At 38.8% G+C, this 71050-nt stretch overlaps 6 protein-coding genes and 1 pseudogene across 9 annotated transcripts; 4 read left to right on the top strand and 3 right to left on the bottom strand.

Moving 5' to 3' along the window:
• Positions 1-6964: 6964 nt before the first annotated feature.
• On the top strand, positions 6965-9764 carry LOC133796352 (uncharacterized). 2 transcript variants are annotated; one of them, XM_062233828.1, is made up of 9 exons: positions 6969-7235; positions 7728-7916; positions 8278-8357; positions 8532-8591; positions 8686-8919; positions 8992-9054; positions 9251-9319; positions 9423-9468; positions 9552-9764. In XM_062233828.1, the coding sequence occupies exons 1-9, from the start codon at positions 7226-7228 to the stop codon at positions 9620-9622; spliced, it is 822 nt and encodes a 273-aa protein (XP_062089812.1). In that variant the 5' UTR covers positions 6969-7225; the 3' UTR covers positions 9623-9764. The 2 variants fall into 2 exon arrangements, with proteins under 2 accessions (XP_062089813.1, XP_062089812.1); XM_062233829.1 differs by lacking the exon at positions 8686-8919 and having other exon boundaries at positions 6965-7235.
• Positions 9765-10079: 315 nt separating this feature from the next.
• On the top strand, positions 10080-12964 carry LOC133795145 (probable disease resistance protein At5g63020; annotated as a pseudogene).
• A 764-nt stretch (positions 12965-13728) lies between these two features.
• Positions 13729-15944, bottom strand: LOC133796351 (uncharacterized). The gene is made up of 3 exons (XM_062233826.1): positions 15714-15944; positions 14711-15592; positions 13729-14209 (listed from the first exon to the last, which is right to left on the bottom strand). Exons 2-3 carry the CDS (start codon positions 15416-15418, stop codon positions 13928-13930), a joined length of 990 nt encoding a protein of 329 aa, XP_062089810.1. The 5' UTR covers positions 15419-15592; positions 15714-15944; the 3' UTR covers positions 13729-13927.
• Positions 15945-16474: 530 nt separating this feature from the next.
• LOC133796353 (uncharacterized) lies at positions 16475-18011 on the bottom strand. Of its 2 annotated transcripts, none has more exons than XM_062233830.1 (3): positions 17888-18011; positions 17256-17490; positions 16475-16919 (listed from the first exon to the last, which is right to left on the bottom strand). In XM_062233830.1, exons 1-3 carry the CDS (start codon positions 17977-17979, stop codon positions 16644-16646), a joined length of 603 nt encoding a protein of 200 aa, XP_062089814.1. In that variant the 5' UTR covers positions 17980-18011; the 3' UTR covers positions 16475-16643. The 2 variants fall into 2 exon arrangements, with proteins under 2 accessions (XP_062089814.1, XP_062089815.1); XM_062233831.1 differs by having other exon boundaries at positions 17256-17495; positions 17888-18010.
• Positions 18012-21655: 3644 nt separating this feature from the next.
• LOC133796355 (F-box only protein 6-like) lies at positions 21656-22981 on the top strand. Its single transcript, XM_062233833.1, has one exon. The coding sequence runs from the start codon at positions 21659-21661 to the stop codon at positions 22835-22837; it is 1179 nt and encodes a 392-aa protein (XP_062089817.1). The 5' UTR covers positions 21656-21658; the 3' UTR covers positions 22838-22981.
• Positions 22982-23348: 367 nt separating this feature from the next.
• Positions 23349-27985, top strand: LOC133796354 (uncharacterized). Its single transcript, XM_062233832.1, has 3 exons — positions 23349-23770; positions 23900-25373; positions 25795-27985. Exons 2-3 carry the CDS (start codon positions 24327-24329, stop codon positions 27871-27873), a joined length of 3126 nt encoding a protein of 1041 aa, XP_062089816.1. The 5' UTR covers positions 23349-23770; positions 23900-24326; the 3' UTR covers positions 27874-27985.
• A 262-nt stretch (positions 27986-28247) lies between these two features.
• LOC133796356 (uncharacterized) lies at positions 28248-30622 on the bottom strand. Of its 2 annotated transcripts, none has more exons than XM_062233835.1 (7): positions 30366-30622; positions 30186-30279; positions 29628-29695; positions 29253-29366; positions 28971-29133; positions 28659-28811; positions 28248-28569 (listed from the first exon to the last, which is right to left on the bottom strand). In XM_062233835.1, exons 2-7 carry the CDS (start codon positions 30258-30260, stop codon positions 28543-28545), a joined length of 600 nt encoding a protein of 199 aa, XP_062089819.1. In that variant the 5' UTR covers positions 30261-30279; positions 30366-30622; the 3' UTR covers positions 28248-28542. The 2 variants fall into 2 exon arrangements, with proteins under 2 accessions (XP_062089819.1, XP_062089818.1); XM_062233834.1 differs by having other exon boundaries at positions 30359-30620.
• Between the last annotated feature and the right edge of the window lie 40428 nt (positions 30623-71050).

Consider the following 71050-nt stretch of genomic DNA (forward strand, 5'->3'; position numbering starts at 1 on the left):
GAACCCTAGGAATTTCTCGGATGCGACACCAAAAGTGCATTTCTGGGCATTGAGCTTCATGCCATATTCTCGTAGTATTTTAAAACATTCTTCCAGGTCAGAAACATGGTTGTTGGCAGTCTTTGACTTGACGAGCATGTCATCGACATACACTTCCATGTTTTTTCCGATCTGGTCCGAGAACATTCTATTTACTAGCCTTTGGTAGGTAGCTCCGGCGTTCTTCAGACCGAACGACATGACCTTGTAGCAATAGACATTAGTCGGTGTCATGAAGCTGGTGTGTTCTTGGTCCGCCGGGTTTATCGCGATCTGATTGTACCCTGAGTATGCGTCCATAAAGGACATGAGCTCGTGTCCCGCCGTGGCATCCACCAGCTGATCGATCCTTGGGAGGGGAAAACAATCCTTGGGGCAGGCTTTATTCAGATCGGAGAAATCAACGCAGGTCCTCCATTTCCCGTTGGGCTTTGGAACTAGCACGGGGTTGGCGACCCAAATAGGAAATTTCGCTTCTCGGATGAAACCACATTTTTTGAGTCGGGCCACTTCTTCTTCAAGGGCTTCAGCTCGGGTTGTTCCTAGACGTCTTTGCTTCTGAGACTTGGCAGGAACGCTTTTGTCCAGATGGAGCGTGTGCATGATGACACTCGGGCTGATCCCTACCATGTCTTCGTGCGACCATGCGAATACATCTAAACTAGCCCGGAGGAACGTAATCAGCTCCGCCTTCCTCTTGCTACAGAGGTTTTTCTCGAGCTTGACCGTCCGTGACGGATTTTGTGGATCAAGGTTCACCTCCTCGAGCTCCTCAATAGCCTGGAGCTCGGACCTGTCTTCGCCTATTCGAGGGTCAATGTCCTCACTAAGGGCGACACTTTCCCCTTGGGCGTTTTGAGGTTTTTCAATCTCAGGAGCCGCCAAGGGCTCCTGGGATTCCTCTTCACTCAGAATGGCCATAGCCAGCTGCCTGGGTTTAGATTTTCCCTTCATGGAAATGCTGTAGCATTCCCTGGCAGCGAGCTGATCGCCCTTGATGGTGCAGATTCCTGTTGAAGTAGGGAATTTCATGGCGAGGTGTCGAATGGAAGTGATAGCCTTGAAAGCTATGAGCGTAGGTCGGCCCAAAATGGCGTTGTAGGCAGCGGAGCAGTCAATGACCACGAACTCAAGTAGCTTGGAGACTGTTCGAGACTCTTCTCCTAGGGTGATCACCAGCTCGATCGTCCCTATCGCTGCCGACCCTTCTCCCGAAAAGCCATACAGCATCATGGAGGTCGCCTTTAGCTCGGCGACAGTCAATCCCATCTTTTCTAAGGTGGATCGGAATAGGAGGTTTACCGAGCTTCCGTTGTCCACCAACACTCTCCTTACTTTCCGGTTGGCGAGCTGGACTGCTACGACCAAGGGATCATTATGAGGGAATTGGCGAGCTGGACTGCTACGACCAAGGGATCATTATGAGGGAATTTGTTGCTTCTCTAACCGCTGTTGTTTTGACTAACGCTGCTCCGAGATGAACTCCGCTCCGTTGTGGGCCTTTAATTCATTCACATATCTCTTCTGGGCGCCTCTGCTCGTTCCAGCCATGTGCGGTCCTCCAGAGATGGTGGATATCTCTCCTTCGACCACGGGAGGAGGGACGTCCTGATCTACCCGAGGTCCGGGCTGACTGGCTGGGACTTCTGGAGCGGGCCGGCTCGCTGGGAACCTGTTTCGCGAGTATTGCGCCAAGGGACCTGCTCGGATGAGAGTCTCGATCTCATCTTTTAGATGCCTGCAATCGTCGGTATTGTGGCCGACGTCGTTGTGAAAACGGCAGAATTTGGAAGTGTCTCTCTTTCCCTTGTGGTGTTTCAATGGTTCCGGCCTCTTCTAGGGGACCTAAGTAGAGTTGGCCAAGAAGATACTTTCCCTGGACTGGGTGAGCTCGGTATATGTTGTGAACACGGGCTTGAACTTATCCACGAACTTATTCTTCTTTTGACCGTGCTGACTGTTTTCGCCATTCCCCTTTCTTTTGCCACCACCGGGCTGGTTGTTCTGCGCGACGTCGGGGGTCGCCATCACGATCTCCGTCGCCGTTCCAGCGAGCTTCTCGGGAACCTGGCTGGTCCCCGCGGCTGAAGCTTCAACTTCTTCCAAGTTTATCCACTCTTGGGCTCTGTTAAGGAATTCGTTAACCGAGCTGACTCCCTTCCTCTGAATGTCTTTCCACAGGTCTCCCCCGACCAGGATTCCGGTTCTCATGGCCATGAGCTTGAAGCTATCATCTGTGTCCCTGGCTCGAGCAGCGACATTCGCGAACCTGCTCAAGTAGGCTTTCAGCGTCTCACCGGGCTGTTGCCTTACGTTGGCCAGGGAGTCGGTCTGAACACGGGCGGCCTGAGAGGCGCGGAACGCCCTTTTGAAATCAGCTGAGAAGGTCTTCCAGAAGCTGATTGACTGTCTTTTACTCTGCTTGAACCACTGCCTGGCAGGTCCAGTCAGTGTGGAAGGGAAGATCAAGCAACGCAGCTCCGGGCCAATGTTATGGGCCATCATTAGAGTGTTGAACATCCCTAAATAGTCCGACGGGTCTCCGTCCCCGTTGAACTTTGATAAATGAGGCATACGGAAATCAGGTGGGTATGTCGTCGCTGCTATGTTGGGGGCGAAGAGTTCCATCTCGTCTCCCGAATCATATTCGTCTTTTTCTTTTTCTGATAGGAGCTTCCTCATCAGTTCCTCCATCTGAGTTAGGCACTCGAGGGTTTGGTCCTAAGATCCTGGGTTATTCCGGGGCTGCTCAACAGCTCCGGACCCATTGTACATATTAGGTGGGTTATTGCCCCTCCTATCTTGAGATAGGTTATTTGGGACATTCCCTCAGTTATGTATTTCGGATCGCCCCCCCCCCCCCCCCCGAGCGAGCCTGGCTACCATCTCTAGCTCGATCCTCTCTGTGAGAGTTGAGGCGATCTCGAAGGTCGCCTCCCTGGGTGGTCCGGTGACTCTGTGCCGAAATTAGTCGCTGACGCAGGTCTCCTCCAGAGAGATCACTCCGGCGACTGCCGGTCCAATGACTCCTGCTGGATAGACTTGGAGTCCGTCTTTGGTGGTGAGGACCTGGGCTTTCTTCAGGCGCCCTGCTACGCTGGGAAGGTCCCGCTGATGGTGGGTTTCTCCTACTACTCCCGTAAGCTGGGATGTCTCGGACGGGCCGAGGAGGAGACGGATATCTGATCGGAGATGGAGGATGCCTGACTGGAGAAGCGATCCTGGTTCCGTCTGGACGGATCAAATTTGGTGGGGGCCTTTCGGCCCTGCCAGCTTGCTGGTCCCGCGCCGGGCGACCTGGACGAGGCGCAGGACGGTCTTCGGGGACGGGCTGGCGTCTTTGGCCCTCCTCGAATCTCCTCCGGGAATTTCCTCGAGCTCTCCTGGGCGTCCTCGTGGATGGTTGAGAGCTAGGAGTCGACGTCCTAACCGAACGGCTGTATTGCTGTTGTCTGGTCCCAGGCATTTCCCCGAAGTTTGCGTCTCGATGGTGCGATGAAGGGGTGGAGTTGGCTGCTGGAAGTCTATCCGAACGGCTATGCCTGGACCGACTACCCCGACGAGACTTAGGACCCTCACCTTGCCTCTCTCCAACGTTAGCGTTGGTTGTGAGAGGGGGTAATCGGGCCAGGATATCCTGGATTTGTCGACCAGCAGTTGCTAACTGGCTCCTCAGCTGAGCGTTCTCCATCTCCACCGCAGTATAATAACACGGGTTCGGATTAGGTGGCCGGGGCGCCGAACTACCAGTATCGTCTTGGCCCGCCGGCTGCTTTCCTGGACGCTGTTGGACTTCAGGAATTTGTTCATCAGGGATGGCGATATGATGAGCCTCCTGCCCATCATGTTGTTCTGTCTCGTTGCCATGCCTGAATCGAGTAGTCACCATAGTTGGATGTTTGTAGCAGCACTAATCGAACTTGCTCTCAATGAAAGCACCAAAATGTTGACGCGGTTCTTCGCCAACAGGTAATTAAGAGAAGAAGAGAAATGGAGTAGTGCTGAATATAGAACCGTCGCAGATATAAAATCTTAGAGAGTGAACTAGGTGACTCAAGACACGTTTTTAAGTGGTTCGAAGGTTAAAATCCTTCTACTCCACTAGTCAATATTATTGATATACTCTGGGTATTTGGTTACAAAGCATAAATCTATTCCGAGACTATTTTTCCCAACCCTTATCAACTCCCAGGTTCTCCATATTTATAGGAGAAGGCACCTGGAAGTTGGTAAGGAGGTCATCCCGTGACCTTATTATTTGTCATATCAACTCTGTGACATTCATGATTAATTCCTAAACCGGACACATGAGTATGGTCAAGTCAATAGGTAAGGAGATAATGGGCCGCACGGCCCAACCCAGCCGTGGGTTTCTGAACATGCACGTTCCTGCTGCGTGTCCGAGAAGTCAGGAAGATATCGGACACCTGATGTCAGATATATGCACGTTTATCTTGCGTGTGTTGTCTTTACAGAGGGTCAGAGCTCCGTATACAGCTCGTGCCACGAGCTGCTCCCCTGACCCGACCTTCGGCCTTCAGGTTCTTTGCCCCAGTCTTGGACAACCTTGGCGTGTCCTTAGGGATTGCTCGAGCTAAGAAGGTACGACCTCGAAACGGGAGCTCCGGCCTTGGGGATGTTCATGGACTAATCGTGATTAGTCAGTAGCTCGGCCTGCTAATCAGTCCGTGGGAAAATCAGGGCGTACAATAGGCCTCGACAAGCCTCCATAGAATTAGGCATACTCTGATTTTTGCATCTGCCTCGATAGGCCTCGATAGAGTTAGATATATTTAGATTTTTTATTGCCTCGATAGGCCTCGATAGCCCATGCAAAATCATAAAATACCTAATTCTATCGAGGCAATGCAAAATCAGAATATATCTAACTCTATCGAGGCCTATCGAGGCAGATGCAAAATCAGAGTATGTCTAATTCTATCGAGGCCTGTGAAGGCCTATCGAGACCTATCGAGGCACAATCAAACCCAAAACCTAACATATACTATCGAGGTCTATCGATTTCTATTGAGGTGAATAAAAATCTCGAAAAAAACTCAGATTTCTTCATTCCTCAGCCCCGATCTATCCTATGAACAAAAAATTAACAAATAAACGAGGCCCGGACAATTTATTGCAGAATAAACAAGTAAATCCCTCACATTTTTCTATTTCGGGGTTATTTCGTCAATCTCTTGGGTTTTCTCGCTTATCTGCCTACTCCAGTCGAGATTTCTTGCTACCGATGTGCGGTCGTGATCGTGGAAGACAGTGCCCACAGATTTGATAGTGAATGTGAAAGGAGAGTGAGAGATTTTTAGATTTTGGTTTCAGGACTGAGAGAGTGAGGGAGAGACTAGAGAGAGAAAATGGGAAACAAATGACAATGATATTTTTGGAACTAAAGAAAATACTAAGGTCAAATAAATATATATATATATATAGTAATAATAATATTTTTGGTATGGTACCTTATTTAATGCAGTGAAATTTCCTAAAAATAACACAGGAGCTTCCCTCCGCCTCTGGAACCTTCCATGGTTATCCACCTATTCGTAGGTCATCCGACTATTCTGATGTTTGATGTAGAGTTTTCGCTAGCCAAATAGGCAAATATGACTAAAGGTAAAAGGTTAGCCAAATTATTTTATGGGGTAATATATGAGTTTATTAATTAATAATAAATAAATATAATGAGTCGACATAAAGCTCGGTAATATATGAGTTTCTAAACAAATGATAATACGAACAAATAAGTAAAATTAATTCTAATGAATGAAATCAGTTGTTTTTTATTTACAAATGAATATACTTAATATTTTGACAATAATTTTTAATCGATAAAAATATTTGTTAAAGAAAGAGGATAGTTGAGTGCTCTAACAAAAGTGATTCTATTATAACTCAAAATTTAGAGAGCACATTTGGAGATACTCTTTTGAGCACTCTCTATAGCTTCTTCAAAGTAAAGTATTTTTCAAAAATTTGAAGAAACAAGGCACAAAGCACCTTCCGGCAAGAGATGTAAATTAGTTTTCTATTTTAAAATTTATCTATTTTCTTCATTTTTATCTCTAGATGTAGAGAAATGATATACTTACTTTAAGTGTTTTTTTCATTATTTTATTCCTTTCTTTCTCTAATTAATTATTTTTTATATTATTTATCTTTCTCTTTCTCTTCTATTTTTTATTTTAATTAATAAAAAAAAATTAAAGATATAATATTTAATTAAGGTAAAGAAAAATATAAATAAATTGTATGGTGTGTAGTAAAAATCTGATATAAAAAAAAAAAAAAATTAGTGATATATTTTGAAATATAGAATAGAGTAACTGCCAAGAACTCTAACTATAAAATGCCTGAAAATACTCTAACTATAAAGAGCAAATTCTTTTTCTTATGCAACATAACATTCTTCATGTGTCAAAATTCGTCCATCTTATTATAATATATACATTTATGTAAAAACATAACAAAATTTTATTAAAGATGATTCTTTGGTATAAATTTTTGGCTTATTGAAAGAGTTGGTATACAAAATTACTGACAAATTTGCAAAAATGTCTAAAAATTGAGACTTGAAGTGCTAATAATCTTTGTTTTTTCTTAAAAAGAAAGTTTGTATCTTTACACTTTTATTTAATTAGGGAAGCCAAAAACTTTAAACACAAATGGAATGACATTCATATTTTCTTTTATTAAAAATAAAATAAAATTTAACATTCCCATTATGTATTAAGTAGTTGCAAATAATAGAAAATCAGGTAAAAACTATATATAGAAACAGAGTATTTTTCTTTTTCTTTTTTTTTTTAAAAAAAAAGGCAAAAACAGAGTGTATAATTATAAAAAAATTACAGATATTATATATATGGGCCCGGAACTATCCAAATTCCCAGATTCTAGTTACAGTTGTACCCTTAGTAGTGGCACATTCATTTGTCATATAGGAGGGGAAGCTAAGGTAAGGGGAAGGGAAAGGCTGGGTGAACTGAACCCTTTGGACTTCTCTGACTTCTGTTCTGTTTCACTCACAAATAATAGTTTTTATGTGTAAAGCATCACCAACTATTCATTCACTGTCGATTATTAATACACTTTACCTGGGGTTTTACTTCCTTTTCTTCTTCATCTCTGGTCTGGTTCAAAGACTGTTTGGGATCCTCAAGCCTCAAGGATTTCGATGGCTGCCTGTGAGTCTCTCTGTCCTGAAATGAACTCCCTTCCTCTTTTCTTCAATTTGTATTTGATCGTTTTAGCATATGGGGATTATTGGATGTTTTACATGATTACTCTTTCTCTGTTATTGTTGGATGAGTTGGCACTTGGTTTTTCTGGGTGTCTTTGCAACCTAGAAATTGTTAGTCTTTTCATGCATTGGTTTCATTACATGTTTGTGTGTGTATATATAACACCAGAATTTTGCTTGCAATTGTTTATCCTCAGCTATCGTTTAATTTTGTACTTGTTGCTTGTTTTATTCCATCTAACTGTTGCAAGTAGTGCAATTTATGTTTTTTTGAAAAATATTTCCAGTTTTTTATTTTTTTTAAAATGTTTTATTTTTTCTGAATTATTTTGCACAAATTACAAATATATGCATCTCCAAGAACTAATCTTTGTTAAAGAAAGCTTATTTCGTCATAAATGTCTGAAAATGCTGTGAAAATATGATGCTTTTGCAGGTAATTTAGGTTCCTTATATGTTAACATATCAACCTTGGACTGTGCTTTAAGAAAGAGTGGGATTTTAAGATTAAATGGCTTAAGAACTTGGAGTGGGAAAAAATCACTAGATTCTGCAGGTTTGAGAATATCAAGAGTGCCAAGAAAAGTTTTAAACGTGAGCACTGGTCCATCACTGGAGACCCTGCGTAAGTTCTTTGTAGTATTTGGTTTTCTTTCTAAAAAATTAATTAATCTGAAATTGAGTTCTTTGTATTATTCATTGAAATATGTCTCATCTCATGCATGTGCCCTTTATTGGAAGATTGCTTTTTCTGGACAAGAAATTCAAGTTCATTTTTTGACAACTTTCACCAAAAAATTGGAAATGTGCCACTTATGATGAAGTTATTATACAATTTCTAGTGTCAATCAGAGTTAAGTAAGATTTTATCTTTGTTGGGAATATGGAAGAACTTTCTTGTGCATATTATACTGGTAGATTATCACATTGAGCTCATGACTCTATAGCTAATATCTGCTCATTTTGGTTGATGATGTCTGCAATAGCCGTTTTAAGTCCAGAAAATGAGTCTGAAGAGCCTGAGATTTCTGGTTTAAGAAGCCACGTCGTTCCAAACTCTGACGAGGTAACTTTATTGACAATCATCATGTGTTTATGTTTTGCACCTAATTTAATTCCTACATAAATCCAAACTTCTACTGTATGTGAAAGCATTGTTTTCTTTCTTATTCTTTTCTTTGGAGACACATATACTGTTTACACAAGTGAAAAACATTCTAACTACTGGTTTTATCTCTAGGTAGAATATCTGCTCACAAGAATATGTGACACGACTTCAGTTGCAGAGTTTGAACTAAAGGTATGTAGCAATGGGTTCTGATTCTATTGTAGCTTGCTTTACTTTAGTGAATTTTTCCATGTTGTAATACTTAGCAATCTCAACGAATAAGCAGCTCAGTGGATTCTATTTACATGTGACGAGGGACTTGGCTGAAAATCCCAGCAGTCCATCCTCAGAAATTTATGCTCCTACCAGCGAATATAGAGTTGCTGAAGTTCCTGAGTTAAATGAGTCTACTTCTGCACCATCTTTGGCTTTAACTAAGCCAGAAACTTATTCACAGAATATTCAGACATTTGTAAATAGAGCCCCAGATGAGGGCTTGGTGATAATTCAGTCTCCGAGAGTAACCACCCTATGCTTCATTTTCTTTTGGTTGTTTTGTAAATTCTGTGTCCTAAACGAATAAATGCTGCAGGTGGGGTTTTTCAGGAGATCTCGAACTATAAAAGGGAAGCGTGCCCCGCCGCCATGTAAAGAGGTACTCCCCCGTTCCTGTGAACTTTGTTTATCTCAATTAATATTTTCAAATCCATGATTTTTCATCATTGGCTTTCTGATCTCAAGGTCTGGTCACACTTGGACAACTTTTAAGGCAGTAAATGACTCTTGCTTAAGTCTGCTTAAGGCAGTAATGCTTACTATAAATGTATAACTTTTCCATAATGACTTAACAGAAGCAAACAGTGAAGGAGGGTCAAGTGATTTGCTACATAGAACAGCTTGGCGGGGAGCTACCGATTGAGGTTCGAATGTTATTAAAGCTCTTGTCATTTTCAAAATACACTTTTCTTCATAAATCTATTACACATCTTTATCTATATTCCTTTAATTTTTTTCCCCTTCCAGTCTGATGTTTCTGGAGAGGTAATCAAGATACTACGACAGGATGGCGGTAAGTATAGTAAATTTTCACTGTGCTTCTGTTCTTGTTTTCCTCAAATGCTCTCTAAATTTGGGTTGTTTTGTTATTATCAGATCCTGTTGGATATAATGATGCCCTCATTGCGATTCTCCCTTCATTTCCTGGGATAAAGAAGCTTCAGTAGATTGGTTTTCTTATATTTTCACACACATATATATATATAGATTTTTGGTTTTTTGAAGAAATAAGAAAGTAGGATTTTCTTGTAATAATAGTGTTGTTAAACGCTTGTGTGGTAATTCAAAATTATAGTTTTGCTTTACTCATTCTTAGATATTCCTTTGTTTATAGGAAGTACATAGTTGAATTTTGAATGTTTACAAGAGAGCCTCCACTTTCTACTAAATAAATCACCTTTGGTAGCCGTGTAGCAGTTTATATATTAACATAAATATTTAATATTGGTCCCAGACATAAAAAATTTGAAGCTGTTTTTTCCACGATAAACCAAGTCTGAACAGGAGTGCTTAATGAAAAATTATTTATTTACGAAAAATCATTTGGAGTGGATGAAGACTGTTTTGATGTTGCTTATTTCTAAGTATTTTGGTCCATTAATTAGCATCATCTTGGGGGGCGATATGGTCAATTGTGTTTCAATCTCTTTTCAGTGTGACCATGCCTTGAACTCAATGGTTTCCTCTATGTGGAGATGCATGGCTAGACGAGCCAGGTACGTATAAAAGCTTGAAGAAGACCTTGAACTTTTGAGAACAGCTTTGGAAGAGCTAACGGATGCAAAAAATGACATGAAGAAGAGGATCGAGGTTGCTGAGTTACAACAGTTGAAGCGACTGGACAAGGTCGAAAGATGGATTTCAAGAGTGGAAGCCACGGAAGCTTAAGTAAATGAGTTGATGATTCAAGAGATAATTAAGAAACCATGTCTTTGGAATGGCAAGTCTAAGTTAGGGAAAAGGGGTCTGAAAAGCTAGCAGAGGTGACAGATTTGCTGAGCAAAGGGGTGTTTGATGCGGTGGCTTTTGAAAGTGCAGCTTCAGCAGATGAGGTGCCTGTTGATCCAACTATCGGTTTGGAACCACTCTTCAATAAGGTGTGCCAAAACCTTTGTGATGAAAATATAGGAATAATAGGTTTATATGGAATGGGAGGGGTGGGAAAAACAACCCTTTTGAAGCATATTAACAACTGTTTCTTCAAAACTCTTGAACACTTTGTTGTTATCTGGGTAGCGGTGTCTAGAGATTTTCAAAGTTGAGAAAATACAGGATGACATTGGGGAAAGACTAGGATTTTCTATTGATGGTGATACCTGGGAGAAGAAAACCCATCATCAAAAAGCTGTAGAAATTTTTTGAGTCTTGAACAAGAAGAAATTCCTACTGTTAATGGATGATCTGTGGGAGAGGGTTGATTTAACTCAAGTTGGGATTTCTCTACCTAAATTACAGAATGGATCTAAGCTAGTGTTCAGTACTCGTTCCAAGGATGTATGCAGTCGCATGCATTGTCAAAAGAAAATTGAAGTGGAGTGCTTGGCTTGGAAATTGTTTCAAGAGAAGGTCGGAGAAGAAGCTCTTCGTATTCACCCAGATATCCCTGGTTTGGCTGAAACAGTTGCAAAAGAGTGGTGGTTTGCCACTCGCACTAATTACCATTGGTCGTGCCATGGCTTGTAAAACGACGCCTGAAGAATGGAAATATGCCATACGCATGTTGAAGACTTCAGCATCGGATTTTTCGAGCATGGGAGACGAGGTTCAGTTATGACAGTCTATCCAGTGATATGGTTAGATCTTGTTTCTTATATTGTGCATTATTTCCGGAAGATGCTTCCATAGATATAAATGACTTAATTATTGGATTGGTGAAGGACTTTTGGATGAATGTGGTGACACATATGGAGCTCAAGACCAAGGATATAGTATCATTGGCACTCTTCTTTGTGCATGCCTATTGGAGAAGAGTGAAGACACAGCTTTAAAGATGCATGATGTGATCCGTGATATGGCTTTTTGGATAGCTGGTGAATGTAGCGAGGCAGGACATGGTTTTTTGGTGCAAACAGGTCTTCAACTAACAGAACAACCGCCTGTTGAAAAATGGAATGGTCTCAAAAGAATATCTTTGAACAATAACTTCATTGAGAGTTTATCAGCAACTCCAACATGCCCCAATCTCTACCTTGTTCCTTAGCAACAATAGCTTGTTTAGATTCAATGGCAGCTTCTTTGAGTTTATGCCTAGACTAAAAGTTCTGGATCTGTCACAAAACAGAAGTCTAACCTCTTTGTCACCAGAAATTTCAAGATTGATTTCTTTGCAATATCTAAATCTGTCACAAACAGGAATACAAGACACACCAGCAGAGTTAAGGAGCCTGGTATTGCTGAAGTACTTCAACTTATTTGAGGCAACAAAACTCGATTTAATCCCCAAGCGGTTAATATCGAGTTTTTCAATGCTGCAAGTTTTAAACATGTTCAATTGTGGAAATTCTGAAGCAGTTGTGGAAGACAGTGTTCAGTGCGGCGGTAATGAATCTTTGATAGAGGAATTGCAGACTTTGAAGCACTTGAACTCCTTAAGACTAAATTAAAAGTGCTTCTGCTCTCAAATTGTTTTTGGCCTCCCAAAAGTTACAGAAATGCACTCGAGGTATACTTCTCCATCATCTACGTGTTTTGCGTGTTCTTGATGTGTCTTCTTTCACAACTGTGCGGCGTCTAGATGAACTTTCCATTAATGTATGTGAACACCTGGAGGAGTTAGTGATGGATTGGGCTTGGAACAGAAGAGAGTCTCAAGCATCTGATCATATTCAATGCTCAGTGATCATAGGTGAAAGTTTCCTAAGCCTTCTGCACTTCAGGATTCAACATTGCCATAGATTGAGGGATCTAAGTTGGCTTATTTTTGCACCAAACCTTAACACTCTTTACATACATGCATGTGTTGCACTTGAAGAAATTATATGTCTAAGAAAACTCGATTCTTAGGAGGCGGTACAGCACGTGGAACCATTTTCAAAACTCAAAAACATAGTCTTACTCGGCCTACCAAGCTTAAAGAGTATCTATTTGAAACCTCTGACATTTCGATATCTGGAGGAAGTTAAAGTGTTTGGATGTAAAGAAGCTCCCAATCAAATAGGAATGGAAAATGGTCATCTATGGGAAAGAGTCCTGGTGGCATAAGTTAGAATGGGAAGATGAAGCGACTCAAAATGGTTTTCGTCATTGTTTTCAGGCCAAGTAAAAGATACTCTGACATAGGTATGGAAGTATTTGATTGCTTCCAGCAAGTTAGTTTCTGTTATTCTTTCTGGAAAAGTACTCGATCTTCATGCCTAGTAAAAGATATGAACTGCTAATTTAGGTAAACACAAGTTGGGAAATGACTAATGAGAAGATGTGTCATAAAAGAGCTTCTTGTTTATTTTGTAGCCATGTAAATCTATTACAGATCATTATATAAATACATATATTCTTCAGTTATTAATTTATATACTGTGTTTCTATTTTTGCTTTACTCGAACGTTCCCTCATTTTCTCGGATAAGTGACTCTCATACGTATAACATAGACATGATGATGCTAATGATGTGATGTGATGTGATGACGATGAGTGTAGTCAGACTTAAAACGACTCTTCTAAATGTCATCAAGTGTAATTATAAATGACCCATCACTGCAAGAAAAGCCTACAAGTTCTACAACATACGAAAAAAATTCGGTAATTATCCTAGCTTCTTTGCCAGAAAGAACATCAACCGGTCTTAAAAAGGAATATTTTTGTACAGCCCTTTAAAGTTTAAACTTGTCCATGACAAAAAGCTCTAATAAATTAATGCTTTTATATACAGCTTGAATACAAAGAGAAACTTGGCAAGAGAAGGAGTATAAGTTGTATAAAAGGGTGAGCAGAGAGAAGTTGCAGTGGTAGTATATTTTTTCCAATGTGATACATGGATTTAATGAAAAGAAAATGAGGCTTTAGACATTTGAAACCAACTTCAACAAGATTCTGACGCTATAACACCATCATAAGTTCATTTTTAATATGATAATTATGCATTCCGTGTTTCGCTGCTAACATTGCCAGACAGTGGTGGTCAGGTGTTATGACAAATGCCGGAATGAATAGTTGTTGCTACTAAATGAGAGAATAAGAATAATCAAAACGCAATAAATATTGGTACTAATGGACCCGGGAATACAGAAAAGGAATATAAGAGAAGTACCCACTTAATGATTTCTGTGCTTAAATGTAAAAAAAGACCAATGACTGCTATACTCAATATGATATTTAAGAGATCAATCACAATTTACACAGGTCCTATTGAAGAATCGGGGGGAGAGTTTTTTCAATTTATTCAATCCCCCAACTTCATAATAACACACCCAAACAAAGTTTTACATAACATGTTTCTGTATGAATTCCAAGTCAATATGCATAGTAAACTGTCTTTATTTACTTATCTCAGCAGATTGAGCCCACTTGACAGTTGACCAGGCCAAGGCGTCCAAAGGGTCAACACATCTCTTGAGAAGAGGATCATCCAGAGGCAAAAGATCTCGCATATCATCTGAGGCAAGGATAACAGAATTCACAGCCCTCACCAAAAGAACTTGGAGTGCAATTCGTAATAGATTTCGTGCTCCTTCTAAATCTTTTCTACTTATAGCCTCCATAGCAGGAACAACAGCATGTTCCATGGTCGATTTATCTGGCAGCACAACCTCAAAGCCCTGCAAGTGTGGTCTTTAGAATCATATTTAAAAATGTAGAGAGCCTCGAGCAACTTAGGGGGGTGTTTGGTACGGGCGTTAGGTTTGGTGGGAATGGGAATGTCAAACCTAACCCATGTTTAGTAAATTTATTGTTAATGGCTTGAAAGTTTATGTTTACAAGTGAGTCTTTCTTTTTAGCCTAATTTGATGGTAATCTAGACACCTTCAAACACTTGAGTTGCATATTCACTTATTCTAAACCTCCTTACCTCTACTCCCACCAAACCCAACCTTCTACCAAACACCCCCTTAGAGATGAGGATGAAGCACCATTAAAATAAAGTTGCAGAAGAGAGAAAAATAAAATGAAAAGGCATCTAAGCAAGTACATCAGAAATCTTTCAAACCAATGAGAAACACAACAAGATAGCATAAAAATGGCTATATGAAGCGCTAATTAGCCATGTTATGTTACCAAGGTGTAAAGCAACAACAGACATACTATATATGATAGCTTACCTCATTCTGCAGTTTCTCTTGATAAAATCCTGCTGTTAAAGTTGCATTGGTCCCAAGCACTCCAATTCTCACACGACTACCTGCTTCAAGTGGCTTCAACTTGGCTTCCTTGAGCTGCCTAGCAATGCATTCTCCCATATGGAGGAAGGGAACATTACATCCCTTGGAAAGTTCTTCATGCCAAGAATGTGATATATGACAAGGCATGACAATGCAACGAGCTCCTGTATTTTCCAGGAAGACCCTTTTGATTCTCAGATTCTCCACAATTCGGGTAGGATCCACTTGTATGTGTTCGATTTTACGACCACTTATGGAAGGCAAAGAACTCCTTTCAAGTAACAGAAGATCCTTACTCAACATGGGGTCAGAGCAGAGCACGAAAGGAATGCTATCTTCATCTTTTGAACCCCACTTAACTAGTTTTCTCAAGAACTTCAGAGTAGAATCAACAGATACCCCTCCAATTATACCAACGGTATTTTCCAAACTAAGTAAAGAATCACTAGAATAATTACTTGTTGAAGCTGTATTGGAACCAAATTTTCCATCTTCATCTGTATTTAAAAGAAATGGAGATGGAGGCATTGCTAGAACACGATTTGACCTTGACTTATACAAGAAGGTCCTTTGTGTGTTTACATAGCCCAATTTGTGTGATGGGTAACTCAAAGTATGGCAAGTCATCATCAAGCAGCCATCAAACATCTCCTCACTTATCTGAATCTTCGAATCTCACAAACCAAAAAAGAATAAAAAAAGTACCTTAGCAATCTTTACCAGATCCGGCTATTGATACTTGTAGATTTTCACCTCAACGATCGTTGAAGAAACACAGATCCTCAAGCGTCCTCCTCAGAAGGCTTCACTCCCTTATTTCTGCTGTCCATAAGAAAACCCAGCTGCCCAAATCAGTTAAAGTTCAATATTCTCGATTCACAAGCACAGAAAGCCACGGCTTCACTTAGTTTCAAAAATATGCCCAACCTCCAAAAATGCTTACTTTAACAGCAGTGTCAGAGTTTCAGCTCAAATAAACAATTTTGTCTTCTCAGTATGCAAATCTGTTCAACCTTCACGTTTCTAAGTTCGAGACTTTGAAACCCAAAAAACACACATTTTTTATTTCCTTTGCGAAGAAGTATTCTACAGAAGAAACGTGATCCAAATCACAAGATGGGTTTAAACTTCAAAGGAAAAGAAGGCAGACAAGTAAGAATGCAGTATTGTTACACGCACCAACGACCAACAATTTAGTATATGGTCTTATTTATGGCATAGAAAAATAACAAAGAGGCAAAAGTCAAGGCGTGCAAGTGGGAGGAATCTGTGTGCTTTTCTACACTAGCGAAAGGTTACATTTCCACTTGTTAAGTGTTCTAAACTAACCGACAATAGAATCGCTAAAGAGGGCAACGGATTGCCATAACACTCACAGTCACTGGATCTCCTCATCTCTCAGCATGGCAAATCTATATAAACAAGTTGTTAAAACTTACAACTTACTTTTTTCGTTGCTTGCTCTATTATGTACTTCGTACTACTCTTGCCCTTCCCGTGCGTATTTTTTGTAAAAAAAATAATATAGCTATATTTACATAGAATCCCACCGTATACACAAGTTTAAACCACGCCAAAAAAACGTTGTTTGTTGTCTGTAGCAACTTATGGCCCACATGTGATTAGCCATTTTAATATGGACTTGTGTTTAAGGCCCCACATACCCTCATGCTTCGCCTCAAAGTAGGCTCACACACATCCACATCCACAAATGCTTCTTTGGAGAGTAGCAAAATTAATACAAAACATAAGAACATTGTCTCGAATATATTTCTTTAGTCAGAGTCACACAGAGATCAATTATGAACATTTTTGAAACATCAATCGAAACTAAAACTAGTCTAATTCCTCGTACAAGTTTTGCTGCCTCAAATTATACAAGTTTGGCTTTCATAACAGGCCGGCTTTTACTACTACGAAAGATCCTCCTTACATCCTTTCTTATTGACAAAAAGGCAAAAACCAGAGCAAAGGACATTGCAGGATGAATATATACAGCTTTCCCGGAATATATGTTGGTTGATTTTCTCAGAATCATTTCTCTAGCCAGACCCCATATAATCAGAAGTGTCCCAAAGAAGCTCATTCTCCCCGGTTTTATGAGACACACAAATGCTCCAGCCACTGACAAATAGCTTCCTGCAATAACCTGATAATGGTAGAGCCAAAGTAGGCATTAGCATTTTTCAACTTAGGCCATGTTTATAACATTACTTACACTAGTAGCACTAGTATTAGTACATCTTAAAGAGCATTAAATAATTCCTACTCTTGTAGTCTTGCATTCTCATGCAGCATAGTTAGTTATTCTACAATTTCATATCAAAAACTCTATTTCAAATTAGTACTCCAAAAGACCCTTCAACGTTTCCTCTTATACTTATACGGTATAAGTTATACCATAAATGAAATGGATGACAAAAGATTATTCACACACGCAAATCAAACATGGGCTATTGGGAAATGCTTCTTGAAACATACTGACCTCAAGTCGCTGTAGATCATCAAAGGTTAATGGGGCCGAGTTAAAAGAGGCAAAAGAAAACGACTTCTGAAAGTTGTGATAAGTTGGGATAGCATTGTGGTTAAAGAAAGCATGTGCAATAGCCCCAGGGTAGAGCATAGCCTTCACTGCAACTGAAGGGAACAATTCGGTAGCAATTAAGTGCGCGGCTGTCACCTCTAATGGCGCTCTGCATATTCCAGTTCTACAAGGGACCCTTTTCTCCAAGGAGACAAATGCATTAATAACAAGTGTAAATAAGTGAATATAATAAATACTCGCGACAAAATTTTAGTTTAGTACCCAGATTCAATTTGGTAGAGACAATTACTAAATTATCTTCTCGGAGAAGAATAATTTGATTAAATAATGGATAATGAACATTGCTAATGATTGAAAAGAAAAGCACAAAAATAATAAATAAAAAACTAAATGCAAGATATAAATATATTACATTACAAATCCTAGAAGCCAATCATTAATAGAAAGGAAAGAGAGAGATCTGCATTTGTTTTGTTTGTTTTTTCGTCTCAAACTTGATTTGATTCAGAGTTTCAGCATTATTTAAACAGTAACATTAAGAAAAAGAGAGAAGAAAGGGAAGTTAGTAGTACCTGAAGAGTGGAATTTGGAGAATAATGAGAAGAAAATAGAAGGAAGAAGAAATGGTAGAAATGGTGGTTGCCCATTTCGTTGAAGAACCCATATTAGGGAAAAGGCAGAGCTCAAAGCGGCAAAGTAATTATTACGAACCCTACTTATTACTGCCTCTTCTTACCAAAGAGATAAACATTTATTTTCCCTTTTCCTTTTCTTTTCGAGGTTAATTAGTTTTACAACCATTGAAGTTTCAACATTATCCTAATCCTATTTTTATTTAAATAATTTTTTTTGACAAAAAATAATTTTTTTTACAACCGTGAATATTAATATTACAAATTTCGTATGTTAATCATTTTTTGAGGAAAAAAATGTAAATGTAAAATGATATTATATCTTAATAAATTTCAAAACTATTTTTTTATATATATAATAAATTCTTTATTTAGTTTTTTATTAAAGATAGCTTTAACCAATTTATAATATCCGTGAAGCAAGAAATTTAGGCCACAAATTTAAGAATTTATAACATATTTACTATGTGGATAGATATTATTTAGGTAGTAATAATTTTTTTTCATATATTTGTTTAAATCAATAGTAAATTTGGTGGGGTTTATATATAAAATAAATAAATAATGAAAACGGAGTTTGGTAGAGTTTAGAATAATTTGATTAACTAAAATGTTGGAGGAGAATATTACACTCTGGAAACTTTATTTGGTTGTGTATGAGAATATTTAATTAGATGCCTAATAATTGAATTACATTACTTGATTAAACATAGGAATTTTATATATTATTTTGAAAAATTAATTTAAAATTAGTTATATGTGAAATCTATAGTATTATAATTGATGAGAATCTTTAGAATGCACATTTTGAAAGGATTTTAGATTATCCTCTTATAAAGTAATCTCAATACTATCATAACAATTTTTCAGGGCAAAAAATAAGAAAAAAATTATACCAAAAATGAGGATATTTAAGATTAACACTCCCATAAAAAGATTACACCATAACAAACGAAAAATTGATCCACTCCAATTCATATAGTTGCATATTATATTGATTGATTTCGTACATTTTTTTTAATATTTTCTTACAAATTTTTTTTCAAAACCCATAGTATATTATAAAGGTTTGTTGATTTATATGATTTCATAAAATTAATTTATATATATTATTAAATTAGATTAGTTACTTTCAACATTTCAATCCCTTATAAATTATGTGTAATGATTTTTGCTCTAAAAATTAATGTATAAGCTACAAGCTAAAACTTTTTGGGGGCATGTTTAGAATAACCTGGAACTTATAACTAATTTTAAGAATATTTAAATTAATAAAAAAATCATAAAATTCTCCAATTTTGTCAAAAGTACTGATGTATATAATAAAATATTGGACAATTCTCTAGTAATCCCCTAAGGCCAACTCCAATGGTAAGGGTGGCTTAATTTATCACATCAAAATTCAACCAATCAAATAAAAGAAAAAATAAAAAATAAAAAATTTGAAGGCAACGTTGCCAAACTTCAACTTCTCCACATCAGTTTTTTTTTTCCTTCTTTGACCAATTCTGACAAGCACTAGCCAAGGCAACGTGCGTTGGTGATGCTCTAAAAAAGGACTGTCGGTGTACTTTTTATATTTTCAGTAGATTGATAGTTATAATTCCAATGTTTCTTTTGTGTATATTGTAGTAGTTATAGTATATATTTCACTAAAATTTAATAAATTCTAAATAACTTAATATATCAAAAATAGTGTTCAAAATATTTATATGCATATGTACCTGTTTGTTTATAATCACATGTAACGATAATTTTAGTATGATTAATTATACATAATTTTTAAAAAATTAAAATGTATTTATAAGATAGTTAAAATGTACACCGTCATATAAAAAATTAAAATTATAATTATTCAGCTATCGAAAACACACACAAAAAATACATCAATGCTCCCTTTTTTTAAAGTACTTGAGAATTACCCTTAAATGTTTATAAATCTTTCAATTATTGTTCAATTAATAGAAAAAATAAAAAGTTCACATTAAATCGTATCCCTTTGTATTCTAAGAAAAAGTCATAATAAAGTAGTGATGAGTTTTTGAAGAGGACACACTTGTCCTTATAAAAGTCTAAATTAATAATATATATGTAATAAGCGTAAACCAAATTATCAAAATAATATTTGAAAAAACATATTTAAAACGTTACAACGTAAAACTAAGGGAGTCTTTTTATACAAAATAATGCATTATAGGAGTTTTTCTGACATTATAGCAGTATTTTTATATATTTTTCTTGAAGCGAAGAAAAATTACTATTATCTCGATGAAATTTTGTCAATAAATAAAAATAAAATTCAATAGAGGTAATTACTGAAAATAACATATAATATTACACATGTATCTTTGCTGATACGTTATTTTTGTCTAAGAGGACCACAGATCACAAAACAAGTTGACAAATGATGATGACGTTGTAATAAATTTGATATAATGCTACTAAGCGGTGGTGATACTATTCCAGATAAATATCATTCGCTATCAAAAAAGTTGCACTTCCTTGTATTTTTGACCAGTGAATAACTGACCTTAATTTTTTTTTTACATGGCAGTTGTTTAATATTTTGGACATACTTTAAATTTTTTTTAAAATTTAATACGAAGAATGTACCATGCAACCTTACCTTGTAGAATTTTCCCATATCATGACAAACCCAATTTTCTTTTTTGAGAAAAAAATTTCATTCACAAACAACCAAAATACACATCAAATTGATAGAATCAACCTGACACAAAAGTAATATAACAAGTGTGAAATGAACCGGATCCAATGCAATCAATTTTTTTATTTATTTTTTATTTCTATACTGTCTGCACTAAAATGTAAAATCTAGTTTAAACCAGTCATGCATGGCCCCACGCATAGCTTCAGAGTTCAATTCAGTTATAATTTTCTTTGAACTAAGCTTTATTATAATCCTTGGGAGACTCGCAAATACCTCTTTTTAGTAACGTTACGTACAAGTTTTGTTTTGTTTTACTTCATTTCATTTCATTTCTTCAACATAATGACAACAACTGTAATAATGTTCACCAAAAGAAATAAACATCCGGTCCTAACTTTAATGAATGAATGGCTTCAAAAAGTCTCCCATTAATAATATTAATTAGTTTATGATATATAATTAAACATGATATCATTCAACATCATAATTCTAAGTTTTAAAAGGCAAGTTGTCATTTTAGCGTGCCAATTTCATCTTTATCCTTTGGACATAGAACAAAAGTTTCAACTTCATACGTATATACCATATTCAACGGGTCTACATGGTAACATGCATGACTATATCCCTATAAAAATATATATTGATAAGCTTCATTAGTTTGAGATAACTATGATGAGAGCATCTTATTCTAGTTGGGGTTGGGGGCCTACAAAAACACCAAGGTAACAATTTCATGATAAAGAAGAGTTTTAAAGAGAGAACAAACCAAGGTAAACACTTGAGAGGAATTTTGTCCATATCTCTTTGCCCTTTGGGCTCATCAGAGAACCACTTTATGATTTTGTAACAGCAAATGAAGGAAAGATACAAGAAAATTGAATTAAACAATTGACAGGTTCACATGTGGGTCAGATCATATAGTACCACACACACACACTGAGCATGCGGGTCACGCGTCCCTATGCCTATATCACACACCTACAAGCCAATCCAATAATTCACCGCCAATTATTGAACTTCATCAGCCACCAAATTTAATATATATGTACACTACAAGCAAAATAGGTTTAGAACCAAACCTTTTAACTAGTTTCTATCCAAGTTTCACCATGTGGAGAGACCTTCCATTTGATCTCTTAGCCAACATCTTCTACTTCCTTTCACCTGATTCACTGGCCTGCGCCCGCTCAACATGTCAGCAGTGGCACAACTGTGCCAAGACTCGGCCTTTGTCTCGCTCTCACCAGCACCCAGATTGGTTTATGGCCTTGCCAAATCGGAGTCACACTCAGTTCTGCTATGCCCAGAATTCCATATCCAAGAACTGGTACTCACTTCCTCTTGACTTCTTACCAGGCGCAGGTGCAGTTAAGCCTCTCGCCTCCGTAAAAAGCCTTCTTCTTTTCAAAACCACAAGCCCCACGTATCCTCATTTAGTCGTTTGTAACCCCTTTACAAAGGAATACAAACAACTTCCTAAGCTAAACATGTCAAGATCCAACCCAGCTGTGGGTGTCATAGCTCTAGATGACTCGAGCCGAAACGTCTCCTTCCCTTGCTTCCAGGTTTACGTGGCGGGTGGGATGTCGGACTCGCCAACTGGGTGTTCCACGTACGAGTACACGTTGGAAATGTACGATTCTCGACATGATACGTGGCAGGTTGTTGGGTCGTTGCCGATGGAGTTCGCTGTGAGACTCACAGTTTGGACCCCAAACGATAATGTGTACTGTAATGGGGTGGTGTACTGGATAACTTCGGCTCGTGCCTATAGTTTAATGGGGTTTGACATTTTGTCGAACACATGGAGGGAGTTGAGAGTCCCATTGGCGAGCAAGCTGGAATTCGCGTCTATAGTGCTGCGAAACGAGAAGTTGACACTTGTGGGTGGCACGTACGGTGACAGTGCGTCCGTGTGGGAACTGGGTCAGGGCGATATCTGGGTATTGGTTGGGAAGGTCCCGGTTGAGCTTAGAAAGAAGTTCTTAGGGGAAAAAGAAAGCTGGGTCAGTACAAAGTGTGTGAGTAGTAATGGAGCAATTTACTTGTACAGAGATCTTGAAACAGGAATGATTGTTTGGAAGGAGAAAGATTACCAAAAGGGTAACTGGGAATGGTTTTGGAATGAGGGTTGCTCTTCTATCAGAGGCAGAAGAGTTCCAAATTTGCAAATCAAGGGAGTGATCATTCCACCAAATCTTTGTCCCTCATGCTTCTTTTAAATACAAAATAACAACTTTTGTACAAGAGTTCTCTGTTTTCTGTAATAACTTTTAGAGACGAAGTAAATGTAATCATTTAATAATATAAAAATAACTATAAAAGCTTCGGTTGAACAAAATGAACAAGTCTCTCGTATTGCTTTATGAGTGCGTGTACATCAAATCAAAATCATATAAAGCTTTGAACTTTAGCATAAAAAATATGAAATAAAGGTGACTAAAAGGCCAGTTTGTTTGCTAGTTTGGTGCCAAAACATGGACTTTCAACTTGACTTGGGGAATATTTTATTTTATGGCCGATATCAAAGCAGGGTAAGATGAGTCCACTTTTGGGTCGACATGCATATAGTAAATTACTCAATAGAAAAGGCGTACAGAATTGAAGTTGTGATAGATAGAGGCCACGAGAGAAGATAAATTCATTTTCTCTTTTGAACAATGCAGTTTAACGTAAAACAAAAAAAAAAACATACGTACAAAGTGAGAACCAACCAAGTGTGAAAGGAAGACCATCTTTTACTTTGGTATATATTGCCCGTTAAGTCGGTTGAGTTGGAAAAGGATAGAAATTTTAATCTAACTAGTGTTGTCTTACGGTGAGGTGATCTAACTAGCTCACCCAATCTTTCTGATTGGTCAAGATCAGCTAATCCGTGCCAAATATTTTAAATTATTATGCTTAGTTCGTGCTAATGTAAAACATCATTGGCCAGTACGTGACTGCAATCCCAATATGTCACCACATAATCTGCTGCCTACCGTTGACCACTTCTATTAAATATCACCTTAGTTTTACCCTACCATTTTTCTTTGATTTCCCTACTTCTCTATCATTAGGAGGCCAGGTGAGATCAGTTCATGTCACAAACATGTTTTTTTGGCCATCTTGATCTCGTAGATTTTGGTCTGAACTGAACTCAAATCCTTAAAAAGGTACTATTGCCATCCTCTCTTATATTTTTGTTTTCTTCGTTTAATCTTTTCCATCGTTGATTTTTTTTTTTTTTGGCTTAACTAGTTGCTGGTGTGGAAAGTGAACATTGATTCTGAATGGTTTTGCAGATTCCCAGTCCATGTATCTACTTTTATGGAAAGTTGTTTCGATTGCATGTTGTGGGTTTGAATCATATGAAAGATTTGGGTCCTCGTTTTCACGGGTTGTGGTCAGTTGACAATGGAATCATAATGGGTTGGAAATTTCTAAATGTATCTGTCGGAAGGAACTGCAAAATTTGGAGTTTGAAGCTTGGTTTACATATATGTTTGACAGCTTCACAAACTGGGTTAGTAGTTACGATACTTCATAGAAGTAACATATATTCATTTGATTCAATCTAAGTATGTAATCGAGAGTGTGTCAAGGAATCTTTGTTTGGGATGTTTGTCAGCATCCTTGGGGTCATTTTGATAATCCATCTGAGAACATTACATTAGTTGGTGGCAAATAAGGATATACTCGTAGGGTGAGGTACTCTTCCAAGTGAGAAAAATGGATGCTTTGCAAGTTATTGCTTCTGCCACACAAATAGTTTCTGGTATGGTAGGTGCTGTTGCTGCTTTAGAACAAGCATCTAGGAATCTTGATGAAGCTCCCAAGCGTATTCAAAGTTTAGAGGAGTTTGTGTTTGAGCTCGAGAACTTGAGTCGTCGAATTAAGCAAAAACATGCTTATAAACTTCACAATTCTCAACTTGATCGCCAAATTCAAAGTTTGAACACCCTTATAGAACGGCTGCATCCCAAACTAGGCAAGGCTAGGAGGATATTGTCAAAGAGTAAGATTAAGAACTTGGCTAAAGTAGTGTGGAGTTCAATGGCTGGCGATCCACTTGGGAAAGTAGTACATTCAATTAAGAATGACTTAAATTGGTGGCTTGAATCTCAGAGGATAGCTTACAATGTTGAGAAAGCCATAGAATCCACAGCTCAAGCTATACCCTCTCAGTTTAAAATAAAGACTGAACAAGGCTATCCAGTTTCTAGCAAATGTAGTTATGTGAGGAATTTACTTAATCAAGAGAATTTCCATAAGGTCATTTTAATTGTTGGGTTATCTGGCATAGGAAAGTCATGCTTGGCACGTCAAGTGGCTTCTGACCCTCCTGAGAGATTTGTGGATGGAGCAGTCGAACTTGGATTTGGCCAATGGTGTAGTAGATCTGCTTGTAATGGAAGCAAGTACGAATACCAAAAGCGTTTGGCAAGAAAAATCTCTAAGTTTCTAGTGCAGATTGGGTTTTGGAAGAAGATTAAGGACGAATATAGTGGAGATCTTGACTATACATGTTGCTTGCTTCAAGAAGCCTTGTATGGTAAGAGTATTCTTGTCATACTTGATGATGTGTGGGAGCAGGATATAGTTGAACGATTCGCTAAACTATATGATAATGATTGCAAGTATGTAGTGACAACAAGAAATGAAGCTGTCTACGAAATTACTGAAGCAGAGAAGGTGGAGTTAAGCAGAGATGACACAAGGGAGTTTAGCAAAGCAGTCCTCCTCTACCATAGCCTCTTTAGTGAAGAAGAGTTACCAGTATGAGCTAAACCACTTCAATCTACTGTTTTTTCTTTCTTCTTTAATAATATATAGTAGCAGCTCAATAATCTCATGTTTGTTTGTTATGTTGATAGTTAATAATTGCATGAATGTGAGTGTGTAGTATATTGATTTTGAGATTAGCTCTCCAATAATCTAAGGACTGATTGTACATTTTTTAATTTTGAACAGCTCTATAGAATCTTCTCATTATACTATAGTAAGATATATCATCAATATTTTTCAAATGTCTCTTTCTAGAGATTTATACCTCTTTATACTAAGTATGAACATAAAAATGATGTATTCATGAACCACATTGTAACTACTTGTTTTCTTCTGTATTTGTCTGAGTTTTTGCTTTAAACTTTTAGTTATCATCCTGCAACATGCTGAAACTTCTCATTTTATACCATAGGATGTAGCAGACAGCTTGCTTGAACGTTGTGGTCACCACCCACTTACAGTAGCTGTTATGGGTAAGTCTCTGAGGAAAGAAATAAGAGCTGAGAAATGGGAAAAAGCCATCACCAATTTATCTACATTTGCCACATGTGCACCAGGACCTGTATCATATGTGAATGAAAAGGAAGCCGAGAATACATTGACCATTTTTGGGTCATTTGAGTTCAGTCTAGATGCAATGCCTGTTGACTCTAGAAAACTCTTCATAGCTTTGGCTGCTCTTTCATGGGCGGAACCTGTACCAGAAGCTTGTGTGGAGGATATTTGGTCAGCTCTTGGGGATGATAGTTTGTTCCCTCTTATAGTATGCAAGCTTGTCGAAGGTTCTTTGCTTATGAAAACTGAAACAGATCCATTGTACTCGGTTCATGACATGGTTGTTCTTTACCTTGACAGCAAAACAAATGATTCAATAGAGATACTACTAAAAGAATCCAAACCAGAACAAGTTGCAAATATCTGCCCTTGGCTTCTTATATTTGGGAAAGAGGTTGTAAAAACTGCTTCTGAGCAGAGAATGGTAAACTTCCTCGGTGCTGAAGAAAAGGAGGTAATTATCACCTTAAAAGCCACTATCCAGGCTCTACTGGCTAGCAAATCCATTTCTGAACTCGAAGCCAGCAGAACAAGCTTTAGCAGCATTTTGGGTCCTAGGATTGCAGATGTGATCTTAAATGGATCAGAAAGTCTGATTGCAGTCTATGCAGAAGCCATCACCAACATATTCAGTAAGAGTGATTACTGTCACTACTTTCCATCCCTTGAAGCTACGGTTGCAGTCAGAAAATTGGCTAGCATCTTAGAAAATTGTGATGACCCCATGATCCAAACCAACATTTTAATTGTCCTTGCAAAGCTTGCAGAATTTGGAAGTCCGGACACAGTGGATGAGGTTCTTCAAAGAATTCCATTTAATCAAATGGCTGATTTGCTCTCTCCAAATGCCGAGGAGTGGCATGAGAGCATGTTTACAGTATTAATGTCATTGGCCAAGGCGGGGAAATCAAAAGCTGTGGAGAGAATGTTTGCTTTTGAGATTGACAAGAATCTTCTTAAACTTCTTGAGATTGGATCTGAAATAGCACAACACCATGTGGTTGTCACATTAAAGACATTCTATGAGTTGGGGGGTCCTCCCTCTAACAACCTTCTTCAACCCACGAATCTAAACCTCTTACCCTGGCAAGTTAGACTTCGTCTAGAAACCTTGGTTTTATCAGATAAAAGTGTTTCATTTTCACCAAAAACACAATCTTTTGGAGATCTCATTCACAAATTGGTTGACAACAAGCAAGTGTTGGAGGCAATGCAAGACCTGATACCGATTGTTGAAAAGGCAGGAGAACCAGGGATTAGAGAAATGATTCTGAAAAGTCCTCTGATCAAACGATTAGCTGAACTACTGCAATGGGGATATTCAGATGGAAACTCAACGAAATCTCAATCTGTCTTTCTTTTAATGAAATTGGCTTGTTCTGGTGGAGAACCCTTCATTAAGAGGTTTCTGGAGTATGACATCATACCCGAGCTAGTTAAGATGATGCAGAACAGTAACTCAGAGTTACAAGATGCAGCATACACAGCACTGCACCAGATGCTATTCGGCAGCAGTGGAATACTCGTTTTGAACAGATTTCTTCAGATGGGTCTTTTAGAGAAGATAACTCAGTCAGTGGAAATCAAATCAATAAAAACCAGGGAAGTGAACTTGAACTGTCTAATGGATATTGTTGAGCTGGGAAACAAGGCTTGTTTGGAAAGGATGTTATCTTTTCAAGTGGTGGAGAAACTTGTGAAGTTAGAAAAAAATGGCGGGGGATCTGGAAATACTCTAATTGGATTTCTTAAAGGAATTGATAAATGTAAGCATCTTTCATTGGCAGAACGTAAAGTGATGAAGCAACAAGTTATTAGGAAAGTAAGAACTTCCATGAAAGGCCATAAATTTGAATCTCGGATTTTAGTAGCTTTGGATGGTTCTGCATCTGATGGTTCAAAAAGTGGTACTAGTGGTAAAAGCAAAAAATATTAGCACTTGTCACAATTCACATTACATTGACATTTACAACTCAGACTCGAGAAAGAATCGAGAGGAACCCAACATTCTGTTTACATGCCTACCATGCTACTGCTCTATTCTTCTTTGACTGGACGTTAACTCAGATCCAAAAATGAAAGCGCATCAAACTAGTAATCCCTGTTAATATTAACCAGAAGAAATTTTTACAAATAATCTAGTCTCAACGTGTTATAAAATTAACTTTCCCATGTTCATATACACAATTTTTGTGGATAGAATAGGCCACAAGTATACACATCATGTAAGTAAAATCATTTGAAACCCTGAAACCAATAAGATGCGTGTAAAGTCGTTTATAGGACGACAAATAAATAGGGCACAACTAGTTAAAAAAAATAACTTTCCTACCACAATCATCATGTTAAATACTGTTTCTGTACGAGCAACCAACCATATAAGAATTATGGATGATGCCATATCTTAGGAGAAGCTTACCTTGCCCTACAAGCCGGAATGTTATTGTCTAGCTAATACAAAAAGAAAAGAAAAAATTATCCTATTCAAGTTGTACAAAGATTTAGATTTTATTAGGGGGAAAAATAGAGCACAGAAGAGGAGGGTCGGATAGAATCATCTCATTGTAACGGAAGAAACAGAAAATAATAAGCGAAGTCTTCTGTGTTAGCCTGTAAGCTCCTCCATCAAGCCCTGTTCATAAAAAGAGTAACATGCTGAAATTTAGTAAAAACCAAAATATGTACTTTTTGAAAACAAGGGAATCGGAAGTCAGAACCCACCCTTGAGATAAACTGTTCAGCATCAATTCGTTTAAGAAAATGCATGGAGTGCGGAGTGAAATTGGCTGTCTTATTATCGCTTAATAATATTCCTTCACCTATATCATCAAGGACCCTCACTTTAATGTAGGGATCTTTTGGCGGCACCATATCCTGGTTAGATAATCATCAACAGTTATGAAGGATTAAAGTTCAAGATGTTTGGTAATGTAAAATAGGCTTTGAATTATGTTAACAAGCCCCTTTGGAAATGTAATATTGGTGCAATAATGCTTAACTTGTATGAATAATGAACAAACGAGCAGAACTTACCACGGCCAAACCAAGCTCAATTTTTGACATATATGTGTCCAAAGATGCAGAATGTTTCTTAAAATACTTTTGCTCGTTGTGACTGAGCTTCTCTTGAATTTCTTGTGGAAGCACCGACCCAACCTTCCAAATCAAATTTCGCATAATTTCAGCTCGGTTGTATCTGCATCGTCATCAAACCACAAGCAAAAATTAGCTAGCTTCTGGGTATCAAAACCAAGCCTCATAAGACCAGCTAGCAGCGAACTGATCTATGAGTAATATAAGATAAGACATACTAACATATATGACATTAGGCAGCGTTTGTTGCGAACTAAAGAAAGGTGGTGAACGAGTGACCCATAATGGTCTTCATTTTTGGTTGTTTGTACATCTAATTCTTTCTCCTGCATTTTCCTGTTGCAATATGCCATACGAGTCTAACAATTAAGTCATCTATCTTATTGTAGAGCATTAATTACTGCCAAAAAAAAAAGAAACACATATGGAATGTGTATAAAATAACAATAAAATAAAAGAACATGGAATGTGTAATGATAGCAAATACAAATTGCAAGTTATTCTATTACGAGGTAGCATTAAACATCATTAGTACATTAAATCAACACTAAGATGGCAATATTCCTTTCACTTTGCTTTAGGTGTCAAAAGAATCACCTTATCAAGGCTTGAAGTTCAAGATAATGCTGGCTACATTCTGCAATTACTTGATCAAATAGGTTGCTCTGCAATTTCAAAGTGCATAAATCAAATTAGGCATTTCTATAAGAAAAGAGAGAAATTTCAAAAAATTTGCATTCACGAGGAATGTCTCCCAAATTTGTTTGTGTATTAAGTATACAAGTATTAGTATGTAATAGTGTCTTGATCTCAGTTAAATGAAATGTTGATCAGATTAACTTTCAGAGGGGAAAAAAAGAAGAGGTTTGATTTGAAAGCTTGATTTTCTATGTGGGTCGACAAAGAGAAAGAGAACATAATTGATTTACAAAATTGATCACCACTGTGGAACGAATAGAGCCCAATCACAAGTCAATTAGACTGTTCCAAGTTCGATCTCGTTCTCAAACCATACTATTAATTGGCATATACCATTCAGTATGATTGAATTGAAAATAATCAAGCGTATTACGTTCAAATTCAAGCACTCTGAAAATGACCCATTGCCAAAATCATCGATAATAATAATAAAGAATAGGATAATTTGGAACTTACATTGAAGGGCGTAAGCTGGCCTTTTTCTCCTGCCGAAAATTCTCTAACAAGTTGGCACGCCTTTCTGCCGTACATCTCCGAAACGAGGTCGAACCTGAAAATTTGTAAATATTGCGGCAAAATTTGAAAAACGAAAGTGAATTCGAAACAGAAAGACATCGAATTAGACTAACCAAATACCGAAGACAGATCTCGCGAGTTTTCGTGGGGTTTCAAGTTTCAAGATCAAGGAAACTCGAATTTTACTTTTTGTTTGGTGAGGGGGAAAATAAGATAGAAAATGGAATCTGAAATGCTTTTAGGGTTTTAGCGGGCTTTTCCTATAAGTTACGCGCCAAAATTACGCTCGATTTGAAATTACTAATATGGAGCTTCTATGCTTAAACATACCTTAATTAATAAAAAGGGAAATTTCACACTATATGCATCATACTTTATACTAATTCAAATTCATGTCAAAGTTAGCATGCATTCCTAAACTATGCCATTTTATAAAAAATGGAATTTATTGCCCCTAAGGCCATCTGCAAAGCATAGCCATACTTGGTGATTCAGTCCAAATATTTCTCCAACTGAGCAGCATTAATTATGCATGTATATAGTGGTCGCTATATATTTTTTTAATTATTATATAATATTTTATAATGTTTAAATATATATTTATATATATATTATTTAGGATTTATATATTTTGGACTCTATATTTTATCTCGTTATTTGTTTAGACCATTTATTTTGATAAATTATTTTTTGAATCCTATGTTTTGTAAAATTATTCAAATAGAACCTTAAACTCGATTTTGGTCAAAGTTTTCTCAACTGAAATCACAAATAATTCATCAAACTAATAATTCAGAACAAAAATAAATTATTATGCTTAAAAATTGTATTGTTGTATTCAATTTTTCTTCATCAAAATTGAGTTTAGAGGTCTATTTGAACCATTTTGCAAAATATAGGATCCAAAAATTAATTTTTTAAAACACATGGTCCAAACAGGTAATCGGAATAAATACATGGTCCAAAGAAGTATAAACCATATTATTTATGTTAATAAATTTCATAAATTTGTTTATTTTGAGTGAGTTAAATTGTGTATAGAAGTGTTATTAATTTTTTCTTAATTACAATTTAATTAAATTTTTATATAATTTTTTAACGTTTTAGTTAATATTTATACATATAAGAAAATGAAGATTAACACTGAAATTAATTGAAGAAACATCTAAAAAAATACAATAAAACATTATTACAAACTTAAAACGTTACAATAAAACATTAGAAATATAAACATACATTAAAAGTTAAAATTGGATATAATAATTGTGATGATTTTAGTAAAATAATGTAATGATAAAAAGAATATTATATTTTATTAAGAAAATAATATAATAATAAATAATATTTTTTTTGTGTAACTTTTGGTGTTGTGGTTGGAAAAAATATATATATAACGACATATTTGGCGTTGGTCAACACCAAATTTGGTGATATGGTTGGAGATGGTCTAAGAGTTCCAAACTCTCTACCTCTCTCTAAGGTGATACCACCACCACCCACCGCCACTCACCACCATGACCTCCCCACAACAAAAAAATACCACATCACAATGTCGTCGTCACCATTAATGCTACCACTTCCACCATCATTGAAGCACCTCTCTCTTCATTTTTTTTAAGTTTTAATGATGAAAAATCTGCTCCGAAACCTAATCCCAAGAAAATATTGACTTAAAACACTAATTTATAGATTTTTAAGTGTTTATTTGCATTTTTTTCAGATCTAGAACTCTGAAAATTTGCAAAAAAAAAGATGTCTAACAATGCCTAACGATGCAGTTATGATGTCATTTCGATGGTGCCTTGAAAACTTGGTTTTTGGCAAAAAAAAACGATGTTGATGCAAGGGTGCCTTGAACACGTGGTTTTTAGGCCAAAAAAATCGATGCCTAGCAATGTTGCTGCAATGGTGCATTGAAAACATGTTTTTTGACCAAAAACGATGTCTAATGTGTTGGTAACTAGTTTACCATATGCGCAGCGGAAAGCACAGGGTGGTGGGCCCAGAGATTTAAAAAATATATATTTAACAATTTAAACAAATTTTAAATAACCGGATCCATTAATATGCAAAACATTAATCAAAGAAAAATTAAAGGATAAGGATTTACCAGTTGTAGAACAATCAAGAATCATCGATATCTTTTAGTAACTCCAACGAACATTCAATCCAAACTGCCTTGTGAGTACTCAGACCAACATCTTCCAAGATGCATCTCTACACCTCAAGATGTGTGTAGGCACGTAGAGTAATGGTGGGAAATTTTATGATTCAAAAGATGTTTTCAACTCATGAGATCTTTGAATATTAGGTCTGAGACAGTTTTTATGGATAGGAAAAAGGAAAAATATGACGATATATTTTTCTCTCTTGTGAAAAGCTTAGAATTTTCTCTCTAGAATATTCTTGTAATGCCTCGAAATCCCTAATGCGGTTTAATGGCTAGATTAGTAGGCTGGGAGGGCCATAACTGTTTAATTATACCATTAAATGATTATGTGCATGTTTATGTGAATTATATTACAATATGATGTTATATGCATGCATGTGGGTCCACATTTGATTATTAGGGTGTTTTGGTAATTTGGCCCGTTGAGGGCATATTTGTGTATTTTGGGTGCATATTGTGATTTGTGAATAAGATCCCATTATTATGGAGATATATTCAAGCTATTCGGCATGAGACGGTCTTATATTTCAAATTAGCGGTTTTGTCATAACGGGGTCTTTTATTGGGATATTGAGTAATGAGAATGTTATTTGATGATAAATTGGGAGTTATTGAGACCAGGAGGAAATTCTGGGAGTTTTGACTATAATGTCCCCGGGAGTGTTTTCGGGACCCCGAGCACTAGGTTTTATTTGAGGTTACTTAAGCTTGAAGTAGCTTGTCAAATAGAATCATATGTTAGAAAACCTCTCGTTCTCTTCCCATTAGTTCATTTTACTGTTCGAGGCATTTTCGAAGAAATCTCGAGTTTTAGGAGTCGGAATCAAGCGAGGATCGAGGCATAGCGATCCTAGGAAATATTAGAAGCTTCTACGACCGAAGGATTTGACGAGAAACAACCCAATCAAAGGTAATCTAAGTTTTAAGTTTTGAGTTTTTAGAGTTTCTAAGCTTCGAATTGGATTTTGTGAATCATTGAGTTTTTGGTTCGTTTGAGCCTCAGGATTTGATGGTTTTAGATCATTGGGAAGCTTGGAAACTTTGATTTGTGGATTTGGAGGTGTTTAGGTATGTTTTTGGAGGGTTTGGGATGATGAAAATCGAGTTTGGGGATGGTTCTAGGTTGGGGGCCATAGCCCTAGCTCGAAGAAGCAGGTGTTGGGTTTTGGCCTTGCTGGGCGCCGCGGCCCTGGGTGTAGGGAGCCGCAGCCCTTGCTCCTGGAGTGGCTGGGGGCCGCGGCTCAAGGTGCTAGGGCCGCAGCCCTTGGTTGGTTTTGAGCCCGTTTGAGTGTTTTGACCTCGGGAACTTGGTTTTAGGCCTCGGAATTGTTCCTACTACCCGGATTAGTGGGGATTGATGTCCCGGAGGCTAGATCTTGGTTTGGGAACCTTTGTTGTTCATTTTATTGATGGTGTCCCATATTTGGTTATGACTAGGTGACCGCTAAAGGACTAAAATTCAGATCGTTCTCAAGGGTCGTTCTTTTATTCATTCTCGCTCGAATCAAAGGTAAGAAAACTGCACCCCATATGTGACATGCATGGTTATTCATGAGGCATGTTGAATGTGTAAATGTGGACATGGATTGATTATCAAATGCTTAGAAAATCTTGCTCACTTGTGCATGGTACTGACTAATTAGTCAGAATTGGCAAAGGTCTCAGTATCAACTGTGAAGCTGGGACTTATTAGTCAAGCTCGGCAGTGGTACTGGGCACTGGTCACACAGTGCTGACTCATAAGTCAGGACGTCCTTAGCGTGTTTAATGCAAGCCAATAAAGATTAGATCTAATCGACATCGGCATTAAATGACTCAGAAGAGCGTTAATGCCGAACCGACCTCAAGTTCGATGAATACTATAAGCGCTTGTCTAGCCAAAGGCTAGTCACATGGCTGTGGGTGTTGAGCTCGTGAGACTTACCCATCAGTCTCTCATCTGTTAAGTTAGAGACTTACTCATCAGTCTCTCGTCTGTTTAAGCTAGTGACTTACCCAGCAGTCACTCATCTGTTAAGGCTAGTGACTTACCTAGCAGTCACTCATCTATTTAAGTTAGTGACTTGCTTGTCGGTCACTCAGTATGGTTTACAAGAACCTCAAGTGTTGAATCACTCATATGTTTAAGAGCTATAAGCTCTGTGTGATTATAATAATAATCAGTTGTTTATATCTATATGCATTATTGTGTTTTCTTGCTAGGCCTTGGCTCATAGGTGCTATGTGGTGCAGGCAAAGGGAAAGAATAGCTCACCCAGCCTTGAGTGGAGAGCTTAGGTGGTGATGTGTACATATGCGGCCGCTTGACCACCACGGCCAAGGAGTTCTCAGAGGAACTAGGGGGTTTACCCTATTTTTGCCGCTTAGGTCGGCGGGTTTGTAAATTTGAAATAGTAATGACCTTTTTGGAGTTGTAAATAACTTGTAAATGTTTTTTATGGGCCCATGAACAATTTTATATTTAATAAAATATATCATTTCTTTTTCATTGGTTTTTCCACCTTAGCCTGTTAATAACATTTAGAAGCACGTTTTTAACTAAAGGACTCGGGTAGCGAGTCAAATTTTCGGTTCACCGTAACTGTTCTGGGGTAACCAGGGCGTTACAATTCTCTCACTTAAGTGTATCTATAAAACTATTTCTATATGATATATTTATGAAAGAATTAATTAAATTTAAAATTCAAATTATAAACCAATTATTAAATAAATAAAAGAAATATCAAGATCTTTGTTATTGTAGTTGGTGTGTAACACATCCCTGAAACATGTGTTCCAACCACTTTCTTTTAATTATTATTTATTAAAAAATATCTAAACTTGATAACTTAACTTAGGCATCATTTTTGCCAAAACCCAAGTTTTCAAGACATCATCGCAATGGCATCACAACTGCATCGTTAGACATCATTTTTCTGCAATTTTTTAGAGTTCTAGATCCGAAGAAAAAAAACGCAAATAAACCCCAAAAATCTTGTATATAAGTGTTTGAAATCTATAAATCAGTGTCTTAAGTCAATCTTTTCTTAGGTTTAAGTTTCAAAGTAGATTTTTCATCATTAAAACTTAAAAAAAAAAATAAGAAATAGATGCTTCAGTGGTGGTGGAGGCGACGGCGTTAATGGTGAAGGCGACATTTTGATGTGATCTTTGTTCATTGTGGGGAGGTCGTGGTGGTGGTGGTATCACCTTAGAGAGAGAGGGAGAGAATTTGGAACTCTTAAAGGGAAATAAAGTTCATTATTTATAAAATGGCATAGTTTGGGGATGCATGTTAATATTGGCATGTATTTAAATTAGTATACACTACATGAATATAGTCTGGAGTTTCCCTTTCACATACCCACAAAGATTTCAACCCCAAAATAATAAGTAAAACCAAAACAAATAATAGTTACCCAAATGAATATAGAAGCCTGCCAATATTGGTCCTTAATAATGGATCAATAACCCAACGCAAAATGTAACCTAGGCAGTTGTAATGACCCAAATTTTCTAATAAGGTTTAGGACCTTGATTAGGAGGTCGGAAGGGTCATAATTGATTTATTATGTTATTAAATGATTATATGCATGTTTATGTGAATTATATTATTATATGATGATAAATGCATGCATATGGGTCCATTTTTCATTATAAAGGCATTTTGGTAATTTGGCCCGTTGAGGGCACATTTGTATATTTTCATGCATGTTGGTGAATTATGAGTAAGATCACATCTTAATGTGGATTTGTTCTATCCATTCGGCATGAGACAGTCTTTGAATGCAAGTTATTAGTTTGATCATAACAGGGTTAATTTTGGGGCTCGAGGTGAGTCTCTGGGTAATTTGAGGATTAGTACATTACCAGGAATTAAAGGGTAATGGGATATGATTTATTAGCATTTGAGAATATTGGGAATAACGGGAATTGGAGGGTGTTAATTATGATTAGCGAGATAGACGGGAAATGACGATTTTGCCCTGGTGACTGTTTAGGGTTTTATTTAAGCTTGGGGGCATTTTGGTCTTTTGACCTTAAGGATTATATCAACCTTAAGAAAGCTGTAGAGGGCTGTAGAAAACAGATAATAGTTTCCTTCTTCCTCCCGTTCATCTTCTTCTCTTCTTTTACTTTGAATTTTGAAGCTCCATTTGAGGAACCAAGCTAGGGAGTTGAACCTTGATGGTCTAGGGTTATGATCTACCATTGAAGAGGGTGTGATTATGAGCTTGAGGTTTGCTCTGTTTCTAGCCATTGAAACTCTAGTTTTTTGCTCTGTTTTCATTTGGTTTTCAGCTTGATTTCTAGTTTGGATAATTAAGAATTGATGGGAGTTTTTGGCAAAGGTTGATTAGGTTTTGATGCCTAGGACTTGTAGAGCAGATATTTGGGTTCATTTGGAAGTTTGGATGAGGTTTGGGATCAATTCTTGAAGTTTGAAATTGGAAAACTCAAAGGAGGAAGAACCAGGGATGTTTCAGCCTGGTACTAGCGCTATAACGCCCAAGGGAGGGCGCTACAGCGCTGTCCAGGGCCAGACAGCTTTCGTTGTAGCGTTGGTGCGCTAGGGGGGCAGCGCTGTAGCTAGGGATGCACATTTTCCCCATGGGGACGCGGTCCCGCGGGGACGGGGATAACTTTCAATCCCCGAATGTTAAATGAGGCAGGGAATCCTCGTCTAAATGGGGAACGGGGCGGGGACGGGGATAACTTTCAATCCCCGAATGTTAAATGGGGCGGGGATGGGGATAGCACTCCCCGCCCCGACGGGGCCCCGTTTAAATTTTTATATATTTTTGCAATATTTTATATGTATTTTATATATTTCTTTATGTGTTTTTGTAGTACAGTAGTAAATTTTTTAATATTTTAAATTTTATTTAGGATAGTGTTTAATATTTTAGATAATAAATGTTGTGTAATATTTTAATTTACATATAATTTATGATTTTTATTTTAAAATTTATTTTTTTAAATAAATGGGTTCCCCGTGGGGATTCCCCGCCCCAATAGGGGATCCCCACCCCGTCCCCGACGGGGAATAAGCGGGGATGGGGCGGGGACATGGATTAGAAATATAAATGGGGATGGGGACGAGGACAAGGTGAGCACTCCCCGCCCTGTGTGCATCACTAGTTGTAGCGCTACCCTGCTTTTCCTAATTCATATTTTGGGCACTTTTGAGGATTTTTGACTCGGGGTTTCAATTCCTAAGGCTCGGGATCCAATCTACTAACCGTTTGAGTAGGATTCGAGGTTTCAGGAGTGAGGTTTAGGTCAATAACATTTTATTGTTGATTTCATTAATTAGATTCCATATTTGGTTATGACTAGGTGACCGCTAATGGATCAAAGGATTGATCGTTCCCAAGGGTTGTTCATTTGTTATTTCCCGCTCGAACCATAGGTAAGAAAACTGCACCCAGTATGTGATGCATGAGAAACATGTGATTAGAGCATGGCATGAATATTGAATATGAGATTGATCAGAGCTTGAGTCTCTCTAATTATGCATGATCATAATTATGCTAGTGTAATGCCCTAAACTCCAGGGACCGTTACGGTGTGCCTTTTAAACAGTGCTAAACTCGCTAATCGAGTCATTTGACCATAATCGTGTGACTAAGTATGATTAGCGGTTTAGGGATTAAATTTTTTGGTTAAGATATAATGTTTCATTAAAACGTTTACTGTATACATTGGGATCCCAAAAATATAATTTAAAGGTCTATTACAAGAAAATATTTACAACCAGCCGATCTAAGCGGCAAAACAGGGTTTAACTGTAACGACCCGAATTTGCTAATCGGGCTTAGGGTCTTGATTAGTGTGCCTGGAGGGCAATAAATGATTTAATATGCTTTAATATGTTAATGGGTGAATTAATGTGAATATATGATAGTGATGCATGTTTAGTGAGTTAAATGTGCATGTGGGTCCCGTTTGGATATTAGGGGCATGAATGTGATAAATGTTATATATGTGATATGTCTGTGCAACACGATCCGAGACAGTCCTGGGGAGCGCTTAACCAGAGAGTCACAACGGGGTTAAGCTTCGGACTCGGGGTGAGTCGAGGGGTAATTCGGGTACTAGGTGTGTTATGGGATTATCGGGACATGAAAATAAATATTTGGAGATATATTTGAGGATAGAATGTCTAGGCGGGAATACTGGGAAAATTTACCATTTTGCCCTCGGGGACGTTTTGGTACCCCGAGCCTTGAGGTAACCCTTTAGACTTAAGTCAAGTAAAACAAAATAGGAGAATAGTTTAGAAACTCTAGAAACAGACTCATATTTCCTCCCAACTGAAATAGTTGTTACTTCTCTCTCTCTTTCACTCTCTAAGGAAAACTCAAGGGAAACCTAAGGGAAATCAACTTAAAGCTAAAGGTTTTCAGCTGGGGAAATCTAAGGGAACTTGAAGTTTGAAGATCGAGGCATAGGGAGAACTGGTTCAGAAGCTCAATTCAGTAAGAGGTAAGTTCTAATTATTAAGATTTGGTCTTGAATTTCTGCTGGTTTTGAGGATTGCATGCTGGTCAAGTTTGGTCTACTTTTGGGTGCCTTAGCTGAGTTTTGGAGTAGGATTCAATGGGGTTTTAGTGCTGTTATTGAGCTGGAATGGTGGTGTTAATTATCTAGGATTGTTAGTCTGGTTTTAGTGAGGATTGGCTTGAAAAAAGGTAGAAAACTGATGAGGAATTCTGGGTTCGGAGGTGAGAGCCGCGGCCCTAGGAGGGATGCGCTGCGGCCCGTGTTCGCGCGCGGCCATGGGAGGCCGAGAAGCTCATGCGCGCCGCGGTGCCTGGTGGTCGCGCCGCGGCCCGTGTGGGGGTCAGTGTGGTGCTAGCCTCTGTTTCGAGGCTAGCCGCGGCTCTCGTGGGTGGGGCCGCAACCCTCTGTGCCAGTTTGAGTTTTAAGGGTATTTTAGGCTTGGGAACTCAAGGGGTAAGGCTCGGGATGGATTTTATCACCCAGATTGATAGAATTCAAGGACCCGGAGGTTAGGGTTATGGCTCTAAGTTATTTATTGGACTAGAATTTGATGGATGGACATTGTTAATGTGTTGTGACTAGGGTCTCGGCGAGGCTCACGCTAGAGGACTGTGCTCGGGGCATCGGTGCTTAGAAAGCTCGGAACTCAGGTAAGAGAACCCTTGTTCTCATAGAGCTTGTGTCCAGGGCTGAGCCCAACATGTTTGAATAGAATTGATATGCAGGGTCGAGCCCAATATGTTAGAACTGCGGGGCGTAGCCCTTTATCTAATTATGCTAGAATTCTATACTTGCTTGTTATGCTATGTATATTATGATGTGAATGGTCGGCTTGAGCCGGGAACGGTGTAGACCGAGAACGGCGAAGGGCCGGGAACGGCATTGGGCACGTTGAGTGTAAGGCCGAGAACGGCAAGGGGCCGGGAGCAGCATTGAGCACGTGGAGTGCGAGTTGCCAGGGCGAGTCCCTAGAAGGATACCTGGGATATCCTCACGGCGTGGTTCGCGAACCCAGGGCTTGGTAAACGCCTGGGACGACTAGGCCGTATGTGTTTAGCCTTTGGTGGGCTTTTTATATGCTTGATATATGTGTTGCATATGTTATCTGTTTGTGGGTTTTCTTGCTGGGCTTCGGCTCACAGATGCTCTGTGGTGCAGGTAAGGGTAAAGAGAAGATCACCAACCATGAGTACAGCAGGTGTGAGGTGGCGTGTACATGTTTGGCCAGCCTGGCTGCCACAGCCAGAGGATTTTGGGAGATGCTTGTAAATAAACCTAGATTTTGTCGTCTAGTCGACTTGGTTCAATTTATATGTTTTAAATATTATTAAACTGTATTTTGGGATCCCAAGTGTAAAACTTTTATAATTTTCTATGGAAATTACTATTTCTCAAATCTTTCCTTTGTTTATAGCTTAATTACACTGTTTGACTTAAAACCTCGATTAGCGAGTTGAAAGCACGTTTTTAAACTCACTTAGTAACGACTCTAAGGAAGTAGGGCGTTACATTAACCCTAGTTCCTCTTTCAACCCTTAGTCGTGGCGGTCGAGCAGCCGCATATGTACACATTGTCACCTAAGCTCTCCAACTCAAGGATAGTCCAGCTTTCTTTTGCCTTTACCTGCATCACATAACACCCGTGAGTCGAAGCCTAGCAAGAAAACTTAATATGCTCATCAACAGTAATAACATGTCATCAAATCAAAAGGCGCATGCCTAGCAAATATAACCCTATTCAAGCAGCAAATAAGTTCACGTAATGATGGGTATCCAGGATAAGGAATCCTACCCTCCTGAGTGGATGACTATCAAGTCAATCCTAATCAGATAAGTGATTTAACACTGGTGGTTCCGGTAACCATGTTGGGCTTATAGCCCTAAATAGAAGAGTGACAGTTGTAAAAGTCACTAAGGTGGGTTCCGTTCCCATTAGCCATGTGACGATAGGGTCACCGGGGCTTTACAAATAAGTGATCATTTCACTAGCTTAAACAAGGTAGGTATATGATGGAACAATCACCAACATAAGCCTACCGAGTGACCCTAGATTCACAACCGTGGGGTTCCGCTCCCTATCCATGTGACAAAACAATCACCTAGGCCTTTGGCCCTAGCTCTGAGTAACTGATCTTAGACTAGACAAACGCTGAGAATTTTCATCGACCTTCGGGTCGGTCCAGCATTAATGCTCCTAGAGTCATTCAACGCTGATATCAATTAGATATAATCTTTTATCGGCTCTGCATTCATGATGCTTATGACGTTTCTGACTCTTAGGTCAGTAATACGCGACCAGTGCCGATCCTGAATAGTCAGTGCCACACACAAGTAAGCAATGCTACCAAACATATATTATATGTCAAATATCCGAATATAGGGCATTCAACATGCTTACTCAACAATTTCTAGGGCATTCAACATGCTTACTCAACAATTGCTAGCATAATTAGGATCATGCATAAACACAGAGACACAAGCTCTGGTCAATCTCATATTCAATATTCATGGCATGCCCTAATCATATGTTTCTCGTGCATCACATGCATCACATTTAACCACTCGACATGCCTTAATAATAACCATGCATGTCATATATACAGGGTGTAGTTTTCTTACCTTTGATCCAAGCACAGGTTACCAATAAACGAGCCACAAGCATGATCCTTATTCCAAGCCTCTAGTGATAACCTAGTCACAACCATAAACGGTGATCCAATGAGTTCAAGTTCTAAAACCAATCCCGGAACCAAGACCTAGCCTCCGAGACATCAATTCCCACTAAATGGGGTAATAGGAATGATCCCAAGGCCTAAGGTTTGAGTTCCCATGCTCAAAACATCACTTTGGCCATAAATGCCCTCAAGCGCCGCGACCCCAACTCACTGAGTCGCGGCCCCCAGCCAAAACAGAGGTGCCAACATCAAGCATTAGCACTAAGCGCCGCGGTGCTACTATTCAAAGGCCGCGACCCCCATACCCCTTCAGCAACCTTCACCTGCTTCATCGAGCCTGGGCCGCGGCCCAACCTCGAACCAGCCATTTTTCCCCGATTTCTCCATTTTAAAACCTTCCAAAATCCTATCCAAACATCTCCAAACTCAAAAATCAAAGTTCCCAAATGTTGACCCTGATTTTGGCCAACTGACACGGAGTCAAGTATGCTTGATGTGGACAAATACGTTGAAATGAATGTGATGACAAAAACAATAAAGAACACAAGAGTTTATAGTGGTTCGGCCCCATCGTCTGGTAATAACCTACATCCACTTGAATTGTTATTGATATAAGAATCAAAGGAGTGATCAAAGAACTAGGGTTCAATGAGTTTCGCCAACCTCTGAAGAACAAGATAATATATCAAATAGAATCACTCTAGTCTCAAATAATTCGAAAGCAAAAAGTCCCTCTCCCTTGAGCTATCTTTCTCTATTTATAGGCTCAGGGAAGATCTACATTAATTTATTACAGATATTATTTCCTAAATAATCGGATACTCAGGAAATCATGGGAGATAATTTCGGATTCTATCATAACTGCATAAGATTTTCTTCGTGTATGGCGTGCGTACGACCAGACTGGTCGTAGATATGGATCGAACGTCGCGCCAATAGATATTGTCTTGGTCGATAGTCGAGCATGAATTCTGCCAGATGTCAGCTACGTGTATCAAATGTCTGCCATGTCATCCATGCCTGTTTTTTGGATAACATTTGCCCCCCAAGTTTGTTTAGTGCGACCAGCAATAAAGAAACTTTAAGGAAACAACCGTTCATATCCCCACGAAATCTGTCAGGATCCCCGTGCGTTTTTGAAAGCCGTGATGTAATTATGTCTAATCAAGCCTTTTCAGTTTCCACGAAAACAAGATGACGGCTTATACACTTCCCCACGTTTTCGAAAATGGGAAGTAATGATTACCACTTTTTGCCATATCTTGGCCCCTATAAGTAACTTCTTTTTCTTCCTTATAATTATTTACTCACCATCTTTGTCAAGAACTTCAAGAACTTTGCTTTCGGAATACAGAGCTTCAAAACCAGTCAGACGTCTAGCCGAAGGCCTTTCCAATTCCAAAGTTTCTACTTTTTGCTGAATCTCCATCTTCGCCCAGGTAATCATTTTGTCTTTTAAGCTTTTTTTTATGCCATGCATGTCGTTACTATGCTCTGTGATCTCCGTGTTCTTGAGTAGGGTTTTATGAGGATTATTTGTATAAACCTTCCGATGCTTGGTAAGAGGGCATCTTTCTGTTTTGTATAAGCTAGGACTTAGTTTGATAGTAAGGATCATAGGCTTAGGGCGTAAGATCGACGTAAAAATTCAATCTTGAAGCTAGGTGAAAAAACTGGGTTTTTCTCGCCCTTCAGGAGTCGGAACAGTTCTCTTTCAGAAAACAGTTTGTTTCTTTTTTGATCCGTTTTTCAAACCGCTAGTGCCGAACTTAGTGTAGGGGTAGGATGCTGCTGGTTATTTAGACACGAGCAACGTTATCCCAATCTCCCACACTACTTTGCAAATTGTGTCTTATCTCCTCCATTGTCTGTTTGCAGTTCATATGCAAGCCCCTTGGGGAGGAGAAAGACCCATAGAAGACGACCTCTTGGCCCAACTACTTGAAGGCGAAGAAAACCCATCCACTTTGATACCAGAAATCCCTTTTTCTCGCCCTAGCTCAAACCGTCCTCCAGTCCCAATCCAGAGAATGGCCCGAACAAAAACAAAGCTCAAAAAAGGAAAACCCCAACTCCTCAGGTCAGCCTTCTGCTGATGCCCCCTCGATCACTGGTCGAGGTGAATTTTCTCCTGACACTAATGTCCAAAGGCGTGCCCGCCCTTCACATGCTGACCAGCCAGCCATTGAGTGGCACGTTGTTCCTCAGAGTAAGGTGACACTGCGGATGATCGCCAATTATTTAAATAAATACAACCTGACGGGGGTGACCTTAATCAGACCTTCTATCGACCAGCGGGCCAACCTACCAGGCGCTGTAGGCCTGGCGAGGTTTCACATTGAGGCAGGTGCCACCCTGCCTCTTCACTTGTTTTTCCAAGGGGTGGCAAATTACTTCAGAGTAGCCCCCTTTCAAATCAACCCAAATGGATATAGAATGCTGGCCGCACTCTATATCCTTTATAAACTCAAAAAATGGCCAGTACCTTCTCCCCACGAGGTCAATTTTCTTTTCGACCTTAAGTCCAACCCCAATCAAGATGGCACGGGGTTTTTTCATCTCTGCCACCAAGAAACCGGGCGCAGTTTCTTGTCCGACACCACTCATATCTCTAACGCGGGGAGGTATCACCATGAATATTTCCTTGCCCCTGACCTAGCTGCAGACAATCTGGCCTTTATGCGAGGAAGTAAAAATTCTTATGCCAGTAGCTTCTTCACTTAGTGTTTTTATGTCGCAATGTCTTGACATTCCTCTGTGTTCCAGGCCCATGGTTACGTCCAATCCCTACTCCAGGGATGGATTCAAGGGCAACACTCTTAGTCAGCATGTCAAATGCTGATAAGAGAGTCAAAAACTTAGTTACTGAGGCTAACCTTAAGTTGGTTGGCCTTTGGAGTTCCCCATCTTCGACGAATGAACCTTCGGTAGGCGGCGCTCAAACCGAAGTGGAACCCGAACAGGAACCCGAGCAGCAACCCTAGGCGCCTCCTTTGCAGAGGAGGCCTACTGGGGTCACGATCAGGGAACCTGCCGTCCCTCATCGAGCGGAGAAAACCTCGGTCCCCAATGGCAAAGGAAAACAAAAGGCTGCCGAGCCTACCGAACTTTCCGACGATTTGTCAGATGTAAATGGTACAATAATCTCGCTTTTAAATCACTTGCCAATTCCCTCTCATCTATTTGATGGGGATGGCAACTTTAGCAATGCTCCCTCTTTAAACTCAGATTTCTTCCAGGAACTAGGTAGTTCAGTTAATAATGCTACGACCAGTAGTTGTAGCCCGGGTACTTTACTTGTAATCCTTTTATTTTTATCCCTGTTCCCTGCATGAACATTTATTCTTATTGCTCAAGTTGCTTTCTTTTGTACAGGCATGGACACCGAGGATGTCTTCGAGCACTATCAGGCTGCCGCTGCCTCTTCTGTCCCAAAGAAGGATAACAAGAGGACTCGAGGGGAAAGCAGCAAGACCCCCTCGAAGAAGGCTCGAATAGACGATGCTCCAGCCACCGTCGCTTCCAAGGAGAACACAACACCTCCGCCCCCCACCGAGCAGACGACTCCCGTACCTGTTAGTCCACAGCCTTCTTCTAGCGCCGTTGACAAGGAGGCTTTGGACAACTTGCCCGAAGGCTCCCTGCCCAGCTTCGTGGTCGGGTCAGCCAGAGAGAGGATATACAAACTCTCAAAGCACAGACGCAGTCAGGCCCCCTTCACCGAAACTGCTTCAATGGACGCTGATTAGGTTGTCAACAGAGAGCTGAACGAGATAGTTAGCGTAAGTCTCCTCTTGCTGCTTTATTATTTATGTCTGATTTCTTTCCCATATTTTGCCTTTTTTTTTGTCTTTCTTGTCTTTCAGGGGCTGCTAACTCTAACTGCTGGCTGGCACCGTGTTAGGGCGTTGGTTTCTCGTGGGAAGAACTTTGACTCCAGGCTTGCCCAGGCTAAGCAAGCACTTGAGGCTGAAAGCAACAAGCTGCTCGAGGAGAAAAAGGACTTGTCCAAACTGAATGAACAACTATGCGAGGACCAGGCCACTCTCACTCAGGAACTTCTGGACAGCCAAGACGCCTTGAAGAAAGCCAACGATGCCCGGGAGAAATTCAGGGAAAGTGCCAAGCTTGTCACTCAAGAATGTAAGCAGCTTGGACTTGATCTGACCGCCAGCAGGGAGGAGACGGCGAAGCTTGAGGAGCGAGTGCAGGAGCTCGAGGAGGAAGGGGCCAAGAATTTGAAGAAGTACAAGGAAGCCACTAACCTCTGCTTCTACGAGTTCTGGAAGCACAACCGGGAGGCCAACTTCGACTACCTATCCGAGCGGTTGAAGAGGACTCTGATGGCGCAATGTGCCATCCGGTTGGAAAAAGAGGAGAAGGCCAAGGCACCTACCGTTGACGCTGAAGCTGGTCCTCCTGCCGACCAGGGCACTCCTCCCAATCCCCAAGATCCTCCTGCTCCTCAGTGATATATATTTTTTTCTTTTATTTCATTTTTTTGACCCACGGGTCGTATTGTAAAGACAATTTGGTTTTTATCACTGCGAGGGCAGCTCTTTTACTATTAATTAAACAATTACATCCGAGCAGTACTGCTCGCGGTGTAACAGAATGCCTTTTGATACTATAATATTTTTGCCTATTATAGCATCTGTTCGTATGACCGAACTTAGCATAGTACTTTGGTTCAATTTATCAAAATATAAATTTTGAAAAATGCTCTAAGTACCGTAGCATGCTTTCTCTTATTTTGTTCATGTGTTTACATACTTATTGGTATGCTTTGCTATCGATGTACCTCATATGCCCCCCAAGTGATCGAGGAGCTTTAGGTCCTTGGTCACTTGCCTTGACCACGACCTGTGCGAACATTACTGCTCGATAGTAAACATAACACTTATAATACAGCAAAACAACACACGTAATGAACAAATACTTGTAAAAATAAATTTACAAAGGTTGGCAAGAATGACTGGCTGCGCACAGTCCCTTATAATCTCATATTAAAAATGGACTAAACATGTCTTTACGAGTGATCTTAAAAGATCTTACACTTATAAGCGATTAGCCATACATTTGGCTAACCCTTTTTCGAAACTTGTAAAAAGTGAAAATTAATACAAGCCAGTTTTTTAAAAAGGGCTGTTTATTGGTAGTACATGCGCAGGTGTTCACCGTTCAAGCGTGCAAGTTTGTAAGTGCCCGGATGAAGGACTTCCTCAATCTGGTATGGTCCTTCCCATTTTGGTCCGAGCACTCCAGCAGTGGGGTCGCGGGTATTCAAGAAAACTCGTCGTAGCACTAGGTCACCGACGTTGAATTTCCTTTCTTTTACTTTTGAGTTAAAATACCGGGCGACCTTTTGCTGGTACGCAGAAACTCGGAGTTGGGCTCTTTCTCGTATCTCCTCAATTGAGTCTAGGGACTCCATAATTAGTTGGCTATTCTGGCTCTGGTCGTATGTAATGCGTCGATGTGAGGGGGGATCTAACTCGACAAGTAACATAGCTTCATATCCGTAAGCTAAGGAAAACGGGGTGTGACCTGTCGCTGTTTGATGAGAAGTTCTGTACAACCAGAGTACTTCAGGCAGCTGTTCTGGCCATGCTCCTTTACCGTCTTGAAGTCTTTTCTTCAGGGTGTCCTTGAGCGTTTTATTCACTGCCTCGACCTGCCCATTTGCTTGTGGATGCACGACTGAAGAAAAACTTTTAATGATCCCGTGTCTTTCGCAGAAGTCTGTGAATAAGTCACTGTCAAATTGGGTGCCGTTGTCTGAGACAATTTTTTGAGGCAAACCATATCGGCAAACAATGTTTTTTACGACAAAGTCAAGAACTTTCTTGGTCGTTATGGTAGCGAGCGGCTAAGCTTCGGCCCATTTGGTGAAGTAGTCGACTGCCACTACTGCGTACTTCACCCCGCCTTTTCCCGTTGGCAGGGATCCAATCAAGTCTATACCCCATATTGCGAAAGGCCAAGGACTCTGCATCTGTTTTAACTCGTTGGGAGCTGCGCGTGGAATCTTGGAAAATCTCTGACACTTGTCACATTTTCGCACAAACTCCATTGAGTCTTCGTTCATAGTCGGCCAGAAATAGCCCTGCCTCATAATCTTTTTCGCCAAACTTTGCCCCCCCAGTGTGATCTCCGCAGAAGCCTTCATGTACTTCCCTCATCAACTCCTTAGCTTTCTCTGGTGTAACACATCTGGGCAGTGGTATGGAATATCCTCTTCGATACAGAACACCATCGACCAGTATATACCTAGCAGCCTGCCTTTGAAGAGTTCTGGCTTTGCTCTTATCTGCCGGTAGTACACCATTTGTAAGATATTCCAAATAAGACGCCATCCATGTGTCTCCCATCCGAATTTCCATACTGGTTTCATTTGCTCGTATGCTCGGCTCGCTCAATCTTTCTACTGGCACAATATTCAAAGTGTCAGCATCTTTCGCGCTTGCGAGTTTGGCTAAGGCATCTGCGTTCGAATTCTGATCCTGAGGTATTTGCTGGAGGGTATACTTCTTGAACTGGGCCAACAAATCTTTAGTCTTGTTCAAGTAGGCCACCATTTTTAGGCCTCGTGCTTGGTATTCCCCTAGAACCTGATTTCTACCAGCTGTGAATCACTGTAAATATCCAACACCTTTATACTCATGTCTTTTGCCATTCTTAATCTAGCGAGGAGTGCTTCATATTCGGCTTCATTATTCGACGTTGTGAAATCGAACCTAATGGCGCAGTGAAATCGACGCCCCTCTGGTGTTATCAAAATCACTCTTGCTCCCGCGTGAGATTCGTTGGACGATCCATCTGTGAATAACTTCCACGAAGGAGCTTCATCTTGGGGCTCAGGCGCACTAGGCTTATCACACTGCTCGTGGTTTGGGAGCTCGGTGAACTCTGCAATAAGATCAGCCAAGACTTGTCCTTTTACTGCTGCTCGTGGTGAATATGTAATATCGAACTGCCCAAGTTCGACTGCCCATTTTAATAAACGCCCAGCCGCCTCTGGCTTTTGGAGGACTTGCCAAAGGGGTTGATCAGTTAAGACTGTAATGGGATGGGCTTGGAAGTAAGGACGTAGCTTCCTTGAGGCCAAGATTAAACAATAAGCTAATCTTTCGATGGGAGGATATCTCAGTTCTGCTCCGATTAGCCTCTTGCTTACATAGTAAACCGTCTTTTGTACGCCTTCTTCCTCTCGTACTAGTACCGCACTAGCAGCAACTTCAGTGATCGCCAGGTAAATGAACAAAGTTTCTCCTTCAATAGGCTTCGATAAAATAGGAGGTTGTGCCATATGGGCTTTTAAGGCCTGGAAAGCTTGCTCACAGTCTCCTGTCCATTCAAACTTCTTGTTGCCTCTAAGTAGATTGAAGAAAGGGACGCATTTGTCCGTTGACTTGGAAATGAATCTACTTAGGGCGGCGATTCTACCAGTTAAGCTTTGTATATCCTTGATATTTTCTAGCGATTTCATGTCGATCAGGGCTTTTATCTTGTCGGGGTTGGCCTCGATTCCTCTTGAATTAACAATGAACCCCAAAAATTTCCCTGATCCAACTCTGAAGGAACATTTGAGAGGATTTAGTTTCATCTGGTACTTGTTCAATACATCAAAACACTCTTGTAAATCCTTCACATGTCCTTCTGCTTTTTTCGACTTTACCAGCATGTCATCCACGTACACATCCATGTTTACTCCGATCAACTCTTTAAACATGTGGTTAACCAATCGCTGGTAAGTCGCACCTGCGTTTTTCAGTCCGAAGGGCATTACTTTATAACAGTATAATCCCGTATCGATCCGAAAGCTGATGTGATCCTCGTCAGGGGGATGCATGCTGATCTGATTATAGCCTGAGTATGCATCCATGAAGGAGAGGATCTCATGTCCTGCAGTAGCATCGACCAACTGGTCAATCCTTGGGAGCGGTAAGTAATCCTTTGGGCAGGCCTTATTGAGGTCTGTGAAATCCACACAGGTTCGCCATTTTCCGTTAGGCTTGGGAACTAGTACTGGATTAGAGACCCACGATGGATAAAACGCCACCCTGATGAACCCATTCTCCTTTAATCTTTCAACTTATTCTTTTAAGGCTCTTGATCGATCCTTATCGAGCAGCCTTCTTTTCTGTTGCACGGGTGGAAAACTCTTGTCTATATTCAGGACATGGCTGATAACTGCAGGATCTATCCCAGCCATGTCTTTATGCGACCAGGCGAAGACTTCCTGGTTCTTCCGCAAAAACTCCACCAGTGCCTGCTTCGTGGTTGGTTCTAAGTTTTTCCCGACCTTCACAACTCTAGTCGGGTCTTCTTCGTCAAGTTGGACCTCTTCCAGGTCCTCGACGGGTCCAACATTTTCCTCAAAATCCCCAAAGCGAGGATCTAAATCTCTATCCTCACTTTGGGCAACAACCAATTTGGTAACTTCATCATCGGATTGGGCTTGTGTATCAATTGCCATCTGCAACCTATCTGGGGGAGCGCTCTTTGACGTTCCCTTCTTCGCCTTCGTGACTGAGGCGTTGTAGCACTCCCTGGCCTTCCTCTGGTTTCCCAACACGCGTCCTACCCCTGCGTCTGTCGGGAATTTCATGGCTAAGTGCCATATGGAGGTGACGGCTCGAAGATCAACCAGTATAGGGCTTCCAATAACCGCATTGTACGCCGAGGGACAATCGACTACTATGAAAGTAGCGAGTAATGTCCTGGTAGCAGGCGCTGTACCTGTCTTCACTGGAAGTCTGATTAACCCCGCCGGAGCGAGTCCCTCAACGGAGTATTGTTTGGTTGCAGGGCTCCAAGTCCTTAACAGACAACTTCATACGTTCCAGCGAAGATTTATACAGGATGTTCACTGAACTCCCTGTGTCAACTAGCACTCTTTTCACCATCATATTGGCCATTTGGATATCCACGACCAGCGGATCGGAATGTGGAAACCGGACATGCTGGGTGTCGCTATCAGAGAAGGTTGTCTCGCCCAATTCTGACCGAGCCTTTTTCGGTGCGTGGTCATCCACAGTCATCATCTCGATGTCCTGGTCGTGGCGCAGAGTCCGAGCATATCGTTCTCTGGCCTTTCCGCTGTTTCCCGCGAGGTGCGGGCCTCCACAGATGGTTAACAATGTGTCAGTTATGGGATCAGGCTGCAAAGGTGGCGAGCGTTGGCGTGTGGGCGCCTGCTCGTTGCCACCTGGAGCTTCTTGTTGGGATTTTCCCGAGGCCCGTATATACCTTCTCAAGTGTCCTTGTCTAATAAGGAACTCGATCTCATCCTTCAGCTGGTTGCATTCGTTGGTATCATGTCCGTAGTCGTTATGATAACGACAGAACTTGGTAGTATCTCTTCTCGAGATATCCTTTCGAATGGGAGCAGGTTTCTTATAAGGCACACTGGAACTTGTGGCCTGATAAACCTCTCCCCGAGACTCAATAAGGGCAGTGTAGTTTGTGAACCGAGGTTCATAACGATTACCCTTGGCTCGTTTATTGTCGGAGGTGGAAGGCTCAATGTGCAGTCGTTTCCCCCCATTCTTGCCATTGCCGTTGCCGTTCCCGTTGCCTTTGTCGTTGGGTTTAGACCCATTGGCGGCTTTGGCGGGCTCGGCAGCCCCTTGTCCTTGCCTGGGGGCTTCCCTTCATTGGCGATGGCATCCTCGAGCTTGATATATCGATCATCTCGATCCAAAAATTCCTGGGTAGTTCTGACCCCATGTTTTTTGAGGCTGTCCCAGAGAGGCGTGCGATGCTTAACTCCTGCAGTTATGGACATCATCTTGCCTTCGTCTCCCACTGTTTTCACTCTAACAGCTGCTCGCATAAAGCGCTGGACGTAGTCCTTCAATGGCTCTCCGTCTTGCTGGCGTATTTCGACTAGCTGATTCGCCTCTGTCGGGTGCACACGACCCGCATAGAACTGTCCGTAAAATTATTTCACAAACATTTCCCAGGAAACTATACTTGCAGGAGGGAATTTGAAAAACCACTCCTGTGCGGCATCAGAAAGTGTTGCAGGGAAGATCCTGCACCAAGCGTCTTAGGACACTTTCTGAATGTCCATTTGTATCTCAAATTTGTTGACGTGAGATACCGGGTCACCATACCCCTCAAAGTTCGGAAGCGTAGGCATCTTAAACTTGCTAGGAGTTTCTGCCATAGCTATCCTTCGGACGAAAGGAGTGCCCTTTCTCCTATCGTGATCGATATAAGATGTTCTTCCCCCGACCAGCTGTTGCACTGCCTGGTTGAGGGCATCTATCTGGGCCTGCACGGCGCCAGGAATCGCCGGGGCCTCTGGTGCTGGGGGGACGTAATCATCGTGCCGCTCCCAGCGATCGTTTAGTACGTCTCTCAAATCCTCGTCTCTCCTCCGCTGCTCGTTAGCTCCGAGCCGGTTGAAGACGTTATTTTGTCTGGGCTGCCCCCCAGCGTCCCGTCTTTCGGGATGGTCATCCCTAGGTGGCAGGCTTCGGCCCCCACCTCTTTCTTCATTCCTCCAACCGGCGTTTCCTCTGCCTGAGTCGGCCTCGTTATAACCATGGCCATCTCTGAATCTTGATTGGCTATGGTGGGATCGACTGTTCCCTCGGTTGCCTTCCCGGGCTGGAACCTCCTGAGCGTTAGAGGGTGGCCTGCGTTGGTCAGTAGGTCCCCGTGCATTATCATGCCGTGGGGGGCCTCAAACCGCAGAGCCTGACTCTGAGTTCCTTCTGTTATCAGGAGGACTCTGTCCTCTGCTCGGAGGGTTTGGCTCGTCACCCCTATGGCGTCTAGGACTGCGAGGCGGCTGCCTGGCCCGATTCTGCCTCTGTTGAGGGGGATTGCCACGACCAGCTTTGGATAGGGGCTGTGCTTCAGGGTCCCTTAGCGGGACATCGTCCTGAGGCATTGGTGGCTGCTCGGGCCTTTGTGGGCTCGAGGGCTAGATAGGCGGGCTAGGATTAGGACCCCTTTGTGGCGGCCCATTCGTAGGTTGATCAGGCTGCGAGGCAGGTGCAGCCTGGTTCCTAGCCAGTTGTAGGGCTGCTTTAAGGGCTGCCATGGCCTCCCTCTAGAGACAGTCCATCTCCGCCTGTCTTTCACTCAACTCCAGGCGCTGCCGTTTAATTTCCTGTTGCTGCCGCGCCATGATTTCAGCAGCACTTTCCTGGCTGGCCCTTAAATTGGCTAGTTCATCCTGTAATACCCCCAGGGTATTCTTCAGCGTCTTGGGATCCATTTCTTTATCATCAAATTCCAAATGTGGCTCATCTTCAGTCACGTTTGGAGGAGGAGGGGGCGGGGGCGGGGGCGGGTGAGATGGTGCAGCGCCGGCCGCCTATCCAGTTTTCTTGGTAGTTTTCGCCATTGATCTTTCAACGATAATGAATCAAGCTCTCAATGAAAGCACCAGAATGTTGACCCTGATTTTGGCCAACTGACACGGAGTCAAGTATGCTTGATGTGGACAAATACGTTGAAATGAATGTGATGACAAAAACAATAAAGAACACAAGAGTTTATAGTGGTTCGACCCCAGCATCTGGTAATAACCTACGTCCACTTGAATTGTTATTGATATAGGAATCAAAGGAGTGATCAAAGAACTAGGGTTCAATGAGTTTCACCAACCTCTGAAGAATAAGATAATATATCAAATAGAATCACTCTAGTCTCAAATAATTCGAAAGCAAAAAGTCCCTCTCCCTTGAGCTATCTTTCTCTATTTATAGGCTCAGGGAAGATCTACATTAATTTGTTACAGATATTATTTCCTAAATAATCGGATACTCAGGAAATCATGGGAGATAATTTTGGATTCTATCATAACTGCATAAGATTTTCTTCTTGTATGGCGTGCGTGTAGGAAAAAACTTATACAGGATCTTTATTTATTTTCATGTATATCTAATATTAAACAAATTAATACGAGATAGCCTAAAACATGTTTCTAAAATTGAATTCAAAGTTAAATAAAGAATAGAATACTTACAGTATACACAGCGGAATTAAAAGTCCTTCCTTCAGTTTCTCTAACTCTTGTATCCTTTCTGTCGCAGAGTATTATCAAGAAACTGAACCGATCTTCTATTTTCTTCACAATCTTCCAATGTATCCTTAGAACCACCTAGACTAGTGTGGGCAATTCTCAACACATGAGATAGATATAGAGAGAAGAAGAGAAAATAACAAAGAGGTTTAGAAAAGGACTTGTGTTTAGAGAGAATATAAAACTATCAGAAAATCTGACTTGTGACTTATCTGTCGTCTCATAAATCTTCTCTCTAAGCACTCCTTTTATAGACTCAATTAGGCCATTTAATTTAATTAAAAAATCAATAAAATAACAGCCATTTTGAAGCCCTAGGTCGAAATTATCATGGGCTATAGGCCCGTGAAATTTCCCATTTGATTATAAGTCTATTGGACTTAAAATCAAGGTCTGTATTATTTTCTATTGATTTAATTAATTAAATAATTATTTAAATCCTTTATCAAATTAATTATTTATAATTTGAACCTTGATTTAAATTTATTTATTAATTTAGATACCAATTTATCTTAATTAATAAATCTGCCATAATTTCTCTTTTCTTCTCAAAATTACACAACTCTGTGAAACTATCCAAAATTGACCTAGTCAACTTTGATAATTCTAATTGATAATTAAATCAATTAATTGAGACTATCTAGATGATTTTATCCAAGGTACAATGGGGACCATGGGCCTATGAAATCAAGCTCCAATAAGTTATCATAAATCTAACAAATAAATTTACTAACTTATTAATTCCTCGTGACTCCACTATAGACTTGGAATTGTACTCTTGAATTCATAGAACGCTCTATAACAAATATAGATACGCTATTAATTATCCATTGTTACAACCATAATTGACACTCAATCCTCTATAGACAGTCTACAATGAGACAGGACCAAAATACCGTTTTACCCCTCATTGTATTTTATCCTTAAAACACTTAGTTCCTTGTAAATGATATTTCAATAAACTAATTTAATTACTGAAATGAGATCTCTATCATTTAACACCTTGAACCAAACTAAAAGGAAACCATCGTTTCACTTCTTCATCAGAAGCTATAGATGTTCATATATATGATTAACACTCCCACTCAATTATACTACCGAGTTCCCAAGATGTAAGTATGGGCTAGTCCGTAGGGTAAGCTGGTAACGAACAAGTCAAAGAACTCAAATAATACAATCAGTTAGAATACTAACCACTCATAATTGAGATTGAATTGACCTATGGTCAACTATATGATATGACTAGAATAGATAATAACGGTATGTTTACTTATCTTATCAACTGTCAATATCGGTCTTGTCCGATGTAACAAATACATCCGATCTTATCTACTTTGCTAATGTTCTGGAAAGAACATAACACTGTAATGTGTAAGTAGATCATATCGTAGATTGGCAAGTCAGTGTAAATCCGGTGCACTGACTAATCTTAGGACTAACTTATTTTTGAACATATAATCATATTTATATTCCACTGTGATTACGTCACTATAAATAAGATTAGCTATATGCTCGGGATTTAATAGAAGTTTATATTAAACAAATAATCAAGAAAATAAAACATGTGAGCAAAGTGATTGACCAAGTCAAAAAATGATTTCTATTCTTTTATTGATAATAAAATGAGATTACAAAGAATTTGGGTTTTAATTAGGGCATAAAACCCCAACAAACTCCCACTTGCACTAATTGAAACTAATGCCTTAATTCTACTAATCCCATCTCCTTGATATGCTTATCAAATGTAGCTTCTGGTAGTGTCTTTGTAAACGGATCCGCAAGATTGTCTTTAGTTGCAATCTTCATAACCTTCACATCTCCCCTGGCCACATATTCTCGAATAATGTGATACTTCCTTTCTATATGCTTACTCCTCTTGTGACTACGAGGTTCTTTCGAGTTGGCTATCGCTCCTGTATTGTCACAAAACAACACAAGCAGTTTATCCATTTTTGGAATAACACCAAGATCCGAATAGAACTTCTTTAGCCAGACTATTTCCTTAGCTGCTTCTAACGCGGCTATGTACTCAGCCTCCATGGTGGAATCTGAGATTGCAGACTGCTTTACGCTTCTCCAAATCACAGCTCCACCCCAAGAGTAAACACCATTCCAGAAGTAGACTTTCTGTCATCGACATCAGTCTGAAAATCTGAATCGGTGTAGCCTACAGGGCTCAGAACACCACCCTTGTAGACTAACATATAATCCATAGTCCGTCTCAAATACTTCAGGATATGCTTAACTGCTATCCAATGTTCCGGTCCTGGGTTTGACTGATACCTGCTCACTACTCCCACTGCATAGCAGATATCTGGTCTAGTACACAACATGGCATACATCAGACTTCCAACTGCAGATGCGTAAGGAACTTTTCTCATTGCATCTTCCTCTTCAGAAGTCTGGGGAGACTGCTTCTTTGAAAGATGAATTCCATGGCGGGACGGTAGACGCCCTTTCTTGGAATTTGTCATTGAGAAACGTTCAAGCACTTTATCAATGGATCATCATCACTAGTGTCACCAACAACCATATTGGTTTCACCATCCAAACCATAGCAAACTGGGTTTCTAGAAATCCTCCCACTACGACGAGGCTCCGTGACTGTTTGCTCAGGAACAGTGGTACTTTCTTCATTTAAATCGACTTGCGTCGGTTGTACATGAAGAGTGGGAATTTCATCATCAATATGCGTTGATGACGATGGAAGATTGGTTGGAGTCAATTCTTTAACCATCTCATCTAAAACTACTTTGCTGCGAGGTTTAAAGTTCTGGACATAGTCATTTTCCAGAAAAGTAGCATTTGTAGAAGTAAACACTTTCTTTTGTGAATGACTGTAGAAAATTCCATCCCGAGTACCTTTAGGATAGCCAACAAACATGCAAACTTCAGTTCGCGGTTCTAGCTTTCCCTCCTTTTTCCTCAGGACGTGAGCGGGACACCCCCAGATTCTATAATGGCGTAAACTAGGTTCACGACCATTCCAGCGTTCTAAAGGTGTTTTGGGGATTTATTTTGACGGCACGACGTTGAGAATGTCATTCGCGGTTTCAATTGCATGTCCCCAGAACGAAGTTGGTAGAGTTGAGTAACTAAGCATGCATCTAACCATTTCCAATAAAGTTCTGTTTCGGCGTTCCGCTACACCATTTTGTTGCGGAGTACCTGGGGCAGTAAGTTGTGATAAAATCCCAAGTTCAGTTAAATGATCTTGGAACTGCATATCCAAATATTCTCCACCCCTATCAGATCGCAAGATCTTTAACCTTTTACCTAATTGGTTCTGAGCTATTGCTAGGAATTCTTGAAACTTTGAAAATGTTTCTGATTTCCTATGCATTAGGTAAAGACATGACTATCTAGAGTAATCGTCAATGAAAGTGACGAAATACTCAAAACCACCCCTGACTTGTATATTCAAAGGTCCACAAACATTTGAATGCACAAGACCAAGTAGTTCTTTGGCCCTATCACCCTTTGCAGAGAATGGACGCTTGGTCAGTTTGCCTTCTAGACAAGATTCATAGACAGGTAATTCACCTAAGGTGAGTTCCCTCAAAGGTCCGTCCTTTGTAAGTCTTTGAATCCTATCAAGCCAATGTGACCTAGTCTCAAGTGCCATAAATACGTCATATTATTGTTATCGGTCTTTTGACGTTTATTGGTCCTATGTTTAGCTACTTTGAATAAATCATTATTAAGAGCGAGGGGTTCGTTAGGTCGCAGAATATAAAGCCCGTTTTCCAAATATGCAATACACAATTGTGATCCATTGAAAGAAATAGATATATTAAAACTTGTGAAAGTCATAACAAATCGTTCTAATTGCAACATGGAAACTGAAATTAAATTTCTACTAAAATCCGGAATAAAAAATACATCTTTTAAAATTAAGTATTTAGTTCCAAACTTCAGACGAGCTATTCCTCTAGCTTGGACCTTAACGAACGCTCTGTTCCCAACTCTAAGCTTTAAGCCGCCTTCGTTCACTTTCTCCCACGATTCAAGAAGCTGTAAAGATTTACAAACATGGTTAGTAGTTCCAATCCAAACAGATTTATCATTCTCTAAAACACATGTTTCCAAGATAAATGAACTATAATCATTACCTTTGTTTTTCGCTGCTAGAAACTTATAGCAATCTCGTTTCCAATGCCCCTTTTCTTTGCAGTGAAAGCACTTATCTTTACCTTTCTTGTATTTCTTGTTCTTCCCCTTAGGCGTCTGTGCACTTGGTTGTGCACTCGTCTTTGCAGCCTTTGCAGGCTTGGGGTTGTTTATTTGTCCACATTTCCTCTTGTTTCCATCTTTCGAAGACGAAGCTTGGTTAGCTTCAGCCTTAGCAAGATGTGCAACAACATCAGTAGTCTTATTTTCACCTCCTTTACTAGGTCCACCCATGACAGGTTCAATAATCTGAAGCTCGTTCATGAGCTGCGTCAGACCATAGTTGAGTTGAGCACGAACGTGCAGACACGGTGCCATCCGAGAATTTACGGTGCCATCACGAACGTGCAGAGACGGTGCTATCCAAGCATTTACGGTACCATCACGAGCATTGACGGTGCCATCACTAACGTGCAGACACGGTGCTCGTTCTGGGGATTCCTCAATCATGACGAATTCAGAGTTGTCACCAATCAACTCTATGTTGATATTCTGCTTCCAATTAAGGAAGTTTTCTCCAGTGAGTTTCTCCATCAAAAGTTGAGAAAGGATGGGAGTAGACACAGACACTACTTAACTTAAAACTACAAATTACCAATAAAATAGAAATCAATCACATTTGCTCAATAAAACTTCTATTCACACAAATTTCAAGAAATAGCACAACATATACCAAAAATATGTAAGATATGAGAAAAAATACCAAAAACAATCATATCTCTATTTCTTTAGGTTTTTAACTAATCTATGATATCCTTGTCCCGGTTGGCGAGAGTCAAAAATACCACTAGTTAAATAGAGTTGTAAACTCATTTAATAATGGACACCATTATTAACAACCTACTATTCGATCAAAATAAGAAAACAAAATCTCTTATTTTATGAGCTAGACCCACGGTTTCAATAATCATAGATTTAGTCCTAGTAGTCACCGTAGGGGTGAGTCTAGTAGAATTTGACCTATAATTATCTATCTTTCGAAATCTAACCTTGTCAAAATAACTAATGAACACCTTCCGTAGGGGGACGAATCAAAGCGCCTCGAGGCCCCATTAAGCTATTGACTATGTTAAACCAACGGTGGAGATCGAATAAAATTCTTAAAATAAGCTCATTATAAAATTAAAATTAGTATTTTTATTATTTATTTTTAGAAAATTAATGACTATGGTTTTCAACAAAAAAAAAATTAAACAGATTAAAATTTTTAAAACCAAAGTCCTATAATTTCTTATTAATTCTAAAGTGTCACAATGAAATAAATTCAATTAATTTAGAATTAATTTGTTGCTAATCAATGTTTAGGTTTAACTAATATAATGAACCTATACAATTAAGTCCAACTCAGGTAAATGGGCCTTAACAATTGGGCTTGTATGGAGGAGGGCTGGGTCCAGTATGTCGTTTCCACTACAAAGGCCTCTATCTTCCATACAAGGTCCAAAAGACAAGAATTTAAACCTTCGTTTTATTAATTGTTATTAATTGATTAGGCCCACTATAGTCATGCAAAGCAAATGAGCCTTCACAAGTGGAATCACCCACAAGAGAGGAATTTAAACTTTACATTTTCTAATGGGCCCAAATAAAACCTATCATTTTATGAATATTTTATTTGGCAAAATACCATATATCTTACAAACATATGGGCCACTATATGCATCTAATCCCAATTGCAAAAATACCACATATAGTGCAAACAGACATGTTATAATTGGATGAGCCTAATCATGTTACTATATGAGCAATTCTATGAATTTATGCAAAAATACCACAATTTATTTCATTTGCAAAAATACCACAATTAATTATCTAGAATTTATAAAAAAAATTCAAATTAATTAAATTTTTACAAAAAAATAAGTCAATTTAAATGAAATTTATCAACAATCAACTTGGTTTTAGGTTAATTTGAAAAAAATATATATTAATTTAATTTAAATAGGATTTATCAACAATTAACCAAAGTTAATTTAAATCCCATTTATTAAAAAAATATATTTTATTTATTGGCTGAAAAAAAATGATATTTTTCAAAATTTAACCAATTTTAAATTTTTAAATCAATATCTAAACTATTTTCAAAAAATATCTTGTGTTGTTACAACTATTATCTAATATTTTAACCATTTAAAAATAATAAAATACAAATAGTTATAACAAGCCTAAAATATCTCAAATAGTTAAACAAATTCAAATATCCATAAAAATATCTAACTAACAATATTAAATTTCAAATAATTTAAATATTAAAAACTATAGAATAAAAAGATATTTATATTTTCAAATAAAAATTTAATAAAAATATCAAGAATTTAAATGAAAATATCTTAAATATCTGATATCATAATTCTAATATTTTAATATATTAAAAGATTTAAAATTAAGTTGTTAGTCTAATTTTAAATATGAATTTGAATCTTTGTAGAAAATATCTAATTATTTAAATCTCAATTAACCAAAATATCTTATTTTAAAAAATTTAAAAGATAAAACAAAAAAGATATTTTAGGTTTTGATTATACATAATAAATTTCTACAATTTTAATTTTATTTATTTTTCAAAAAAAAAAATCAAAAAAAAAAAAAATCTGGATGAACAGTACCCGTATCGGGTACTGTTCACCGTGGTGTGCACTGGCTGCTGGTGGCGCGCGCGCGGGGCTGGGGTGCGCGCACAAGGCGCGCGCGCAGGGCTGGGGGATGCACGCAGGGCGCGCGCGCACGCCGGGCTGGGGATGCGCGTGATGCGCGCGGGCGGAGGCGTGCTAGGCGCGCGTGCGTGCGCTGCTGCGTGTAACATGCCGGCCTTGATGGTATGTTACAAGCTAGGATGGCGCTCGGTCAGATGCGCACGCGAGGGTGCAGGCTGGTGAGCATGCTGATGCCTAGTTTGTACGGCAGTGGCATTTTCGTAAATATCTTCAATATTGCCCGGAAATGGACGGGATTTGGTAGGTTCCGTATTGAAGGGTCAATGAACGCAATGGTATGATTAGATTTGGGAGATTCGGAGAATTGGCGAGCTGGAAGCTAAATATGTCTCCCAAGCAAAAATCATATATGTTCCTGGTAGAAGGCTAAAAGCTCACAAGGCTCTTTGTAGGGGGAGCACCTGGTGTCAGCTCTCCACCACCCCCTGGCGCAGGTGCGTCAAGTGAGCTACTACTAGTTGGGAGGACTAGTAGGGCGGGCATATGAGGACCACGAGGGGACTCATAGGTCTCCATGAGTAGGAGTACTCATGGACATTACCGGGCCGCCCCGGTAGTGCGTCGAAGTGTGCTGCCAGAGGTTTAAGGGTACGGTTCCCTTGGCTTGCCGGGATGCCGCTTGCATGGAACGTGGCCCAAACCTTCGAGAGATGTCGTGGTGCGCCATGGCCACGAATCTCGACACGAGATGGCATGGGAAGTCATTCGTGGGACTTGTTAGCATGCAAGCATTGGAGGGTGCACTATGCTTGAGTAGGACAGAGGTCCAGTGTATGCTACTAGTCTGGCAGCCAGTCTCGAGGGCCTGCCAACATGCATGATGGTATGGTGCCTTGAGGATTGGACCATGGACGTATGGGAGTCCTTGGTCTGTGACGTGAGCTAATCAGATAGTATCGAATGGGGCATGATGAGAGGTGTTGGCACGTCAGCTTGGTGTTGGCTCTTGGCCACACATGCTACCTTGACTTGCGAATGTCTGGGTGAGCATCGGTGTTGGGATTTGCCTTGCCATAGTGAGAACCTATGGACAGTGTGAGTGTCTTGGCTAGATAGCCTTGATGCATGATTGCACTCATAGATGCTTGAGAGCATGACTGAGCGAGAGTTGTTCAAGAGACGAAAGTGTGCAGAGGCACACGGTTGCGCGAAAAATGTGCTCATTGTTATTCGAAAGGCTGGAAGGCTGACCTTGGCTCAGAGGAGTCAACGTGCTGCACGGGCATTTCCGCTGTCAAAATGTCAGCCCGTGACACTGCGCACGGTGTGCGCGCGCGCGCATGGCAGCCAGAACAAAAAATTTCGAAAAAAATTTTTGTGCAATTTTTTCAACCAAACCATTTTCTAATTAATTTTTAACATGTTTTACACAAAATAAAGCATATATAAAAATTAATAGCATAGAAAACACAACAAAATAACCTAAAAATTGCTAAAATTCACATAAAATCAATATGCTTAATAAAAACATGAAAACCATCCAATTATTCAAACATATCAAATAATCCAATTTTAAACATGTTCATGCATGAAAATAAAGATTACCAAAGGCTCTGAGGCCAGTTGTAGGAAAAAACTTATACAGGATCTTTATTTATTTTCATGTATATCTAATATTAAACAAATTAATACAAGATAGCCTAAAACATGTTTCTAAAATTGAATTCAAAGTTAAATAAAGAATAGAATACTTACAGTATACGCAGCGGAATTAAAAGTCCTTCATTCAGTTTCTCTAACTCTTGTATCCTTTCTGTCGCAGAGTATTATCAAGAAACTGAACCGATCTTCTATTTTCTTCACAATCTTCCAATGTATCCTTAGAACCACCTAGACTAGTGTGGGCAATTCTCAACACATGAGATAGATATAGAGAGAAGAAGAGAAAATAACAAAGAGGTTTAGAAAATGACTTGTGTTTAGAGAGAATATAAAACTATCAGAAAATCTGACTTGTGACTTATCTGTCGTCTCATAAATCTTCTCTCTAAGCATTCCTTTTATAGACTCAATTAGGCCATTTAATTTAATTAAAAAATCAATAAAATAACAGCCATTTTGAAGCCCTAGGTCGAAATTATCATGGGCTATAGGCCCATGAAATTTTCCATTTGATTATAAGTCTATTGGACTTAAAATCAAGACATGTATTATTTTCTATTGATTTAATTAATTAAATAATTATTTAAATCCTTTATCAAATTAATTATTTATAATTTGAACCTTGATTTAAATTTATTTATTAATTTAGATACCAATTTATCTTAATTAATAAATCTGCCATAATTTCTCTTTTCTTCTCAAAATTACACAACTCTGTGAAACTATCCAAAATTGACCTAGTCAACTTTGATAATTATAATTGATAATTAAATCAATTAATTGAGACTATCTAGATGATTTTATCCAAGGTACAATGGGGACCATGGGCCTATAAAATCAAGCTCCAATAAGTTATCATAAATCTAACAAATAAATTTACTAACTTATTAATTCCTCGTGACTCCACTATAGACTTGGAATTGCACTCTTGAATTCATAGAACGCTCTATAACAAATATAAATACGCTATTAATTATTCATTGTTACAACCATAATTGTCACTCAATCCTCTATAGACAGTCTACAATGAGACAGGACTAAAATATCGTTTTACCCCTCATTGTATTTTATCCTTAAAACACTTAGTTCGTTGTAAATGATATTTCAATAAACTAATTTAATTACTGAAATGAGATCTCTATCATTTAACACCTTGAACCAAACTAAAAGGAAACCATCGTTTCACTTCTTCATCAGAAGCTATAGATGTTCATATCTATGATTAACACTCCCACTCAATTATACTACCGAGTTCCCAAGATGTGAGTATGGGCTAGTCCGTAGGGTAAGCTGGTAACGAACAAGTCAAAGAACTCAAATAATACAATCAATTAGAATACTAACTACTCAGAATTGAGATTGAATTGACCTATGGTCAACTATATGATATGACTAGAATAGATAATAACGGTATGTTTACTTATCTTATCAACTGTCAATATCGGTCCTGTCCGATGTAACAAATACATCGATCTTATCTACTTTGCTAATGTTCTGGAAAGAACATAACACTGTAATGTGTAAGTAGATCATATCGTAGATTGGCAAGTCAGTGTAAATCCGGTGCACTGACTAATCTTAGGACTAACTTATTTTTGAACATATAATCATATTTATATTCCACTGTGATTACCTCACTATAAATAAGATTAGCTATATGCTCGGGATTTAATAGAAGTTTATATTAAACAAATAATCATGAAAATAAAACATGTGAGCAAAGTGATTGACCAAGTCAAAAAATGATTTATATTCTTTTATTGATAATAAAATGATATTACAAAGAATTTGGGTTTTAATTAGGGCATAAAACCCCAACAGTGCGTACGACCAGACTGGTCGTAGATAGGGATCGAACGTCGCGCCAATAGATATTGTCCTGGTCGATAGTCGAGCATGAATTCTGCCAGATGTCAGCTACGTGTATTAAATGTCTGCCATGTCATCCATGCCTGTTTTTTGGATAACACCAAACATCCCCATGATCCAAAACCCATAAAACCCAAGCTTCAATTCAATCAAAAACTCATCAAAATACAAAGTCCAATTCAGGCTTAAAAACTTCAAAAACTTAAAACTTGAATTACCTTCAATTGAGTTGTTTCCAACTAAATCCTTCGGCTAATAAGCTTTTAATTTTCCCTAGAATCGCTATGCCTCGATCCTTGCTTGAATCCGAGTCCTAGAACTCAAGTTTCTTTCGAAAATGCGATCGGAAGACGAAAATGGAACTTTGAGGGAGAGAGAACTTTCTGAACGTTCTTTTTATTTCTTAAAAGGTTACTTCAAGCTTAAGTAGCCTCAACCAAATCCTAACGCTCGGGGTCCCGAAAACACCCCCGGGGACAAAATAGTCAAAACCTCAAGAATTTCCCCCTGATCTTACTAACTCCCAATTTATCATCAAATTCTTATTCCTATTATGTACCCAATAACCCGATAATGCACTAAAACCCCTGTACTCACTCCGAGTCAAGAACATATCCCGTTGTGACTTTCCCACTAGCTTACCTCCTAGGATCGTCTCGTGTTGAGTAACCCTGGCATAATCAAATAATAATAAAGCACCACACATGATAACTCTACAAAATAGAGTTATTTTACCACTTTTTATGTGCTAATTGTTGCTTAATTCTTGAGTATGTAATTGATTTATTAAGTTTTTAAGTAATTTTGAATTTATTAGTCTTATCATGATTTTATATATTTTTGTGTGTTTTTATAGTTAAAATGTTGTAGTTAATTATTTGAATTATTATTGTTAAGTTAGTGGTAAAAAAATGTTGTATTATTGAACTTAAATGTAAAATATAAATTAAGTTATAATTAATATTTTCAAAGAATTAAATTGATTTATTTTATAGATTGAAAATATTGTATGATGATTTATTTTATATTTATTTTGTAGGGAATTTATGCTCTTGAAAAGTAAGGAAAAAGAAAGAAAGGAAAATGACATTTTTAAAAATGCCATGGATCAAGTTGCAAAGGCCCAAATGCCAAGCCCACGAAGCTTCTCCACCAAAGAAGCCATGGCCCAAGCCCAACAACTCCTCCAAATACCACCTGCCACTACAAACAAAGCTTCTCCTTGCCTCCAGCAAGCTCCCTTCAATCCGCCTGCCTCATCACTGAAGCCCCCAGCCAATCACGCAAGCTCACCATTCGGCCATCATTTGCCACAGCCGAAACCATCTCATGCCCAAGCCTTCAGCCTCCACTGCCAGGCCCACGACCAACCAAGGCCCAACCGCCTGATGCTGAAGCTCCTGCCACCCAGCTCCCACCTGCCACAAATCAGCCAGCCACTTTGCCATGCATGCCATTTTTTCCTTGAGCCCATAATTTGTACTCTTGTCCCTTATATTCAAAAATGCCACTTTTTATCCCACTTTCTACACATTTTACCCCAAAACATAATTATTATACCCTATAATTTATCTATATTTGTCATATTATAATTAATTAAATTAATTTAATCAATTTAATTAATTTGAATTTATTATTTTAATACCTCATTTTTTGCTATAAATAGGGAGTTTTGAAGACCATTTAGGGTGTCCATTTTAAGGGGAGGTTACTCTACACAAAGTTTCTACACATTCAAAACCTCTCAATTCTCTTCATCTTCTTCTTCTTTTATTTTTTTTTCTATGTATTTTTAGAGGAAAAATTTGGGGGTTTCTCCTCCAAATTTTCCTATTTATGTTTGTAATTTTTAGTTTGTATTTGCTATTCTAGTTATGTGTTTCTAATCTTTTTAAGATTATTAAGGTGATGATGAAACAATTTGTAACTAGATAGTGTTTATTTTGTATGTTGATTTCCCATTTTGTGCAATAAAGTTTATGGATTTTCGTCTTCAAATATTTTCTTTCATCTTAAATATCATGTATTTTGGATTGTTAGCACATATTTACACTTTGTTCTTCATTAGTGCATAAAAATAATATTCTTTGTGTAAGATGTGTCATTAAATTGTACACATCCATGCTTAGAACAAAAATATTATGTTTTGCCTTATAAATAATGTTCATTGATTTATTTGTTATTTCATTAGGTTGATTTACACTAAATGCTTTGAAATTATAATTTTGAAAAGTGAAGAAAAATCCTATCTTTTTAGAAGTAATTTGTGCTTAAAATTATAAATCTATCTAGAAAATGATAGTTTGAATTATTTTAACTATCACTAAAACTTGGGAATCAATGTACTTATAAATATTATTGAACTTATATTTTGTGGATTCTAAATCCTTAATAATCTTATTTTACCATCTTCATTTTTATTATTAATTTATGTTATATATATTGTCTTTAATTTCTTTATTATTATCTTTTATTTTATTTTTATTGTTACAAAAATCCCATCAATCTTTGGGGCTAGGTTAGAATTTATTAATTTTGGTTTAAAATAGTTTTCTTTTCGATTTTAGACAACTCCTTTGGGTTCGATCTCGTGCTTACACGAACACTATATTCCATATACGATTCGTGCGCTTGCGAGTTATAAATATTTAAAACATACCCGTTTTGGGTCCATCAACACACATATCACACATATGCCAAGTATGCCCAAAATGGCCAAAATATGAAAATCACCCAATTAATCAGAAATAGGTTCACATGCATATTTAATACACCTAAACATGCATATAATCATTAAATAGCATAGTAAATCAATTATGGCCCTCCCGGCCTCCTAATCAAGGTCCTAAACCTTATTAGGAAATTTGGGGCATTACAGCTAGTGATTGTTAAGTAAGCATGCTGAATGCCCTACATTTGGATATTTGACATATAATATATGCATGGATGCATTGCTTACTTGTGAATGACACTAACTCATTAGTTAGAATCGACAATGGTGTCGATATTAACTGTGAAGTTGTGACTCATTAGTCAAGTTCGGCAATGGTACTGAGCACTGGTCGTATGGTATTGGCTTAAGAGTCAAGAACAATATTAGCGTGTTTAACTGTAACGCCCTGGTTACCCCAAGACCGTTACGGTGAACATTGAACCGTGAATTTAACTCGCTACCTGAGTCCTTTGGTTAAAAATGTGCTTCTAGGTGTTATTAATAGGTTAAGGTGGAAAACCAATCAAAAGGAAATGATATATTTATTTAAAACATAAAACTGTTCATGGACCCATAAAAACATTTACAAGTTATTTACAACTCAAAATTGTCATTACTATTTAAATTTACAACTCGCCGAACTAAGCGGCAAAAATAGGGTAAACCCCCTAGTTCCTCTGAGAACTCCTTGGCCGTGGTGGTCAAGCGACCGCATATGTACACAGCACCACCTAAGCTCTCCACTCAAGGCTGGGTGAGCTTTTCTTTCCCTTTACCTGCACCACATAGCACCCATGAGCCAAAGTCCAGCAAGAAAACACAATATTGCATGAATATAATATCAACAATGATCGTAATAATCATTCAGGACTTTCAATCCAAAATAAAGAAGTGACCGTTGTAAAAGTAACTAAGGTGGGTTCCGTTCCCATTAGCCATGTGACGATAGGGTCACTTGGGCTTTACAAATAAGTGATCCTTTCACTAGCTTATCAAGATAGGTGCTCGATGAATTAGTCGCCAATATAACCTACCGCACGACCATAGAGTCACAACCATGGGATTCCGCTCCCTAGCCACGTGACAAACAGTCACCTAGGCCTTTGGCCCTGACTCTGAGTAACTAGTCATAGACTAGTCAAGCGCTTATAAGTTTCATCAACCTTAGGGTCGATTCAGCATTAATGCTCCTAGAGTCATTCAACGCTGATATTGATTAGATCTAATCTTTTATCGGCCCTGCGTTCTTAACGCTTATGCCGTTTCTGACTCTCAGGTCAGTAATACGCGACCAGTGCCGATTCTGAATAATCAGTGCCATACATAAGTAAGCAGGATTTGCTAAGCATTTAATATGCAATCAATGTCCACATTTAATAACCAACATGCTTAACAACAACCACGCATGTCAAAAACACAGGGTGCTGTTTTCTTACCTCAGGTCCGAGCGAGAAATAATATAAGAACGACCCTTGAAAATGATCGAAATTTTAGTTCCTTAGCAGTCACCTAGTCATAACCAATCGGAATCCATTAATAAAGTAAATCAATAAAAAGGTTCACAATCTAAAATCACACTCCCGGGATCAATCCCTCACTCTTGGGACTCTCAATCTATTAAAAAGGGGTAAAAGAACCAAGCCCCGAGCCTTAAAAACCCTCCCGAGCCCTAAAAATGACATCCCCTGAAGTTGGCCTAGCGCTGGGGCGCTATCCAAAAACCAGAGAAGGCCAATTTCAGCCCTGCCTAGTGCTGGGGCGCCAAGACTGGCGCTGGGGTGCCAGCTTCAGACCAGCAACATCCCTGTTTTTCCCTCCTTGCGATTCTCCTTGATACCAAGCTTTCAAACCACTCCCAAAATTCACCCAAACATCCAATTTAACCTCTAAACTTCATCTACATCATACCCTCATCAAAACCCAAGCATCCAAACTCAAAAACTACCATTGATTCCAACTATCCATATCAAAATCCATAGGCTGAAAACTATAAGAAAAACAGAGAAATTCTTGAAATTCATGGATAAAATCTTACCTCAAACTGGATTTTAATCCCTTTCAATGAATGAATCAAGATCCTAAGCTCAAACCTTTAGTTTCATAGCTTAATTCCTCAATTTGGCTTCAAAAATTCCAAAGAAGAAAAGAGAGAAAATGATGAACGTGAGGAAGAAGGTGAAGCTCTGTTTTGTTCTATTCTTTCTACAGGTTTCTACAGCCAATAAAGTCATATATATCCATGCCAAATGACCTTAATGCCCCTAGGTCATTTAAAAGCTTCTAAAGTCTCCCCAAGGGTAAAATCGTCATCTTCCACCTATTTCGTTAATCATAATTAACGCTCTCTAATTCCCGCTATTCTCGATATTCTCAAATACCAATAATTCAAATCCCGTTACCCTTTTATTCCCGACAACATTCTAATCATTTAAACATCCCGGGACTCACCTGAGCCTCGAACTTAATCCCATTACGACTAAACCGCTACTTAATATTCAAAGATCATCTCATGTCGAATAGCTCGAAAAAATCCACATTATAATGTGGCCTCAACAATATATCACCGACATGCATACAACTATACAATTACACCATCAACGGCCAAATTACCAAAATACCCCTGTCATGAAATGTGGACCCACCTGCATGCATTTAACATCATATTATAATACAATTTACATAAACAAGCATATAACAGTTTAATGACATAATAAAACAATTATGGCCCTCCCGACCTACTAATCCAACCATTAAACCACATTAGAGATTTCAGGGCATTTCCTTAACGCAAGCCGAAAAGATTAGATCTAATCGACATAAGCATTGAATGATTCATCATGAACATTAATGCTTGACCGATCTCAAGTTCGATGAAAATTAAAAGCACTTGTCTAGTCTAAAGACTAGTTATTTAGAGTCAGGGCCAAAAGGCCCAGGTGACTACATCGTCACATGGCTGTGGGTGGTGAGCCCAAGTTAGTGACTTACTCATCAGTCACTCATTCGATTAGGGCTACATGCCCTAGCATGGTTATCAGAACCTCAAAGTGTTAAGCACTCATCTGATTTGGGCTATAAGCCCCGACATGGTTACCAGAACCTCAAAGTGTTAATCACTCATTTGATTAATATTGACTTAATAGTCATCCATACAGGAGGGCAAGATCCATCATCATTATCTGGACTTATTTGCATGCGTGAACAAGGCTATTATTGCTACTTATTTACTCTAAATCAATTCTCTCATGCTACTTATATCCATGCATAGTACGTAAAATTGACATTTTATATGTGGTTTAGAATATCCTTAATTCTAAATTGACTTTAGGTGTAAGATTTATATAATTTTTTATTCCAAAACTACTCTATCAAAGAATTGTAAATATTGAAAACTATGCTTTATATAATTCATCTTTATTCTTATATTTATTTTTGTAATGTTTAAAATAAAAAAACAAAATAAAAACAAGGATTGCAATAAAAAAAACATATTTAGGCTTAGAGAAAATTCTAAAATTATAATTTAATGTTTCTTTAAAAAAAAGTTAAATGAGGCAAATGGGGTAAGGTAGACCCACCGTGCTCCAAGAAACTAATTGGGGCGGGACGGGGCGGGGCGATAGCAGGGCGAAGCAGACCTGCCCCATTTACATGCCTAGGTGGGTCTCAGTCGAAGCTACTCCTACTCCATTGAAGACCCAAGGTCGGTGTTCATGAGGTTGACAGAGACATCGGTAGGTAGAGAGAATGAGGAAAAGGAGAAGGAAAAATAGGAAGGGGTTTTTTGTCCAATTTTAAGTTTTTGGCATACTTTTCCAATATTTCATAACTTGAGCATATTTTATCGATAAAGAGTCTTAGGATGCCTAGATCTTTTAATTTTACTTTAAAAATTCTCCAAAATATTATTAAGTAGCCTATAGATATACTTTACATGTTATTTATATATTTTTTAATGTGACATTTTTTTACTCTCATAATTAATTATTATTAAAAAAAAAAACTATCGATTAAAGTCTTCATTATTTTGGTATTAGCGCAAATGAATTCCCAAATAAAATTTTTGACAGTAAAATCACCATAATTTTGATATCGGTGAAAATATCAACTTTATTAGTCTCTAGTCAATATTCCATTATTTTTTATAATTTTTTGTGTCTGAAATTTTTAATGGAAATATTGTATTATTGATAATTAAAACAATAAAAAAAAGAACAAAAATAAAATATAATAAACACTAGTTGTGTTTTGTTTAATTTTTAATTTCTCCTTCCACAAGATTGAGAATATGCTTTGTTTTGTCAAAATATATGTTACTATGTACAAACTCATCTCAACCAAAAAAAAAAAAAAAACAATG

This window comes from Humulus lupulus, chromosome 8 (genome assembly GCF_963169125.1).
Source record: "Humulus lupulus chromosome 8, drHumLupu1.1, whole genome shotgun sequence".
In the NCBI taxonomy this organism is placed as follows: Eukaryota; Viridiplantae; Streptophyta; class Magnoliopsida; order Rosales; family Cannabaceae; genus Humulus; species Humulus lupulus.

Coding starts and splice junctions, on each gene's coding strand:
- LOC133796355 (XM_062233833.1), top strand. CDS start 21,659: ATGTACACTACAAGCAAAATAGGTTTAGAACCAAACCTTTTAACTAGT.
- LOC133796352 (XM_062233828.1), top strand. Junction 9,055..9,250: donor CCCCGCCGCCATGTAAAGAG/GTACTCCCCCGT, acceptor ATGACTTAACAG/AAGCAAACAGTGAAGGAGGG. Junction 9,469..9,551: donor GATACTACGACAGGATGGCG/GTAAGTATAGTA, acceptor TGTTATTATCAG/ATCCTGTTGGATATAATGAT.
- LOC133796356 (XM_062233835.1), bottom strand. CDS start 30,260: ATGTACGGCAGAAAGGCGTGCCAACTTGTTAGAGAATTTTCGGCAGGA. Junction 29,367..29,627: donor GAACTTCAAGCCTTGATAAG/GTGATTCTTTTG, acceptor ATATTGCAACAG/GAAAATGCAGGAGAAAGAAT. Junction 28,812..28,970: donor TTGAGCTTGGTTTGGCCGTG/GTAAGTTCTGCT, acceptor TTATCTAACCAG/GATATGGTGCCGCCAAAAGA.
- LOC133796354 (XM_062233832.1), top strand. CDS start 24,327: ATGGATGCTTTGCAAGTTATTGCTTCTGCCACACAAATAGTTTCTGGT. Junction 25,374..25,794: donor TTAGTGAAGAAGAGTTACCA/GTATGAGCTAAA, acceptor TTTATACCATAG/GATGTAGCAGACAGCTTGCT.
- LOC133796353 (XM_062233830.1), bottom strand. CDS start 17,979: ATGGGTTCTTCAACGAAATGGGCAACCACCATTTCTACCATTTCTTCT. Junction 17,491..17,887: donor CTCCAAATTCCACTCTTCAG/GTACTACTAACT, acceptor CTTGGAGAAAAG/GGTCCCTTGTAGAACTGGAA. Junction 16,920..17,255: donor ATGATCTACAGCGACTTGAG/GTCAGTATGTTT, acceptor TACCATTATCAG/GTTATTGCAGGAAGCTATTT.
- LOC133796351 (XM_062233826.1), bottom strand. CDS start 15,418: ATGTTTGATGGCTGCTTGATGATGACTTGCCATACTTTGAGTTACCCA. Junction 14,210..14,710: donor AAGAGAAACTGCAGAATGAG/GTAAGCTATCAT, acceptor CCACACTTGCAG/GGCTTTGAGGTTGTGCTGCC.